A 54,952-nucleotide genomic window follows, 5' to 3' on the forward strand; every position below is an offset into this window, starting at 1 on the left:
TGGACCTGCATTTGGCCCTTCCTGTCTCCCAGGGTTAGACACTTAGGTATGATTCCATCCAGCTTTGCCAAGTCAGACTACAGCAAGGGCTCGAATGGTTATGGTTTTCTTCCCCCTCCTCCATTGCTGCTTCTATCTGGACCTCAGTTTCCTTATCTAGAAGAGAATATAGAATAGACAATCTCTAAGGTTTTTTTCTAAGATTTTTTGAGTCCATGAAAGTGGGCAGATGTCCTCAAGGATTAGCCCATGGGCACCCAGGGAGGGTGGCCAGGGGGTTTTCTTGGGAAAGGAACTCTCCACCCCCCACACTCCTTCCCAGTTCTACTAAGTCCTATTGCAAAGCAGAGCAAAATGGGAATTTTGAAATTTCACAGGCTTCAGGCCTTCAGAAAAAGAAGGTAAAGACTGAAGCACTGATTTTTGTTTAATTTCTTTGGGCCCCGTTTTCCTAATTTGTAACATAAAGAGAGTTTGAAGCTTATTGTTATGTTAAAGTTATTTATTGAGAATCAGTGTCTGTTGGTGATTGTGGCTACTTGGCCTGAGAAGATAAATAAGGTTTTTGAACATTTCAAGAATTCTTAACCCTTTTTTGTTTCAGAGATCCCTGGGGCAGCCTAGTGAAATGTATGACCCCTTTCTTAGAAGATTCTTGGGTAAATGTATAAAATAAAATACATAAAATTCCAAAAGAAAACTAAAGGTATAGAAATGTAGTTATAATTTTTTAAATTCAAAAGCTCCTGCTTAAGAACCCCTCATAGATGATTTCAAATCAATTAAACAAATTATTCATTATGAGCTGGGAGGAAAAGCTCATTCTTTCCCAACCTGGGAAAAATTCATTTTATTTTTTCTTCTAACTCAAAGAGAGTATCTCTGTCTTTACCTGGTAAGAGAGAGATAGAAAAGATCTCTTCAAGCTGCTCTACAGAAGAGAACTTCAAAAGGGATAACCAGAAGTAATGGGGATATAGCAGATTCTGAGGGTAAAGCTAAAGAGGAATTTAGACCTCCAAGTATCCCCCTGAGCCATTTGCCCACAGCACAAACTCCAAAGAGCAAGGAATCCGGGCTGGAGGAAGGAATGGGGAGCACTATATGACCTTACCCTGCTTTTCAAGCTTTAACACTTATCACCTTCACTATCCTCCCCTATAGCCAGATTGGAATATTTGATATCGCAAACCTCTCACTTTATCTTTGCTGACATTCCTTTTTCCCAGGATGTCTTTCCCAGCATCCCTGCCTGGCACTGGTTTAAAAGCACCTTTCCTGACTGGGGAGGTCAGAGGACTTGTGTATTCAAATCCTCCCTCCAATGCCGACTATCTGAGTGACAGCAAGAAGGTCACTCAGCTTCCATGGGCCTCAGTTTCCTCATTTGTAAAATGAGGAGATTGAACTAGATAGTTTCCCACGATCTTCCAGCTGTTTTAATCCCTAACTTCCTCTCAGTCCCAATTAAAATCCTACCTCCTACAGGACCCTTATCAACCCCCCAATTCCCCGTACATTCCTGTTTTTAATAATTATTTCCTATTTCTATTCTTATTCTATTATTTCCTATTTGTCTTGCATATAACTCATTTCACATATTTTTGTTTGCATGTTGTCTCTCTCAGATTGTCAGCCCCTTGAGGACAGGGGCTGTTTTTTGCCTCTTTTTGTATTCCCAGAATTTAGCACAACGCCTGGCATATCAGGACTTAATAAAATTTGATTGATGATAATCCCATGGTCCTACAAGTAAAAATCATTTTCAGTAGAATGTATGCTCCTTAAGGACAGAAACTTTTATTTTTTTTAATTAAAGCTTTTTATTTTCAAAACATATGCACAGGTAATTTTCAACATTCACCTTTGCAAAACCTTGTTTTCCAAATTTTTCCCTCACTTACCCTGGTAAGCAATCCAATATACATTAAACATGTGCAATTCTTCTACATATATTTCCATAATCATCATGCTGCACAAGAAAAATCAGATCAAAAAGGAGAAAAATGAGAAAGAAAACAAAATGCAAGCAAATTGACAAAAAGAGTGAGAATGCTGTGTTGTGATCCACACTCAGTCCCCCACAGTCCTCTCCCTGGGTGCAGATGATTCTCTTCATCACAAGAGCATTGCAACTGGTCTGAATCATCTCATTGTTGAAAAGAACCAAATCCATCAGAGTTGATCAACATCACATAATCTTGCTGTCGCCATGTACAATGATCTCCTGGTCCTGCTCATTTCACTTAGCATCAGTTCATGTAAGTCTCTCCAGGCCTCTCTGAAATCATCCTGCTAATGAAACTGTTATATTTTTGTGGAGAGGGCTGTTTTCCTCACTAGCATGGAGCTGTTATTGTGTGGCTTGGAAGGAGATAGAAGACACATCTTTAGCTTCTTCTCCCCTGACTTTTTTCCAGGGGAGACTAATTCTTGCCAGAAGGAGAAGCAGAAGGTTGAGGCTGGAAGCTGTTCTGCTCTCTTCAGAGAAAGGAAGTACCAGGGTAGAATTATATCTATCTACTCCCTTAAATAGTTTGGGAGATGTGATTTTCAGGTTCAAGCCAACTCCTTTTTTTTTTAATAGTTTTTTATTTTCAAAACACATGCATAGATAGTTTCCAGTATTCACTCTTGCAAAATCTTGTATTCCAATTTTTTTTCCTCCTTTCCTTTCCCCTACCCCCACCCCTTGATGGCAAGTAATCTAATATATGTTAAACATGTGCAATTCTTCTATACATATTTTCACAATTATCATACTGCATAAGAAAAATCAAATCAAAAAGAAAAAAATGAGAAAGAAAACAAAATGCAAACAACAACAATAAAAGTGAAAATACTATGTTGTAATCCACACTTAGTCTCCACAGTCTCTCTCTGGGTGCAAATGGCTCTCTCCATCACAAGACCATTGGAACTGGACTGAATCACCTCACTGCTGAAAAGAGCCACGTCCATCAGAATTAATCATCATATAATCTTGTTGCCATGTACAATGATCTCCTGGTTCTATTCACTTCACTCAGGATCATTTCATGTAAGTCTCTCCAGGCCTCTCAGAAATCATCCTACTGATCGTTTCTTATAAAACAATAATATTCCATAACATTCATATACTATAATTTATTCAGCCATTGTCCAACTGATGAGCATCCACTCAGTTTCCAGTTTCTTGCCACTACAAAGAGGGCTGCCACAGACATTTTTCCACATGTGGGTCCCTTTCCCTTCTTTAAGATCTCTTTGAGATATAGACCAAATAGTAATACTGCTGGATCAAAGGGTATGCACAGTTTGATAGCCCTTTGGTCAAGCCAGCTGCTGATCACTGTTTCTTAATGGACAAGCAGGACCCCAAGATTTTATTCCATTCCCACCAAATACCAGTTCCAAAGGAACACACATAGCGGTTATCAAAGAAACCTATTTGTCCCTTTTGTAGCAAAACAGAATCAGAAAAAGTATACACAAGAGAATATATGAGAATAGAGAATAAAAAGCTCTCCCTTTGGGAAAAATGTAACTTACCTAATCTAAGAGATAGAGTTCTAGATCTCAGCCAAGGGTAAACTCCCCAAAGGGGAAACTCTAGTATAGCAAGCTGGGGATAGGGGCCTGGAGACTGCTGGCTTCTCTCATGTCAACTTCTTCCCAGTATCCTGAAATAAGGTTGGCAATCTTCCATCTTCTATCTCAAAACTGGAAGCCAGAAGTGCACAATGTCTAAAAACTCAGTAATTCAAAAACAAAACACCAACAATAGTGCCACCAAAAAAACAAAACAAAACAAAAACAAAAAAACTCTGAAGACTTCTCTCCTACTCTTGCCAATTCTGCCCACTCCTTATTTCAGGCTTGGAGTATTAGTTTACTTCAGGAAGGAGAGTCTCATACTAATGGCCTCTGGGACTGGGGTTATATTTTAACTTGTATTTCCAGTGTGTTCCACAGTGCCTGGTCCATGAAAAGTACCTAATAAATTTGCATTTCTTGAATTGAACCTCCTCAATGAAGCTTTCCTGGATTACCTAACTGAAAGTGACTGCTTCTTTTCCTGAAACTCTCACCTTGGAGTCTGATTTATCTTCTACACTTACTAGCTGTATAGCTCTGGGCAAGTCATCTACTGCCTGTCTGCCTCAGTTTCCCCAAATTGTAAAATAAGGATAATAATAGTACCTACCTCTTAGGATTGTCCTGAGGATCAAAGCCTGGCACATAGTAGGTACTTAATAAATTTTTGTTTCCTTCTTTCTATTAACTCTTAACATGATTACAAGGGCCGTCATCTTCCTAACTGATGTCTTATGAATGCTCACATAAAATCTGGTATCCAGAGCTAAGTACAACAGTCCAGGTATGGTCTGACCGAGGCAGAGGACAATGAAATAACTACCACTTCCCTACTTCTGAACATTCTTTTCTTAAAGCAGCCTAAGATCTAAATCCCTTTGGAATTTTGCATCTTTCTTTTGGCTTTTACTCCTTTATATAATTGTTACTTTGCCTAATCTGCTCTGACTGGACTGTAAAATCCTGGAAGGATAAGATAGCTTATCCTTCTTTGCTCACTCACCATACCTAGTATAATGTTTTGTAAGAAGCAGGTACTCAATTGATAAAAAGAAGGAAGAAAGGAAGGAAGGAAAGAAAGAAGGGAGGGAGGGAAGGGGAAAGGAGGGAAGGGAAGAAGGAAGGAAAGAAATGGGAATAGAGGAAAGGAGAAAGGGAGGGAGGAAGAAAATGAAAAAAGGAAAGAAGAGAAGAATGAAAGAAAGGAGAAGGGGAAGAGGGAGGGAAGGAGAAAAAAAGAAAGTAATGGAGGAAGAGAGGGGGAAAAGGGGTGGAGGCAGAAAGGAGGAAGAGAAAGGAGGAAGGAAAAAATTTGTTCCAGCATCCCTGAAGACGACTGAAGCAAGTGCTGTGGTGCACTTAAAGCTCTGTCAGATATTGAAGATCATCCACTGCATGCTGAGTCATTGCCAATCATCTTGACTTTCATCTTGCCACTGGACTTCAATGATTCTGGAAGAGAATGTGAGGCTGATGACTTTGTGCAACTAATTCTGCCTCACTTAAATTCAATTCACAAGTGAGTGAAAACATCATCCTATGATGTCATTGGTCCTCTTTGGAAATGAAATACAAACAACAAAATAATAGAAATAACCAAACTGGGCGATAAACACTTTGCTCTGTATATTTTCAGTCTCTGAGGAGGGCAGACTCAAACTTAAAGTGATTGCTACAAAACAGTTCTGCCTCCCCAACTTAGGGACCTTTTTCTTCTTTCACAAAGTCCTTACCAAGTTCACTTCTGGATGTGGATAGCTCATGCACATGATGTCATGGCTGTGAAAGTGATTCAGCAATGGCTCTTCACCAAACCTGGCTGCGATCAACTCCAATTGCTAAATTTCTGATGGTTCTTCCGACCATTTTGACACTCACATGGTTGGTTGGGAACTGTTCAGTTTTGACTCATTCATCTAAGATAAGAAGAGAAAAAAAAAATAAACAGAGATACCAGGTCTCTGTCTTAGGAATGGCACTTCTGCTTTTTCTAGGTGGTTGTTGTTGGGACTCGGTAACTGGAGAGAAGTGGAGGTGTGGAAGGAAAGTAACACAAGTCATAAAAGCACAGAACAAAAATTGAATTAAATACTCCACCCATTCACCTGGGAGGCATGTATGGGATTAGACCTATATAGTCATCCTAGGGAGTATGTACCAGAGCTTCCATGGAAGCTTCTAAGGAGTCCAGGGACATATCTGAACTCCTCAGCACTGAGGGTTTTGTACTTTGAGGTGATTAAATAATTTCCTTATTGGATGCTGAGCAAGAAGAGCCAATGACTCAATGGATTTTTTAAAATGGAGCAATCTGTCTCTTTTCCATAGATCAGGTCAGTATTATTCAATACTATATCTGAAGGGATAGAGGGAAGAAGGTTGCCACCTTTATCCCCACCCCAGCAGCAGGACAACTGCCAGAGAAGGCATCCAAGGAAGGGGGTTCTATGAGATAAACTTGAGCTTGGACCCCCGGCTGCTTGCTATGTATATCTTTGCCTGACCATAGGTAAACAAAGTGCAAAAAATCCCAGCATGAATTTAGATATTCAGTCTTGGAGGCAACCTCCTAAGTTTGAGAAATCAGGAATGCTAATTTTCTCAGTTGAAGATGATTGGCAACAAGAAGAATTTCTTTAGAGAAGAAAATTACTACTAAAGACGCCCTGATCAGACTTGCAAGAAGAGCTGGGTCTGGAGAAATTGTTTGGACCGTGGAGAGTTTCTAGGTATCTAGTCTCATCAAATTCTTTATGCTTTGATGATTTTTAAACTCCTGAGAGGGCCAAAGAGATCTCCATGTGGATTATTCTAAAGAACTCTTCTTTATCTTCTGAGGCTATGTTTTGATCTTCCCTGTCACATAGTAATTTTCTATGGTCAGAAACTTTTTCTATTGTCTGCTCATTTTCCTAGCCTATTACTCTGCTTTTAACTCTTTGTGAGACTGTGTTTCTAAGGTAGAAGGGTGCAATGTTCTGAGCTTCAGGGATATTGTGCAGCTGTTTTCAGAGATCCCTCTAAAGACCTGACCAGAAGCACTCTTTTCTACACTGAAACTTTTAGGAGAATCCTTGCTCCACTATAGCTGTAAGATCTAATGTATTAAAGCAACGGAATCCTTCCTTAGTGCCAATAAAGAGATATCCTATGAGCTGAGACCTCCAAAAGTTGTCACTGCCACCCTTTCCCAAAGCCTTCTTATCCTACTGACAAACCTGCCAAGGCGATTTGGGGGTCCCTAGATTGAGAGGTCTAGAAACCACCAGCCTTACCGTTGATTCAGAGATACATATGCCTGTTCTTGTTTTGTCCCTGTCCTACTAGGGTTGGGACTGTGCTGGTACAGCATGCACCAGGACTGCAGGGCTGGACTCCCACCCTGGCGCCACAGACCTTTCCTGCTGACTTTCTAAGTTGTCTTCAGCTGGAAATTTTTCTACTACATCTGTTTGTGTGTTCTGATGCTCTAAAATTTGTTTAAAGTCATTATTTAAAAGAATTTAGAGTGGTTTGGGGGACAGCACAGGGAGTTCCTGCCTTTACTCCACCATCTTGGCTCTGCCTCCTAAAGAACTCTTCTGAATATAATTCCTGAAACACTCCAAAATTACTGTCTCTTCCCTCCCCCCCACCCAGAGCATGTGTATCTACTTCTCCAGTCATTGTAATAATATGATGTAATGGGCTAGTTCTGACTCAAGCAAATTTCTTAGTGGTTTAGGTCTAAAATGGGAAGAAAATAAGAAACTCATAATCTGAAAACTAACAAAAAGCAGGAGAAAGTCATTCAGAGCAGGGAAGGATTATTAATCCAAGACAAATCATGGATTCAACTAATTATAGTTTCTCAGTATTGTTCATGCTGATGGTCTGTGGTTCAAAGCTTCAGGGAAGAGTCCAACTCCTTTTGTTCTGGATGTTTTGTACCTACATGACCAGTAATATGATCATGTTAATGGCTTAAACCTTAATCCTCTAAGCCAATCAAATATAAAGAACATTACCTATTCATGAAAAACTAGCCTAGGTGGTATGGGGTGAGAAATCTCTTAGGCTATTGCTCTCACATACGTGGGCTATATGGCATCAGTATGTATGTATTTCCATATTTCTCTTTCTCATGTTTGGGGTTATCATTTCTCTGTATTCCTAGCCTCTACCCAACCACTGCCATATCAAGTCAAATGATACATTGCTGTTATTAAGTCATTTTTCATTCATGTCTGATTCTTCATGATCCCATTTGGAGTTTCCTTGGCAGAGACTGGACTGATTTACCGTTTCCTCCTCCAGCTCATTTTTCAGATGAGGAAACTGAGGCAAAGAGGATTGACTTGGCCAGATCACACAACTATTAAGTGTCTGAGGCCAGATTTGAACTCACAAAGTTGAAGTGATACATTAATTCAGAGAAAAAAGTCATTTAATGAAATAGAAGAGCAAAATGCTACCACGATCACCCCAATTCAGCTTCCTTGATTCCCCAACCTGGAAAAAAAAGACTTATCAATTCAAATGAATGGTATAAGTAAGAGCTACACCGCCTAATCATTAATCATCAAAAATAACTAATAATTTACCTTCATTCACAGCTACAAGGTGAAAAACAATGTCATTGCTATTTTGCTTACTATACTTGCCGTATGATATATCACCTCCCCACCCCCTGCTGAGAATGCCCCCAAAACACCTATCCAATTAGAATTAATGTTAAACCAGGTTTACTTAACTGCAGTTTAGAACCTCATCTGTCACCCATTTTCCAGAGAAATTTGATTAGCCTAAAAAAAATCAAATTGTAGCATCTACTCCCATCCCCTAAGAATTTTTATTCTCTGTTTGTTATTTAGTCTTGTCCAGCTCTTTGTGACCCCTTTCGAGGGTTCTTTAGCAGAAATACTGGAGTGGTTTGCCATTTTCTTCTCCAGCTCATTTTATTAGTGAGGAAACTGAGGCAAACAGGAACAAGTGACTTGCCCAGGGTCACACAGCTAGTGAGTGCCTGAAGTCAGATTGGAATGTAGCATTTCCTGACTCTAGGACTCTATTTATCCTGCCACCTACCTGCCCTTTTTGTCTTGTGACTAGCATCAAACAATTAAGAAGGTTTGAGGGGGAGGGGTCTATATGATGTAATCTCAATTTTGACTATGTCATTTTTCTTGTTATCTTGTTTTTAAAAGACCCTGTGTGTCTTTATGCTATATCTTTGGTCATCAAGAGAGATCACTGACCCAAAGGATTGGTTACTGCTAGCCTAACTAACAAATTGATCATGCTCAGAACTTTGTCCTTCAGAATTTCTATCATCACAACATATTCAATTTTACCTATTTTATGATTATCTATTTGTGATTATCCCCATTCTTTTCTTTGCTAAGAATCCTGAGAGAGGAAATATATATTCTCACCTCTTTTCTGGAGCCAAAGTTGATCAATCAGTATTTACTGCATAGGGCTCAGTTTGGAGTTATCATTATTTTCATACATAATTATAGCATTTTATATATTGTTTTCCAAGTTTTGCTTACTTCATTCCGCATACTTCACACTTGAACACTGATTTAGGTCTTCCTTTATTTTTGTAAAGAGTATTTTGAAGTTGGATTTCCCTAAGCCTTATGTTTGTCTTGGATTAATTCCCAGATACTTCTTGCAATTTGTATTTACATTTAAAACAATGATTTTTCTCATCAATTCTTCTTGAATTTTTGTTATTAACATATAGAAATACTCATGACTTTTACGGATTTATTTTGCATCCTGATATTTTACTAATCCTCAAAATAAATTTCCTCACTGATTTAAGGGATTTCCAAGCAAGCCAATTTCTTGTATGTGGTGTAGGATAATTTTGTTTCTTTTTTGTTAATAGTTTTATTTCTTCTAATTCTTTATCTTATTTTATTGATACATCTAGCATTTCTGATACAGTCATATAATAGTGTAGAATTGATCTATGGTTAAATTTACTGAGAGGCAGGTAAGGTGGCTCAATGGATAGGGATTAGACTTGATGTCAAGAGTCATCTTCCTGAGTTCAGTTTTGGCTTCAGACAGTTACTAGCTATATGACTCTGGGCAAGTTATTTAAACCTGTTTGCCTTAGTTTCCTCATCTATGAATGAGCTGGAGAAGGAAATAGCAAATCACTCTAGTGTCTTTGCCAAGAAAAAGGCATCACAAGGAGTTGAATATGATTGAACAAAAAACTTATTGCTCATTTAATGTGAATAATGCTAGTTCATATAATGCTAGCTCACGGTTTTAGATATGTTCTTTTGATCAAATTAAATGCTCCACCCATAGTTGTGCTTTTTAGGATATTTTATCATAGATGAGAATTGTATTTTGTCTAAAGCTTTTAATTATGAGTTGTACCTTGATTACATCCCTTGATATAAATTTAATTTAGTCATAATGAATATTTTTGATATGTTGCTATAATCTTTAAAATTTCACATTAAAATTTCCACATCAAAATTAACTAATGATGTTGACCTCATTATCTGCTTTATCCTTTCATTATTTGAAAATCAGGATCATATTTATCTCATAAAAGGAATGTAGTAAAGTGCTTTTTTTCTAATTTTTAGAATAATATATGTAATATAAGGATTAATTGCTTTTTAAGAATTTGCCAGAATTTATTCATAAATAAATTCACCTGGAGTGGTTTCCCCCATACCTTTGGTGGCTCATTTATGTCTTGCTATGTTTTTCTTTCTGAGTTTAGGTTTCCTATTCTGTTCATTTGGATATTTTAATTTTTTTTTGATAAATATTGTGGAAGGAAACAATACTCTGTCTCAGCAAAAATCTGTCACACAGTTAGTTAATATGAAAGCATTTCTGCTTAGAGGAGCTTCAGACAGGAAGAGTTACATTTCTAAATTAGGATACCTTTTATCCCAAGCATCTTCCAATTTGTAATTTATAGGAATCACAGGGGCAGCTAGGTGGCGCAGTGGATAGAGCACCAGCCTTGAATTCAGGAGGACCAGAGTTCAAATGTGGTCTCAGACACTTAACACTTCTTGACTGTGTGACCCTGGGCAAGTCACTTAACCCCAGCCTCAGGGGAAAAAATAAAAATAAAAAAGTTTTATAGGAATCATGAAGCACAAAATGAAATTACCCAGTAAGCTAAAAGAAGTTTACACATGCAAAGATGAGTCAACAAGGACTCAGTCCTTAGGGCATGTGCAATATTTCCCTGTCTAGTACTAACTCGTGTGAAAACTTGGTGAGCCTGGTAAGAATACATCTGACTGTTTCCTGTAATCTTACTGTATGATGACAAAGCAAGAATTGTGATAAGATCCCATGTTGGGGATTTCTGCCCCACTTGGCTGCAATACAGTCACAAATGTATTTGCCTTTATTTCCTCTGTCTTTTGTGTTCATTTTTTTTTTTCTGATATTAGGACACATGGGGCCCACAGAAAACCATTTTAAAAAAATAATTTAATTTTTAAAAAACTTTAAATAATTTAATTAATTATTTAAATTGTTATATTAAAACAATAGTTTTAATTAATAAATTTAATAGCATGTTTAATATAATTGGTTTCCTTTGCAATCATATATATTTTATTTTATGCATTTAAAAATATTATTCTGAAAATAAATCCATAGGCTTTATTAGGCTATGAAAGGAGACCATAACATACAAAAAGGGATATGCTCATTCATCATGTCTTTGGTGAATGAGTATCTGGAGAAAATACAGATAAGAATATAACCTTATGAGTTTTGAAAGACAGAAAGAAGCATCAGAAGTCCTGCAAGACAGGTAATAGTCTGCTGGGAGCCAACTGGATTTGGTGAGGAACCAGCTAAAGGAAGAACATAAGTGATGTAGTCTAGCAAGAAATTAGCCCAGCTAAGGAAGTGACTAAGAAGTGACTTGTCTGTCCATCAATCAACTAAACTTGGCCAGGACTACATAGGTACAACTACACATAATTTAAGTTCAAAGGTTTTGATTTACCAGAGTTGTAATGTTAATCCTACATACTCTTGGAGAAAAATCTCTTCTTAAAACCAGCTATTTCCTTTTTAAAAAATCTCTTTTCACTATGGTCAATAATAATAAAGGAATACCTCTCTTAATTAAATTAATTGAATTTTTAGGATTTTTTTACAACTTCTTTTAATGTTTCAAATTTAATGTGATATTGGGTCAGCTTGGTGGTATAGTGGCTAGAGCACCAGCCCTGAAGTCAGGAGGACCTGAGTTCAAATCTGGTCTCAGACACTTAACACTTCCTAGCTATGTGACCCTGGGCAAGTCACTTAATCCCAATTTCCTCAGAGGGAAAAAAATTAATATGATACGTATACATTGCCTTGTTTATATGCATTTCTTTCTGAATTTCTTTCTGCTTTTTTCTAGGTTTAACTGATATTCTTTTCTTTCTAAAATTAAATTTATTTTTTTCAATTAGCAAAAACTTTTTTTCTTGGGGCAGCTAGGTGGCTTAGTGGATAGAGCACCAGCCCTGAAGTCAGGAGGATCTGAGTTCAAATCTGAACTCAAACACTTAATACTTCCTGGTTGTGTGACCCCTGGGCAAGTCTAATCCCAATTGCCTCAGCAAAAAAATTTTAAAAAGCCAATTTTTTTTTCTCTCCCTCCTACCTTCACATTAAAAAAGAAAAGAAAAGAAAGAAAGAAAAAAAGAAAAAGAAACTACTTGTAACAAATATGCCTAATCAAGCAAAGTTAATTTCAATATTAGTCATGTCTAAAAAGTGTATGTCTTAAGTCATCACCTGTGCCTGTCACTTTTTTGTCAGGAGATAGCATGTTTAGTACTTTGGAATTGTAGTTGATCATTGCATTGATCAAGAATTCTTATTTCTTTCAAAATCAATTTCTTTACAATGCTATTGTTATTGTATATGTTATGCTCTTGTGATTTTTTGATAATTTAATTTTTTTCTAACAATATTTTATTTTTTCAAATACATATAAAAATCGTCTTCAACATTCAGTTTTGCAAGACTTTGTGTTCCAATTTTTTTTCCTTCCCTCTTCTACCTCTCCATTCCTGGAGGCAGCAAGTAATCTGATATAGGTTAAATATATGCACACCTTTTAAATATCTCCATATCTTGTGATTTTTATTGCATTGTTCTTGATAAAGAATATTTAAAAGTTCTACATTTCTGCATATGCTTATAAGTAATAGTTGGTTTTTTGTAAATGTGTTATTATAGCAAAAAACATGTATATTCCTTTCTATTCTCATTCATTAATTGCCAGATTATCATTTATAACTTTTCTAAAATTGTATCTGTGTGCTTAACTTCTTTTTTATTTATCTTCTTATTATATTTGTCTAAATCTGGGAGGAATACGCTGAGATTCCCTAACTATTACAGTTTTGCTGTCAATTTTTGTCTATATAATGATTTTCTTTTTTCTTTCAAGTATTTAGATGACATGCTATGTGACATATCTGGATAGATATAGAATTAAATTATTGACATTATTTCATTATCTATGGTGTCTTTAACCAATGGCAATTTTTCCTTTGCTTTGTCTATCATCATGATTATTACTCTTTTAAAAAAATCATAAAATCCTGCTTTGGTTCTTCATTTTAATTTTATATGAATCTTTATGTTTTAAGTATGTTTCTTGCAAACAACATAGGGTGAGGGAAAAGAGACAGAATCTAACCAAAAAAAAATCCATAATATGTTATGATATGTTACTACTCTTCACCAAGTTCAAATCTAATCTCTTTATCTTTTATACTTCTTTGTTTTAATCTCCCTTTGATGATCAACCCTCTGAAGGTTTAGATGTTTTTTTTGGTTTTTTTTTTTTTTTTTTTTTTTCAAACTTTTATTTCTTCCGGTGGGTAGAGTTCCAAGCCTGTAGTCAGGGAGACTTCTCTTCCCAAATTCAAATCCAGTTTTAAACACTTGCTAGCTGTGTAATTCTAAGCAAGTCCCTGTATGTCTCAGTTTTCTCATCTATAAAATGAGCTAGAGAAGAAAATGACAAAATAGTCAAGTAATTCTGCCAAGAAAATCCCAAATGGGGTCATGAACAGTCGAACAAAACTGAAAATGATCAAACAGTGACAAAATTCCTTCCCTGACTATATCCTTTCCTTTCCAATAGTGATGTTGTGGGATGATCTGCTATGAATAACTTTGCTATTCTCAGCAATACAATGATCCACAGCTACTCTGAAGGATTTATGATAAAAAATGCTATCCATACCCAGAGAAAGAACTGATTGTGTCTGAATACAAATTGAAGGATACTTTTTAAAAAAACTTTATTTTTCTTGAGGTTTTTTTTGGGGGGGAAATCTATGCTTTCTTTCACCATATGACTTACGGAAATGTTTTGCATAACTTCTCATGTGGCTTTTTAAAGGGAGGTGGGAGTGGGGAGGAAGGGCGAGAACCTGGAATTTTAAGTTTTGAAAACAAATGTAAAAAATTATTTCATAGGTAACTGGGGAAAATAATTATGATTATGATAATGATAACCTACTATGTACTTTAATATTTTATACTTACATATGAATGAATGAATGAAAAGTCATTCACTAATGACTTTATTATAAATTTTTAAAAAGAGGTAGTTTTGGCTGTTAAGGGCAACATAAATAGGAGGGCCCAGTTGTAGGACACATGGAAAGGCCCAGTAGTCCAGAAGATCTATAGCAGGGCATTATTATGATCATTATCATTATTTATTATTACTTTCTTAGTGTTATGGACTCAATTTATGGTATCATTGATATAGGGAACTCCCAGGTAAGAAAGCTCTATCTATCAAGTAGGGTACTAAAAGAATCACATAGCTTTTGTGTATCAAAGGCAGGATTTAAACTCAGGCTTTCTTAGGCTTGAGACCAGCTCTCTTTTAAACTATCATACTACTTTATTATCATTAAGTATCATTATATTATAGAATTTTATTCTCATAATAGCCCAAAGAATTAAGTACTTTGTTTTTGTTTTTCAGTCATATCCAACTCTTTGTGATCTCATTTGGGGTTTTCTTGTCAAAATGCTAATTTGCCATTTCCTTCTCTAGTTCATTTTACAGATGAGAAAACTGAGGCAAACAGTGACTTTTCCAGGGTCAGTGTCTGTGGCCAGATTTGAATTCAGGAAGAGGAATCTTTCTGATTCCAGGCTTTATAGTCTATCCACTGTGCCAACTAACTGCCTTATTTAAAAGAATGCGCTCTTAATGTCATCGACCATAGGACTAGAGTCGGAAAATTATCATGCATTTTCTGCCCCCTCCCCAGCCATGCATGGCGCCCACTCCTTCTCTTTTTCTCATGTTTTCTTTTTTGGAGATCTCTTTAGTTCTTCTAGATTCTGTTATCATCTCTATACAGATGACTCCCAAATCTATATATTCAACCCTAGTCTTACTCTTGATCTCTTAACTGCTATCACCAGTATCACCTAACTGCTAGATTTATGGAATCATTGATATAGGGAACTCCCAGATAAGAAAACTCCATCTATGTGACTCTCTTCAGCAATGAGATGATTCAAATGAGTTCCAATTGTTTAGTGATGAAGAGAGCCATCTACACCCAGAGAGAGAACTGTGGGAACTGAGTGTGGTTTACAACATAGCATTCTCACTCTTTTTGTTATTATTTGCTTGCATTTTCTTTTGCTTCTCTTTTTCTTTTTTCCCTGGTTTGATTTGATTTTTCTTGTGTGGCAAGATAATTGTATAAATATGAAAGCATATATTGGATTTAACACATATTTCTACCATGTTTAACATATGTTGAACTACTTACCATCTAGGGGAGGGCATGGGGGAAGGAGGGGAAAATTTGGAACACAAGGTTTTGCAAGGGATAATGTTGAAGAATTGTCCATACGTTTTGAAAAATAAAAAGCTTTAATAAAGAAAAAAAACCTCTTTCAATGCAGGTTAGCATCTTTGTGCCTTCTCCACAATTTGGTCATAGAGACTTTCCTAGGGCATTTTGAAGGTAAGAGACTTACCAGAATCCATAGTCACTGTACACCCCCATACACATACCCATACAGACCATCAGCCTGTTAAACTCAACATGTCCCAAATAGAAGTCATCATTTCCCCCTAACATTCACCCTTCCCCCAAATTTTCCTATTTATCTTAAGAATATCACAATCCTTCCAGTCACTTGACCTAGTAACCTTTATTATTTCACTCTCTCTTACCACCTCCAATAGTTGATCAGTTGCCAAGTCTTATCAATTCTCTGTCAATAACACCTCTCACATCCATCCCCAACTTTCCATTTGCTCAGTTCTGGGCTAGTTGGATCAACTCCCAATTCCTTAGCACACAGCTGGATTCCATAATAATAATAATAATTTGATTGGCATTTGAAATAAGTTTGATTCAAAATAACTTTAAAGAAAAAAATAAAAGACATGGGCTAACTGCCTCTCTAAGCTAAAATACTTAGGTTAAAATAATCTAAATTAATAAAAATTGTTTCTGACTGCCTTGTGCCTTAAAAAAACAAAAAAAAAAACAAAAAAAAACAAAACACCCAACTAATGTTAGCATCTAGTTGTCTCTGTGACATGTCTGTTATCTTCTTAAATTTCATTAAGTAAGCTAAGGAGAAATTGAAATTTCCAGGGGTTCCCTGATCAACTCCAGTACTACATTCAAAATAAATATAGTTTTTCAAAGTAATCTCAATAGACTTTGGACAGAAAATGCCATTTGCATCCAGAAAAAGAACTAAGGAGACTGAGAACACATGCTATGTTCACTTCTTTTTTCTGTGCTTTTTAATCTCTCCCATGGTTTTTCTCTTTTGCTCTGATTTGTTTTCTCTCAACATGATTCATAAAGTAATATGTATTAAAAATAAATAAATTTGCCAGAAATAAATAAATAAATATAATTTCAAACAAAGGCCCATACCTGACAATCTCATCAATTTGATTCGAGAATTCATTAACTGGATCAAGGACTTTCTTAAACACGGCCTTCCTTCAACATATGCTGGGGAAAAAAAAACAGGAAAGAGTCATACCCCAGTGCATATAGAATTGAGATCTACTTACCCTCATTCAATAGACAGCATTTACTCAAGGACTTGTGCAATCTCCCCTCTATGTTTCTATGATTCTCCTCCATTGGCAGGTGTTTTCCAGTCACTGTTCTACAACAATGCTTAATTTGTTCCAATATCTTCCATCCTTGGCAAGTGACACAGGTCTTTCCCATTGCTGTCCAGAACTCCCTGGAGGCTCCTGGATGTCTCTGTCCTGTTTTTCTGCCTCATGATATTTGGCTCTCTTGCCATTGATGGTTTTAGTTACCTTATTTCTAGGACAACCCAAAAAGCCCGTTCTGTGAAGTGTTAGAGCTCCAACTACCAATGTTGCAGCTTCTTCATAAGCACAAGGCTAGAGAAATGTCTCTGGCTCTGTTAAAACCTCAGTTGTTTTCCACCCTGGTCCTACAGGCCACTTCTCTCTAGACAAAGGGGCCCTTCACTTGGTTGTGGCAATATCTCTTTCTTCAGTGACTCAAATGGTGCTTTGTTTTCTACTCTATGTTGCCTTATGTTGATTCTGCAGTTATTTGCCTCTTTGCTCTTTACGTTTTTTGGATTCTATGCATTGTGTCAGCACCTCCCACTGAGGCTTTTGAAGTTCAGAAAGACACTTTAGCTCCCTTTACATCCACCATCTTCCTCAAGGGAAACTGGGAAATATTATTCAAATTATCTTCATTTGGGGAATGACTAAGGATTGTGATAGAATACCATTGTGCTACAAGAAATGGGAAATACTACAAGAAAACGGGGAATGGCTGAACAAGTTGTGATATATTATTGTGATGGAATATTATTATGCTATAAGAAATGAAGAACAGGATGGTTTCAGAAAAATCTGGGAAGACTGATATGAACTGATACGAAGTGAGGGAGATAGAACCACTGTACACAGTAACAGTAAGATGGGTTTGATGATCAACTGTGAAAGACTTGACTATTCTGATCAAGAGAATGATTCAAGACAATTCCAAAAGATCCATGATGAAAAATGTTATCCATCTCCAGAGAGAGAACTGATAAGCAATGCAGATTGAAGCATACTTTTTTTAAACTTTATTTTTCTTAGGGTTTGTGTGTGTGTGTGTGTGTGTGTGTGTGTGTGTATCTTTTACAACATGACTAATATAGAAATGTATTGCATGACTTCATATTATGATTTTTATATTGCTTGCCATCTCAAGGAGTAGGGGAGGGTTGAGAGGAATGAAAAGAATTTAGAAATCAAAATTTTAAAAAATAAATGTTATATTTTTTACACATAATTGGGAAATAGTTAATGAAATTATATATACACACCTATATATATGTATACACACATATTACACACACACACACACACACACACACATACACACACACACACACATATTTTTTTTTTTTACATTACCCTTGACTATTTTTTTGATGATTTCAGAAGGGAGAGCAGAGGAAGTAAAAAGAGAAGATGGAGTTAGAAGCTCCTGGTATTTGTTCCTAGGACAAATATCTATTTTTGAGAGGGTTAATCCCTCACTATAGCAATGCCCTTCCCAAAATGTGGCACTTGATACTGAACACAATATCCAAGTGGTGTATTTCCAGAAGCATTAACACTTTGTTCATTCAGGACACTAAGCCTCTCAGTAAAATCTAAGATCAGTAAAATTTTTGTGGCTGAAGTTTGACTCCATTTTAGGTAACCAGAAAATGAATCAGTCAGGTAGACCTGAGTTCAAATTTTACCTCAGCCACTTACTAGGTGTATTAACAAGGACATATTATTTAACCTCTGTCAACCTTAGTTCCCCTCATCTGTGAAATGGGAACAATGATAGCAACTATCTCTCAGGATTGTTGTTGGGATAATATCACTTAGCAACAATAACAAATCTGTAAAATATTTTGCAAACCTTATGATGTTATAAAATTATTGATTGTTATTTAGCTGCTTCAATTTTGTCTGACTCTGTTATCCTGAGTCAAACAAACAGATCAAATATCTGTTATTTGGGGTTTTCTTGACAGAAACAATGAAGTAGTTTGTCATTTCCTTCTCCTGTTTATTTTACATATGAGGAAACTGAGGCAAACAGGGTTCAGTGACTTGGCCAGAGACATACAACTAGTAAATATCTGAGGCTGGATTTGAATTCAGTTTTCATGATTCCAGAGCTGGCACTACACTGATCATCATATTTAAAAAGAAACAAAACAAAACAATACCTAGATCTTTTTTATAAGAAATTTCCTAGTTGATTTTTGAAATTCAAGAGTAGAATTTTATACTTATTTCTATCAAGTTTTACCTGATTTCTCCATCTCTTTTTTTCTCTCTAATGATGAGATTTTTACATTGTGATTCAATCCTTGAATATTCTAGATATCCCTCCCAGCTTTGTTCCTTGTCCATTTATACATATCATGTCCCATTTCTGATATACATTCCCTCTTTAACTTCACACCTTATAATTCTTCTCTCTCTCTCTCTCTCTCTCTCTCACACACACACACACACACACACACACACATACACACACACACAATTGCTAGTAATCTCCCTTTCTCAAATTATTTGGCTTTATGCTTATCCATGTCCAACTTACTTATGTGTGTATAGGCCTACATTGGAAATATGACTACAGCAAACAAGTGAAAATTGAATAAAACAAGTCACATGAGTTTTTTTGTTTCCCAGTGCATATAAAATCTATGTTTATGCCATAATGTATTCTATTAAGTATGCAATAGTACTATGTTAAAAAATACTATATATATCTTAATTTTAAAATATTGCTAAAAAATATTAACCAGAATCTAAGCCATTAGCAAGTTGCAATCTTTTTGTTAGTGGAAGTTCTTGCCTCAGTGTCACTGGTTTCTGACTGATCAGGGTAGTGGTTACTGAAGGTTTGGGGAGATTGTAGCAATTTCTTATAATAAGACAATAATGAAATCTGTAATACTGATTAACTCTTCCTTTCACTTGAACTCTTAGAGGCCATTGTAGGGTTATTCATTGGCCTAACCAATATTGTTGTGTCTTAGGGAATAAAAAGGATTGAGGAGAGCAAGAAAGGTGGAATGGCAGGTTAGTGGAGCAGTCAGAACACAAACAATATTTATCGATTAAGTTCATCATCTTATAGGGGCACAGTTCATGCATGATACTCCAAAACAATTACAATAGTAATGACAAAGATAACTGATCACAAATCACATTAACAGATATAATAATGAAAAAGTTGGAAATATTGTGACAATTACCAAAATGTGACACATTCATAATGTGAGTATATGTTGTTGGAAAAATGGCACTGATAGATTCGCTTATCAACATAAACTTTTAATGGGGGGGAGGAAGAAAAACAAAACAAAACAACAATGCAGTATCTATAAAGGACAATAAAGCCAAGCACAATTAAAGGAGATAAACCAGAAAAATGTAAGCTCCTTGAGGGCAGGAATTTTTTTTTTGTCTTTATATTCCCAAGCCTAGCACAGTACTTTGCCTATAGTAAGCACTTTGGGGATGCATGTGGAATAGAATCTGCAAATTTAATTAACATGACACTTATATTCTCATTTGGGTTTTCTCATTTGTAAAAGGAAAGAGTTGGATTAGAGCATGGCTTCTTAAACTTTTTCCATTCACAATCTTTTCATCTGAAAAGTTTTTATACAATCCCTGGTATTTAAAATAGGTATACAAATCAAACATTTACTGATAACAAATCAGAGTTTCATGACTCCCAGATGCGGTTATGTGACAACATGGATCATGACCTACAGTTTAAGAAGCTTTGGACTAGAAAACCTTACTCCTTTCAGACCTCAAATACCATGATGATCAACAGATAAATAGATAGATATAGATCTAGTTATAGATACATATTTTAGCAGCAAAGAACAGGTCTCTATGGCCAGATTTGAACTCAGGACTCCAGGCCCTAGTGCTCTAGCCACTGCATCAACTAGCTAGCCCATCATCTTGTAGAAGGTTTCACTAATCAATAAAAACTTCTGGGAAAATCAGAAAGCAGTCTGACAGAAATTAGGTTTAGACTTATATTTCATACCATATACCAAGATGAAATCAAAATGGATATATGACAACCACACTCAGAATCACACAATATTTAACACTATGATTGTAATGGAATAGAATGTAGAGAATATGGTATTCTAAAAAGCAAATATATAGAGAATTAGAATCAAGAATAACTTTCCCAGTAAACTAAGTATAATCTACAGGATTAATCTATTTCATCTTCAATGACAAAGAGGACTTCTAAGCATTCTTGTGAAAAGACCAGAGATGATAAAATTTTTAAATACTAATATAGAACTCAAGAGAAAAATAAAAAGGTAAATATACAAATCACTGGAAAGGACTTTATAAGGATGAACTGTTTACATTATAAGTGGGGAAGAATGATAAGTTCTTTCAGAACACTAATGTCACTCGGGGTCATAGAGGGAGTCAAAGAAAATAGAAGACTTGAGTGGGGTTTATTACGCTTTGGTAATCTTAAAAGAAAAAAGGAAAAAGAAGCAGAAAGGGAAGGGTTTGGGGAAAATAGTCTCATTAATGCATTGTTGGTAGAGTAACGAACTGATGATGTAACCCTTCTGGAAACCAGTTTGAAACTATGTCCAATTCTGAAGGGTACAATCTCCTTGACCCAGCAATATCAAGCAATATCATTACTAACCTTATAGCCCAAGAAATCAAAGAGGTCAAGGACCCATGTGTACAGAAAGTTTTGTAGCAATGATTTTTATGGTGGCAAAAAAAACAAACAACAACAAAAAAAAAACAAAAAAAAAAACAACCAGAAACTAAAGGAATATCCATCAATTGGGGAATGGCATAGCAAAATATTACATTTTAATGTAATCACGGAATACTATGTATCATGCCATGCAAATAATAAAAGGGACAGTCTCAAAGAAACCTGGAAAGACTTGGATCAACTGATACAGAATAAAGTGAGCAAATCCAGAACAATTTATGGGATAGCAATATTGTAAAAAAACGAATGACTTTAAAAGATTTAAAAACTCTGATAAATTTAATGACCAACCTTGATGTCAGAGGACTGATGATGAACCTCTACCTGCTGACAGAAAGATAGATTAAATATACAGAATAAGGTATATATTTTTGGACATGGTCAATGAGGTAATTTGTTTTGCTGAACAATACATATTTTTTTTTATTTAATAGTTTTTATTTACCAAATATATGCATGGGTAATTTTACAACATTGACAATTGCCAAACATTTTGTTCTAATTTTTCCCCTCCTCAACCCCCCACCCCAGATGGCAGGTTGACCAATACATGTTAAATATGTTAAAGACAATACATATTTGTTGCAAGGATTTTGGTTTTCTTTTTTATCCTCCAGCAAGAGGAAGAGAAAATTCATTCTTATTATTTGGAAAAATAAAGTAAAATTTAATTAAAAAAAAAAAAAAACCTCCTACCCCCAACTTCTACCATTGGTGTCAATTTTTGAACTTTCCTTAACTCAGGAAGATCTGAGTTCTGGTCATTTGGACAATGGCCAAAAAAGGAATTGGTTTTGTATGAAAATTCTCATTTTTTAGAAGAGTTTAAGACTGTGATGTTTTATTTTTTTCCAATGGAGGGAAGGTAAAAATCAACTTTTATTCATTGAAAAATAAAATTTAATTAATTCACTTAAATGGAGCTCTTCCTCTTTGAAGTAGCTAGGTAGTACAGTGGATAGAATGCTGGACCTAGAGTACAAAGTTTATGATTATAGTTTTTTTTATTTACTTAAAAGTAATAATAGTAATGTCAATTTTCACACATCCTTGAAGAAACACCTTTCATCAAATTTATTATTACTCTTTAACCATTCTTAAGCATTCACCTTTCAGACCAAGGGGAAAAAAAAATCCTCCAGAGAACTTTGCAAAGATTAACAATATAAAAGAAATAATGGAAAGGAAGTGCAAAGGAAGGGGGATTAGCATCACTCAATCACAAACTAAACTACAAAGCAATTCAAACTAAGCTATAATAGCTATAATAAGCTATAAGCAATTATTTGATACTGGTTAAAAACAGACAGCTAGATGGCACAGTGGTTAGAATCAGGAAGAACTGAATTCAAATTTGATCACAGACATTTACTGTGTAGCCTTGGACAAGTTTACTTAACTCTGCCTCAGTTTTCTTATCTGTAAAATGAGTTGGAGAAGGAAATAGCAAACCACTCCAATATCTTTCCCAAGAAAACCCCAAATGAGGTCACAAAGACTGAAACTATGGTAAGGAACTATATGAGCAAAACTATAAAACACTTTCCACACAAAGTCACATCTAAGCAACTGGAAAAATATCAAGTGCTCTTGGATAGATCGAGCGAATATAATAAAGATGACAATACTCCCTAAACTAATCTATTTACTTAGTGTTATACCAACCAAACTCCCAAGAAACTATTTTACTGACTTAGAAAAAATAACAACAAAATTCATCTGGAAGAACAAAAGGTCAAGAATTTCAAAGGAATTAACGAAGAGAAAAACAAATGAAGGTGCCCTAGCTGTACCAGATCTAAAACTATATTATAAAGCAGTGAGCATCAAAATCATTTGGTACTGGCTAAGAAATGGAGAAGTTGATCAGTGGAACAGGAATTGTTCACAGAACAAAATAGCCAATGACTATAGTAATCTAGTGTTTGACAAACCCAAAGATCCCAGCTTTTGGGATAAAAATTCACTATTTGACAAAAACTGCTGGGAAAATTGGAAACGAGTATGGCAAAAAGCAGGCACAGACCCACACCTAACACCACATACCAAGATAAGGTCAAAATGTTCATGATTTAGACATAAATAATGATATAATAAACAAATTAGTTTACCTCTCAGATTTGTGGAGGAGGAAGGAATTTGTGACCAAAGAACTAGAGATCATTACTGATCACAAAATTATAGATAGATAGATAGATAGATAGATAGATAGATAATTCTGATTATATTAAGTTAAAAAGTTTTTGTACAAACAAAACTAATGCAGACAAAATTAGAAGGGAAGCAATAAACAGGGAAAATACTTTTACATCCAAAGAATCTGATAAAGGCCTCATTTCTAAAATGTATAGAGAATTGACTCATATTTATAATAATTTAATCCATTCCCCAATTGATAAATGGTCAAAGGATATGAACAATTTTCAGATAAAGAAATTGAAACTATTTGTAACCACATGAAAAGGTGCTCCAAATCACTATTGATCAGAGAAATGCAAATTAAAACAACTCTGATATACCACTACATACTTGTCAGATTGGCTAAGATGACAGGAAAAGATAATGATGACTGTTGGAAGGGATGTGGGAAAACTGGGACACTGATGCATTGTTGGTGGAACTGTGAATGGAGCCAACCATTCTGGAGAGCAGTTTGGAACTATCCCCAAAATTGCATGCCCTTTGATCCAGCAGTGTTACTACTGGGCTTATATCCCAAAGAGATCTTAAACAAGGGAAAGAGATCTGTATGTATAAGAATGTTTGTGGCAGCCCTTTTTGTAGTGTCCAGAAACTGGAAACTGAATGAATGCCCATCAACTGGAGAATGGCTGAATAAATTGTGGTATATGAATGTTATGGAATATTATTGTTCTATAAGAAATGACCAGCAGGATGATTTTTGTGAGTCTTAGAGACACTATCATGAACTGATGCTAAGTGAAATGATCAGGACCAAGAGATCATTATACACTTCAACAACAATACTATGTGAGGATCAATTCTGATGGACATGGCTCTCTTCAACAATGAGAGGATCCAAATTAGTTCCAATTGATCAATGATGGACAGAATCAGCTACACCCAGAGACAGAACACTGGGAACAATGTGGACTACAACATAGCATTCTCACTCCCTCTGTTGTTATTTGCTTGCATTTTGTTTTCTTTCTCAGTTTTTCTTTTCCTTCCTTCTTGATCTGATTTTCCTTGTGCAACAAGATAACTGTATAAATATGTATACATACATTGGATCTAATGTGTATTTCAACATACTTAACATGTACTGGACTACCTACCAGCTAGAAGAAGGTGGGGGGAGGAGGGGAAAATTTGAAACAAAAGGTTTTGCAAGGGTCAAGTTGGAAAAATTACCCATGCATACGCTTTGTAAACAAAAAGTTTTAATAAAAAAAGATATACATTTCTAAAGTCATAACCAATGTATGAATTTATTTTATTTGATTATTTCTATTTGCAACAAATTTTAGGGCTTTTTTAAATGAGGCTTTAGGAAATAAGAAGACTAGTAATAATGATGCCAAAACAAGAACAAAAGAAAAGACAATGTAGCATTAAAAAAACAACAACAATATAGAACAGAAGTAAGGTTCAAAGGCAGATAGAGACAAGTAATTTTGAAAATGATATATTGGCTATATTTATTTTTTTTAAAAGAGCAATTCACATAAAATCTTTCTCTTCTGGGCATATATAAATAATAAAGTAAATAAATATACATGAATGAATAGAAGAAAATGTATTTAAAAGTAGCTTAGGAGGGGCAGCTAGGTGGGGCAGTGTATAGTAGACCAACCCTGAAGTCTGGAGGACCTGAATTCAAATTTGATCTCAGACACTTAATTCCTAGCTGAGTGATCCTGAGCAAATCACTTAATCCTAATTCCCTCAACAAAATAAAAAAATACAAGTAACTTAAGAAATTGAAAGATTAAGTGCCTAGTAAATTGAAATAGGTTAAAACCAGGATGTCAACGCAAGTCCTTCTGATCTTCTGATTCTATTCAGTAGGTCAGGCTGCCTCATTTTGAGCAAATGCTATTTTTTTTAAGCTCTCTCTCTCTCTCTCTCTCTCTCTCTCTCTCTCTCTCTCTCTCTCTCTCTCTCTCTCTCTCTGTCTCTCTCTCTCTCTCTCTCTCTCTCTCTCTCTCTCTCTCTCTCTCTCTCTCTCTCTCTCTCTCTCTCTCTCTCTCTCTCTCTCTCTCTCTCTCTCTCTCTCTCTCTCTCATTCTTTCCTTCCTTCCTTTCTAACTGGGTCAAAAGTAAATTCAAGAGAAATTTCCCTTTCTTGAATTGAAGAAAGCATTCCCTCCTTAGTAAACAAGATTGAGTCTCTTAGTCTCAGGAAATTCTGTTCCCTCTCTAAACTTGAATCAATCTTCCCTTAGAAATTGATTAGGCTACTTATTCCTTTGAAATCTGAGGACTTGAGAACTAGACTTTGTCTCCTTGATAATGATTAGGTTTTTCATTCAGGTGAGACCAGTGACTTCAGCCCAGGATACTGAAATATCATTTCCTAAAAATTCCTAAAAGACAAACCTTAGAGAAGTCTTTACAAATCTGGTCCTTGATATTCTGACCAAATTTAATTTTTCATCTTGTTTCTTTGTTACTTCTCTATGAATTCTATGTTTGGGCCAAATTGGATTACTAGCTATTTCCTAAACTCATCATACTCCTCTCTGAGTCCCTACAAGCTGTCTTCCACACCTGAAAGGTATTTTTTATCCCTACCTTTAGCTTCCAGAAAGAAGCTCATTAGGGGTCACTTGCTTTATTTATGGAACCAGAGAATTTCTGAGTTTAGGAACCTCACAGGCCCTTTGATCAACTAATATCAGAACAAAAAAAAAAAAATCCTTTTTTTTTTTTAAACTACAGAACATTAAGTAATTAACTGTCACTAATGAAGGGAGTCTAAATCATACTTAATTTTAATTTGTAATTTCTTCAATTGATATACACTCTGTATACTAGCAGAGAATCTTTGAAAATTGTGGTCAATCTAATGATGAAAGCTACACTGATCTTTTGAAAACAAATATGCACATCATCATCAGGTCTATTTTTCCTGCTAGGGATTATAATCATCCCACCTCACATTTAGTGTACAAGGAATTTTAATGGCCCTTCTTCTTAAGATCTTGCAGCTGGTTAAGTGGATAGAGCATAGAGCTTGGAATTAGAAAGACCTGAGTTCAAATGGGGCCTCAGATTCTAGCTTTTTAATTCTTGGGAAAGTCACTTAAGTCTACCTCAGTTTTCCTTTTTCCTGTAAAAGGAAATGGCAAACCACTCTAATGTCTTTGCCAAAAAAAAATAAAATAAAATAAAATCCAAATAGGGCCACAAAGAATCAGATATGACTGAAATGACCAAACAACCATAGCTCATCTTATGGTATACCAGACCAATTCTCCACCTGGAACCCCAAGATAACTTTCCTACTCCCTCCAACTATTTTCAACTCCTATTTATGTATTATCTTTTCTCCACTAGAATGTAAGTTCTGCATTATCTTTTGTTTTGTTTATATCTGTATTCTGAAATTTTAATACAGTGCTTGATATATAGTAAGGTTTATTAAATGCATTATCTATCTTGGTCCCTTATTAATTCCAAGAAGAAAAGCGTGATTGTAGAAGTTGGAACTTTCCTAATACCACATAAGTTTACTATTAAAGATAGTGTGCCTTTTCCTGGAACAAGGCTCATACTTACTACCATCCTTGACATTTTTAACTAGCTGGGAGGGGGAATCAATCAATCAATAAGTATTTATTAAATGCCTATTATGTGCTAGGCACATTTAAGGGGAGGGAGGGAATGACAAATACATACACACACACACATATAATCATGAATATAAAGTTAATTATTATATTCATGTAATTAACATATAAAATGTTAAATATAATAAATTTGTTATGCTTATATTGTATTATTTAAATTGTATATTATATATCACAATACACTATACATTATAAAATATAATTATGTTATATATTATAAAAAAGTCTGATAAATTTCTGTATATATGTATATATAACATATAATTATGTTACATAATTAAATATGATGTGTTTATCACATGTTACCTAAAGCAATGGAATAATTAGGGAATCAAGAAAATGAGTCTTCCTGAATTCAAATCTAGCCTCAGATACTGGTAATGTGACACGGGCAAGTCACTTAACCTTATTTGCCTCAGTTTCCTCATCTGTAAAATGATCTAGAAAAAGAGTCAGCCTTCAAGAAAAATAGGCATGATTGGAAAAGTAATGGGTTTAAGAGGAAACATGAATTCTGTTTTAGTCATGTTTTGTTTAAGAGGTTCCTGGAACATTGGGTTTGAAAATCAAACAGATGATTAGTAATGGAAACTCAGGAGAGAAACTGAGGCTACATATAAAGAACTGGGAGCCATCTTCACAGAGACAATAGTTAATCTGTGGGAATTGGTGATGTTACCAAGAGTAAAGAAGAAGAATGGGGCCCAGGATATATAACCCTGAGAAACACTCACAGATAAAGGATATTTTATGGATGGTAAGCCATCAAAGGAAATTAGGATATGGTCAGATAGATAGAAGTCAAATTCAGTAGAAGTCAAATCCGGAAATAGTATTTCAAAAACCCAGAGTTGAGAGTATCCAGGAAGAAAGGATAGTCAATTTTATGGAAATTTTTTGTATAACTTCACATGTGCTTTCTTTTTTTTTTTTTTTTTTTTTTTCATTTTCTGAGGCTGGGGTCAAGTGACTTGCCCAGGGTCACACAACTAGGAAGTGTTAAGTGTCTGAGACTAGATTTGAACTTGGATCCTCTTGAATTCAGGGCTGGAGCTCTATCCACTGCGCCACCTTGCTGTCCCACATGTGCTTTCTTAATAGAAGTTGGAGGTGGGGATAAGGGAGAGAATCTGGAACTCAAAAGTTTTAAAAACAGATATAAAAAAATTTATTTTAAATGTAACTGGGTAAAAATGTTAAATAAATAAAAGAAAAAGGGTATTTAATTGTATCAAATGTAGATGTCAAAAAACAGGTTGAATGACTAATGTGGAAATATGTTTAACATAATTGTACATGTAAAACAAATATCTGATTGCATGCTGTCTTGGGGAGAAGGAATGGAAGGAGAAAAATTTGGAACTCAAAATTTTATGAAGATGAATGTTGAAAACCATCTTTACATATAATTGGAAAATCAAATACTATTAATTAGGAAAAAACTCGGAAAGGTTGAGAAGGCTTAGCACTAAGAAAAGACCAACAGATATGGCAATTAATGGCACAGGTTACTTTGGAAAGTGTCAATTAAGTGATTAGGTCAAAAGCCAGAATGCAAATGGTTAAAAAATGAATGAAAGAAGAAGAAATGAGAAAGTGAGGATAAACATCAATATTTTCTTTTTTTTTTTTAAATAATAGTTTTTTTTTTATTTTCAATTTACATAGAAATAGTTTTCAACATTCACTCTTGCAAAAGCCTTGTATTCCAAATTTTTCTCCTTCCCTTTCCCCCCCATCCCCTCTACTAGACAGAAGTAATCCAATATATATTAAACATGTACAATTCTTCTATACCTATTTCCACATTTATCATACTGCACAAGAAAAATCAGAACAAAAGGGAAAAGATGAGAAAGAAAACAAAATGTAAGCAAATAACAATAAAAAAAGTGAAAACACTATTTTATAAATCACACTCAGTCCCCATAGTTCTCTCTGCGTACAGATAGATGGCTCTCTCCATCCTAACTCTATTGGAATTGGCCTGAATCACCTCACTTTTGAAAAGAGCCAAGTCCATCAGAGTTGATCATCACATCATCACATAATTTCACAATGTTTTCAAAGGAGTTTGAGAAAAGGAAAGACATAAGCTAATAGCTAAAGGGGATTTTAGCTTATTTTTTTGAGACTTACATGTTTAAAAGTAATAAAGAAACCAGTTGATGTGTGTTTTAAAGACACAAAGAGGGTCAGAAACTCTTTGAGCTGACCACCTAATTCAAGCACCAACGAAGACACTTTGATAGGAAGCTCTGAGGTGAGGTCCTGGTCCTCGAAGGAAGAAGGGCAATAAGAGGGCCAAAAGAAACACTCCCAAGACTTGAAGTTTGCAACTTGTGGTTGTTATCCCTAAGGGAAAGTGGCTCTCCAGTATTTTAACTGACTGGTCTGCCCCAAATCAGGTTAGGGATACTTGGGATACTAAGTATTCCTCCCCATTTGCTTGGGGTCATTCTAGCCAAATATTTCCTTGAAAAGAAGCAGACAACCTTATTCCCATATACCTGCTCCAGAAAAAACCAACAACCCTGAAACTTGTATCTGATGGAATAATGATTAATACACTCGAAATGATTATTCCATTCGAAATGCTCTGAAATTTAGTCAGAAGACTACAAACAATAGAAAGGGGGTAGCCAGCAAAATAAATGTTAGGTTAGGCAAAGAAGTTCTTAATTTTTTTAGCTAGACCACAAATAAGCCCAAGAAATGAGTAGCCTTCAGGACTCTATGTTTAGAAGATCCCATAAGAAGGTGTTCATGTCTGAGGCTAGATTTAAACCCAGGTCCTCCTGACTTCAGGGCTGGTGTTCTATCTACTAATAAATATTCTTGGGGGAATTATTAGGAAGAAACCAAAGAAGAAGGGGGGTGGACAGGGAGAGAGAAGGGTGGAGAGATTAAGAGAGAAAGGGAGAGAGGGCAAGACACCTGGGGAGCAACAATGATCAGTGTGGTACTATAATGCTCAGTGCTTAGTGCTCAGGTCAACCCAAGTCCCCCGAGGCTCTGAGCTCCCTAGCACTTGGGCCTGAGATGACATAGGAAGCCCTGAAGATCCATTATTGTGCACTTCCAAGAATTAGAAAGGTCTAATTCTCAGAGGTACAGGTTGACACATGAGCCCAGTTAATGTAGGGGGAGGCCAAGTAAGAGCTAACCACTTCACTACAATAAAGTACAGCAGGCCTTGACAGAAAGTCCAAGTTAAGAAATAAAGCTGAAAAAAATGAGCAAACCATCAAAAGGTGATACTAATTAGTGTAAAAAATCATGGTAGATCTAAAGATCAGTACAAATCTAGCCTAGAAAAGCAATTCTATAACAACTGCAAGCAGAAACTCAAAGGAAAAAATGGATTTTCCATAAGGACTCCATGAATATCTAGAAAAAATAAAAACTAACATTAAATCTCTGGAGAAAAGAATTGGAAGGAAAATTAATAGATTAAGAGTGAAAGTAGTAAAATTACTTCCTAAAAACTAGAATAAACCAAAAAAAGTTAACAACAAAAGATTAAAAGTATTAGAACAAAATCAAAAAATTGAGGAAAATGCAAGCTGATATAAAAAACTGACTTAGAAAACAAATCAAAAAGAGATAATTCTTATGACACTGAACTTTCTGAAAGACAGGATTTCCCCCCCCCCCCAAAGCCTAGGCACTATATTTCAAGAAATCACTTATTAAAAGAGTAAAGTGAAGACAAAAAGAACCCACCAATCACTTCCGGGAAAATATTTTTTAAAAGGACAAATCCTAGAAATTTCCATGGTCAAAATCTAGAATCCCTATATCAAAATAAAAATATCGCAAACATCCAAAAGGAAACAATCTGAACACCAAAGAACTACAAACAGGATCACACAAGACCTGATAGCTTCTATAATTTAGGGAAGATCTTGGAATACAATATCCCAAAAGGCAAAAAAATGGATTTACAACCAAGAATAATTTACCTGTAAATTTCCTAAAGGGAAATTGATTTTTTTCCATATTTCAAGCATTTTTGATGAAAAGACTAGAGCCAAGTAGGAATTTTGAAATAGTGGCATCAGAGTCCAGAGAAACCTAGAATACTAAACTTAGTTCAGCAAATGGAAGGAGTTATATAATGATACAGTACTAATGCTCCAATAGGAAAAGAAACTGTATACTTTTTAGAATCTTAATATCTTGAGAAAATATAGCAGGAGTTAAATTAGAAAAACAAACTTGACTGTATATTGTTTTGTTTTAAAGATTTTTAGGAAAAAAGATGATAGAATAAAAAGAAGATTCTACACTATACTAGTGTAGAAAGGAGAAAGAAAATGGGTGAAATTAGATATTTCCTATCATTGATATGCATTTAAAAAATACAAAAGTGTTAAAAGGAGTGGTTATCAGTTAAACCTTACTTTTATTGGAAATAGACAAAGGAGGGTTGAACAAATACACAATGCAATTTTTCTTTTTGTAGAAATATGTTAAATTCAATAGGGAAACAAGAAGGGGGGGAGTATATAATTTGAGGTTAAGAGGAAGGATGATAGCAAGGAAGGAACTCTTACAAACAAAACAAAATTTCCAATTCTAAGAGAATATTAAAAGGGGGTAGCAGAGGAGCGGGAAAACAGAACAAGAATTTAAGGGTGTGCCCAGCAATTAGGGAATGCCTAATTATTACTGTTAAAAAAAAAAAAAAAAGACAAAAAAAGATGATTTCAGAGAAATCTGGATAGCATGAAGTGGTACAGAACCAAGAGAATGATTTGCAAAAGGACAATAACATTATAAAGGAAAACAACTTTGAAAGACAGGAACTCTGAATCAAAGTAATGACCAACTATATCTCTTAGAGGAGCAATCAAAAAAGCATATTACCCACCTCCTAACTGAGATATTAGACTAACAAGGCAAAGGCATATTTTTGGATATGGCTATTAAGATTCATTTTGCTTGACTATGCTTGTTCATTGAGGGTTTTTTTTTCCCTTGGACCTGGGATGACTAAACTGTATAGGGGCAACAAAGTTTAGCAAAAGTGATTTTTTAAAAAAGTGCACTGGAATTTTTTTTTTTTTACAAGTTTTGTAGAAAAGGAAATTCATAAGAAAGCACAGACAAACCAGTTTTGAAATTAAAATGTGGAATTTATTATGTACTTTAAAAAACAGTCTGAAATAGAGATTCATGGGTTTGTGTTCTGCCATGTATATGGAAACTTTAACTTTTTTAATATTTAAGGATAATGAAAACAAAAAAGTAAAATTCAGTTTTCAAAAATCCACAAATTTTGTTTGTGTACATTTCATTTGCATTTCTCTGCCTCCACAAGCAAACTGAGAGGGATTATCTGACCAGACCATCATGCCCATTACAATAAAAATGGAAATGAAAGAAATTGAAAAGGGGAAGAAAAAAATCGACATCATGCTTTAACCTTTTATTATATTATATAACACATGTACATGTTGCTTCTATCTCCTATAGCAGAATATAGGTTCTATGAGGGGTAAGCAAAGCTTAAAAAAAAAAAAAAAAAAAAAAAAAAAAAAAAAGCTTTGTTTCCCTACTACTTTTCCACATAGTAGAATGAACTGCAAAATTTCCAGAATTCCTCCAGCCTACTAACCTGCTTAGGCTTTAATACAGATAAGTGAAGTAGTGAGTGCCTAGAATGCTGCTGGACTAAGTCAGGAAAGCCTGAGTTCAAATTTGACTTTAGGAATATAATTACTGCATGATTCTGAGCAAGTGTCATAATTTCTCTCATATGAGGCATTTGAACTTAATGATATTAAAGGTTCCTTCTAACTCTAATATTGGAGCTTTTGAATTAAGTTAATATCAATTGCCTGTTTTTACTATTATAATCAATGAAGAATTTCAGTACTTTTGATTTTGTGGGCTGCATTTGAAACAATAAGGAGCCATTTGGAAAATTTTTAGACAGCCTCAAGCTTAGTCAAAAGTCCAAGCTAGGAAGATAGAAATACTAAAGTCCTATAATTTTGCTCAGTGTCTTTCAAGCCAGGAATCCTGGAGGTTGAGAAGGGAGCAGATGGAGAGAATAGTATTGCTAGGGGAGGAAGGGTTGTTTCAGGCTGGGTGCAGTTGGGTTCAAATCTAGATTCCCTGCTATTCACTTCCTACCCTCAAAGGAAGGCACTGGACATAAACAAAACAGCCTGCTTCCAAATGGGAAGGGAGCCATCTTCGACTTCTGTCAATAAAGGAATAAAAAAATCCATAATTGCCGTTCCTATAAGTCGGGAGCACATAACTTCATTCCAAAGTACTTTACATAATAGCCTCTTGGCCCAGCAGCATGCAAATGCAGGCCAGGACAACCAGGACACAGGCTTCCAGATCTAACTCTAAGGGAGGTCTTGGATCTCAGTTTTTTTCTGTATAGTGGGGGAAGGAGGAAGGAAAGCCCATTGCATTCTCACTTTCCAAGGCCCTTTCAGGTGGAAATAACATCTGTAATATACTTTTGAGTACAGAGAACACATCTAGTGCATTCACGATATCAACGATCAAAAAGCACTGATTGTTTACTGAGTTCTAGGCACTAGGGATAATTTCCTAAATGAAATAAACATTACTCAAAAGAATACAGCACAAATTTTGGACTGAGCTCTCCACCTCGATTATGTAAGTAGTCAGTTGTGTGATGAGCTTATTCTCGGAAAGTATTTTGAATCTTCCCTGGAAACAGGAGGGAATACACAAGCGTCTGACCAACCCCCTAAACACATGCTTTGTGGGTGAGAAAAGCAACTTTATCCGCACAAGAGTGTATAAGGATGCTGGGCGAGCCTGGCAGCCCTCTGCCCGGGAAGATGGCGCTGCTGTGGGGGGAAAGCAAACCCCCTCCCCCACTTCTCACCCACGCATTAGGGCTAACCTCGTAGGGTAACGCGGCTTCCTCTCCTAGCCGGCCCCTCGGGTTTCCAGGGCTTGATGAGCCACTTCCTCTGTGCAGGGGAGAGAAACCAACAGCTAGCATAAACCTCCGGGGGGGTGGGGGAGGGAGAGCCGAAGCGCCCCCACCCTCTTACAACTCCCTCCTTGGATAAACTCCTAAGCGCAGGAGGGGCAGTAAAAGCTGAGAAATGCCTCCTCCTTCCCTCCCCGCCCCTGACGCAGGCCTAACAGGAAGGAGGCCGCAGAGGAGTCGAGGGGGATCCCGAGCAGCCTCTGCAGGCGGAGGCTGGGGCTGCCGGGGTCCCTCCTGCGCCTCCCATCGCTGGGCGGTGGTGGTCGCTGGGGGGTAAGGGGAGAGACTGCTCCAGTCGCCCGTTTTCTCTGGGATGACCCAAGCCTTTTTGACAAGCAAACTGATCTCGTGGTGGGGATTGGCTAGCCGGGCCGTGACGCCCATAACAACAAAGGTGGAGTTGGAAGAAATTAGATTAAAGGGGAGAAAAAAAATTAAAGGGGGATTTCGCTGGGGCGAAAAGGAGACAGACTGAGATGAGGAGAGAAGGCAGATCCAACTCCCCGTCTCCACCCTCTCCCCCAAGCCCTTTTCCCGGAGCTCCGCCTTGCTCCTAGCTCTCCCTTCTCCCTCGAGTTTGGGCTCCCCCCCCCCCCCCCCCCCGTTTAAGAGTGGGAGGTAGAGGGAGTTTTCTCGCCGGTTGGTGTCAAGCCTCCCTCTTTAGCATCATCGCCCACCCTAGGGGAGAACTTTTGGAGAAAATCACGCGTATTACAAATTCTCCGAAGGGTCAAAAAAAAAAAAAAAACAAACAAACAAACCGAGAAGGCCTTAAAGGAACAGAGATAGAACGGGGGGGGGGGCTTTTTTTGTTTTTCTGGAAAATAAGAAGAGGGATTTGACATATCATACCCCCCCCCCCCTTTCTCTTACTCCTCCTCTTCTTTTGGCTTCAGTGTTGCAAAAGCAAAGAGCAATAAAAAAAAAAAAAAAAAAAAAAAAAAAAAAAACCGCGCACACAGACACAGAGACACACACCACCCCAGTCGCGAGAAGGGAGAGTTGAAAAGAAGCAAGAGGGAGAGAAGAGAAAAGAAGAGAGGGAGGGGTGTTGTGAAGGGAAAAGAGAAGCAGGTTCCCTAATAAATCCACCTCCGTCTCTCTCTCTCTCTTCCCCCCACCCCCTCCCTTCTTCTCCAGCCCAGGGTAGGGAAGAGAGGAGCCGGAGAGAGCAGATGGAGGAGTGGAGTCCGCTGTAGGGCTGTGGAGCTTGGCTGGAGGATGGAGGAGCCGCCAAGCGCCCGGCTGATTGGAAGAAAAAAGCAGAGCGATGGAGGCGGGGGTAGGAGGACGATTTCTCTGCGGGGACTGGCGGCGGAGTCCACGCCCGGGTCGGGCGCTGCAGAGCTTGGCTAGCTTTCAACCAACGCTCCCCGGCACCAGCCCCACTCGCCCCCCACCCCCGGCCCTCCCGGCGGTTCCGCAGGTGAGTGCAAGAAGGAAGGGGAAAAGCCAAAAAGATGGGGGAAAAGTGTGTTTTTTTTCTTTTTCCAACCCCCCAGCGGGAGGGGAGGGGTCGGTGGGGGGAGATTGAGGGAGCTCGGCCGAAGAGGAGGGGGAAAGGAGAGGCCGGGGAAGGCCTGGGAGGCGGCGGCGGCGGGGCTGGGGCACTGACAGGGCGAGCGCTCGGAGCGCTGCTGCGCTGCGCCGGGGCGGGCGGACGGAGCGGGGCGGGCGGAGCGCCGCGCGTGTGGCTCGCCATTAGCCGTCCCTCCGCTTCGCCATCGCGGGCTTTGTCTGGCGACTCGCTCCCCTGGCGTCGGCTGCAGTGGGAGCTGCGGATCGGCTCTACGACCCGCTCCCTCGCCCAGCTAGCGCTCCCCGGATTCCCCCCGGCCCGCGCACCCACACCTAGACACACCGAGCCGGGTAAGGAAGCCCCTGCGTCGCCGTATTTTAGGGTAATGGGGGAGCCGAGAGGAGCTGCGGGAGGCGGACCTCCATGCGCTCGGGGAAGGCCCGAGCGAGCCACGCCAAGCTGGATTTAGCCTGCTCCTTGGAGGCGCCACTTCACCCGATTCCCGCGGCGTTTCCGGGGTGTAGAGAAAAATGAAAATTTTATTTGGGGGGGGACAAAATTTGCTACAATTTTTTAAGCAAGATTTTCTGTGTTTTGGGGAGATGGAGAACGAAGCCCAGCGAGAAAGGGGAGATGCGGTAGCCGCTGCTCTGCAGCCAGCCTGTCCCCCGGCCCCGCAGCGCGGATTTGGGGGTGAAGGTAGTGATAGTGAAGAGCTAGCCAGCGGAGGGAGAGATTATTCCCCGGAGGGGAGAGAAAGAATATCAGTTTCTGTGCTGAGCTCCACAGAAAGAAGATACAAGATTATGGAGGGGATTCCTTTGCTCCTTTCTCAAGGTCTAGAGGACCCACGGTGTCCCCTCTCCAGAGCACGGGCCTTGCGCCCTCCAGCTTTGGCCGAGGCTGCTAGTTCTCCTACGGGTCTGGGGAGGTCGCTCTCGCCGCCAGTTCACTCCTTCTCCCCGGCCCCGATCTCAGCCGCCATCCGGGCGGCTGCGTGTCTCTTTCCCTCGGCCCCCCCCTAGCCGCCACCAGCTACCGCTGCTGCCGCCATCTCCCCCCCCTTCCTTCCCTCCGCCTCGGCCGCCCGGGTCCCCCCCAGCTCCCCGCCCCTCCTCCCAGCTGCCCCCCGTGGAGCCCGCCCGGGCTGGGCTGTGGGAGGGAGAGGAGCCTTCGGGGCGGGCGGGCGCTCGCTCCCCGGGGGTCGGTGTGCGCTCTACGGGGAAGGACGCGCTCGCTGCCCCGCTTCTCCCGCCCCCCCTCCCCGCTCCTCCTCCTCCCTTCTCCCTCCTCCTTCCCGCTTCGGCGGCGGAGGCTGCAGCGGCGACGGGGGGTGTGCTAGCAGAACCCGGGGCCGGCCGGCGGGCGGGCGGGCTGCCTGCAGGCGGAGGGCGCTGTGCTTTGTGCTTTTCGCCGCGAGGAGCAGCAGCAGCAGCCGCCGCCGCCGCCGCAGCCACAGCCGCCGCCGCCGCCCCAGCAGCAGCAGCAGCAGCAGCCGCCGCCTCAGCAGCCGCCGCCCCAGCCGCGCTCGGAGGAGGAGGAGGAGCTGCCGCGGGAGGGAGCTGCGGCTGTGCCCGGCAGAGCGGGGGAGGAGGGAGCCGCGGGAGCGGGGCGTCCGGACGCGGAGCTGCGCCCGGTAATCAGGGCCGGGGCTGGGAAAGAAGAGCGAGAGCTTTGCGCCGGGGGAAGGCGATCGAGCAACGTGGAGGGAGGGGACCGAGGGCCGAGCTCGAGGGAGACGACACCCCGAGAGCGCGGAAGGGGAGAAAGGGCCGGAGAACGTGGGCTGGGGCCGAGGAAGCTGGAGCAAGAGGACGAGGACGGAGGCCGCGCGAGGGGGCCCGAGCCCCCGGGAGAAATCCTGCCCCGGGGGAAGCTGGAGGAGGAGGAGGCTGGGGGGGAGAGAACGCGGGGCAGACGGAGGAGGACGCGCGGGGCAGCCAGGCGCGGGGAGGCCCAGGCCGAGCCTGGCCGCGGGGCGGGGGAGCCCGCGTTCCTCCCGGGGCGGGAGCCGCAGTTCTCCCGGATCGCCGGAGGGGGCGGCGGGGACGGCGAGTCCTGTACGCCCCCGCCTGCCCGCCCGCCCGCCTCCCCGCCTGGCTGCCTCCCTCCCTCTCGGCCTTGGCTCGGCTCCCCGGGGGCCGGGGCCGGGGCGGGGGCGCCGCCCGGACTGGGCCGCGGGGCCCGGGGGACGAGGAGGTGCTGACTCCGGCCGCTGGGGCCGCGGCTGCTGCTGAGCCCGGCTCCGGATCGGGGGGCGGCGGGGTCCCCCGGGGCTGGGGGCAGGGGGAGCTCCAGCTGCTCGGCCCGGGGCGGACTGGCCCGGGCTGGAGGCTCGGGGAAGGGGGGGAGGGCGGTAGGAATCCGGATCCGGGTCCCCGGGGGCGGTGCGGCCGCGGCGCTCCGGGGCTGGCGGTGCCTGCGCAGCGTCCGGGTCCCCGCCGGGCTGCGGAGGCGGGGGGAGCAGGGAATGGAGGGGGGGGGGCGGAGGAGGAGGAGACTGGCGCGCGCGCGCCCTTGTTCCCGCGGCGGCGCGCGCCCTTTACCCGCCCTTCTCCTCCCCCCCTCCCCTCCTCCCCTCTGGCCACCCCCCTCCCCCTGCGCGTGGAGAGAGTTTTGTTTTTTTCTTTGGGGTGGAGCTCGCTGCACCCTGGAGTCCTGAGCAACCACACACGTGGGGGCCTGGGAGTACTCCTGCAAGCCTGCCCACCTCCCTTAGGCTGAGCCCCGCTGCAGGGAGAGAAAGGGGAGGGGGGGAAGAGTAGGGAGGGGTGACAGAAGGGGGGGGAAATCTCTGCCAGTCCAGAGAGTGGGTGGGAAGTGTGAAGACTGCCCCCTTTCTTTTAGGGGGAGAAGTTGAAGGGGAACCTCCTGCTGCTCCCAACCTGGCTGAATTGGGGAATGGGTCTGCTCTCTCCAGGGTGAAACGCCTTTCACTCCCGGGCTGGCTCAACAGGACAGAAGTGGAAGCTGGACAGCTGGACAATGAACGGAGAAGCTGACTGCCCCACCGACCTGGAGATGGCCGTACCCAAAGGCCAAGGTGGGAGAACTCTTATCCTCACCCCCACCCAGTGCTTAAAAAGCCTCCTTTCTGTGGGGGTCTAAAGCTTTCCCTTCCCTAGCCTCAGTCCTCCCCAACACCATTTAGTCTCATTTAAGATGAGAAGTCTGTAAGCCTAGAGATATGACATTCTCTTCACTTCTTCCAACATATTCTGTGCTTTGCTTTCAGAACTACCTGCTACTTGTACTTTGAGCAAATCATTCTTTTGGGGATGGGGACCTTGAAGGAGCTCCCATAAAGCCCGAAGAATAAGACTCTGGAAGCTCCTTGAGGGCAAACAACCAGTTTCGTTTATTTTTGTATCCCTCAAAATGATCTGCACACAGCAGGTGCCCAATAAATGATTAATACATTACAAATCTCTAAACACCCTTAAAGTGCTGCTTCTTTCTGCTTCTACAAAGACTGGGCAGATCTAAGTTATTTGTCCTCCATTTTCAGGAAATGTCCCCTGCTCTCCTCATATAAAAAAATAATCCCTTTTCCCATCCTGATCTTTGGAAATAAGAATTTGCTTAAGTATTTAACATTCAGAAAACAAAATCCCTCATTTCTCTTGCGCTCCATCCCACCATGGAGGTAGATGTAAAATTCATTTAATGTGAGACCTTAAAGAATTTACATCTCACTTTGATTTTGGAGGAGCAAGGGTATGTAGAAGAAGCTTGGGGTTTGGGGTTTTTGAGGCAGGGGGAGATGAACAAAGCTTCCATTTTATTAATATCATTTTCTGGGGGTGGCTTCATTATGGTTACTTTACTCCTTAATCTGTATTCAACTACAGAGTTGAAACTCACTTTTCACTCTTGCAATACTAAAAAAAATCCAGCTTGGTCAGGGGGAAGGAGGTAGGGGAGAAGAGGATAGAGATTGGATCATCTGGCATTGCCTGAGAGGATTATGGTTCTCTGTGACCTGTGCTAGAAAGGACCTCTGTCTGTTGCAGGTTACTTAATGGATAAAAATGAAAATGAATAAACCACTTTGAATTGGGTCCCTGGGACAGCTGCTTAACAACTCCCTTCTTCCTCACCATCCCTAAACAGATACAAATACAATGCAGAAAACGAAACCCAGATGCCTGCTTTGGATCTGGACTTGGATTTGTTTGGAACAGCTGTTTCAAATCCCCATCTTTGGTTTCTTAAGAGAACTGAGCCAATTCTTTTCCAAGGCACCTCCCTCCCCCCATACTGGCCCTTTCTGCTTGGGACTATTGCTTTTTCAGATTTCTGTCAGTCTACCTCCCTGTCCAACCAAGGGGTAGTTCTTCTCTTTTTCCGCTTTAGACCAATTTCAATTTTGTTTTTCTTACCTCTATAGAAATTCTCCTTTCTTCTGGGATATGGGACATTAAAGATGTCCCTTCTTTTACCCTCTGGTTTTAAGTGATAAACATCTGTGTGAGTTTCTCAGAGTCTGTCCCACATCCACAGCCAGGGTGTAAAGCCTCAGCTACAACTTGGCAGCTGTTACCATGCATTGCCTCCCCCGCTTCCTCCCCTCAGAGAAGCCAGCTGAACTTCGTGGGCTGTGCAGTGGGCCTTACATCCGGCCCCATTGGGAAGGGCATCCTCTATGTTCCTGCAAGCTTTTGCTCCTCCCTTTTCTATTTGAACAATATGGTAGAAAATATTCTTTTTTTCCCTCCATTTCTTCTTTCCTCCTCCTCAAAAGGACTCCACATCATAAGCTTGCCTCCTTTTGTTGCTGCTCCTACTTAGTCTAAACTAAAGTTCTGTCCATTAATCTGATGTTCTGTTCTTTTCCATATGGTTTCAGTATCTTTTTTGATATTGACTATTAGAGGAAAAGCATCTAGGATTAATTTCCAAGTAAAGGCAACAAGACTGAGTTCAAATTTCAGTTCTGCTACTTGTTACTATGTGACCATAGACAATTCACTTCATCTCTGAGTTTGTTCATCCATAAAATAAGAGGACTGGAAAAGGTTATATCTAAAGTCCCTTTCCAATCTATAATCATATCAGAACACTGCTGATGCACTAAAGGAAACAGGTGTTATTATGGCTGTTTCAGTCAGGTCCTTGGTCAGTTGGATGCTACCTTCCCATCTCTGAGGTGGTAGGTGACAGGAATTAAAGGGTTCCTAAGGATGATAAATTGGAGGTAGCCTCAGTTCTCCTCTTTTATGTGGTATGATAAATTTTCTGCCTTGAATTCCTGATGGAGACAAGTTGGATCCTAAAGGAGTTTGGAGGTCAATGCAATCCAGCAAAGAAATATTTATGAAAACACCTACCATATGCCAAGTATATCCAGTAAAGCAACAAGAATACAAAGACAAAACTGAAATGGCTTCTGATCTCAGAGAGCTTATATTCTACTGGGTTGGAAACCTTTTATGATAATGACATCCACTTGCCTCCCTTCCCAACAGACCGCTGGTCCCAGGAAGATATGCTGACCTTGTTGGAATGCATGAAGAACAATCTGCCTTCTAATGACAGCTCCAAGTTCAAAACCACAGAATCCCACATGGACTGGGAAAAAGTTGCCTTTAAGGATTTTTCTGGGGATATGTGCAAACTTAAATGGGTTGAGATCTCCAATGAGGTAACCATCTCTTTTGAACCCATATTTGCTCTAGTCTCCCAAGACAGGCTACCATAATTTGTTCCATGTGGGTGTTCTTATATACCTATTAGTGTGCGTGTGGTTGTCTTTGCAAAACTTGTCTTTACCCTAGTAACTGCATAGAGATCTGTCTCTATAGATGTGGCCATCTTTTCCATGCACACACGCCCCTCCCCAACTCTTTCTTGCTGATATATGTGTCTGTTACCTAGCTTGGGGCTTTGCTTTTTACCCTGGTAACATGGTTATTATCTAAGAAAATGAGGTCTGGCTGAGCAGTAATCTCAGCCTCTGACATCCCCAATATCATTTTTTGTCCTCCTCAAGGTAAGGAAATTCCGAACACTGACAGAACTTATTCTAGATGCACAGGAGCATGTCAAGAATCCCTACAAAGGCAAAAAACTCAAGGTGGGTCTCTTTGAGACTTGATGAGGACAGAGGGAAAATGAGTATGGGGTAAAGGGAGGAGAATGCTAAGCCTGGCTATCACTTTGACCTCTCTCCTTCCAGAAACATCCGGACTTTCCCAAGAAGCCTCTGACCCCTTATTTCCGATTTTTTATGGAGAAGCGGGCTAAGTATGCAAAACTTCACCCAGAAATGAGCAACCTGGATCTGACGAAGATCTTATCTAAGAAGTATAAGGAGCTTCCTGAGAAGAAGAAGGTGGGAGGAGGGAGGCTTGGTTCTGCTTGGCCTATGTTACACTGGGCTCACACACACACACACACACACACACACACACACACACACACACACACACTGGATAGATGCTTAGGACTGGGACTAGGTATACCCATTCCCTCACCAGCTCCATATGTCACACAGATTCACTATGTCATACACAAGGCCACATGTTCCCTAAGGAAGGCATGGCACAGGTATGTGCATGTCTAGACAGACATACATTTCATCCAGAAACACTTATTTTTGTACACATGATCCCCCACATACGTACATCTCCACATGTGGCAGCCTTTGGCTTTGACATACACTGTGTCAGAAAGAATCCATGTTACAGTCAGACATGATCTCTTGTTGACATAGACATGGATAAAGGCATGTTCTCTTAAAGATAGACTGATAGTGCGCTGGAGGAGGGGCACCCACTCATGGATTAAGATGGAAGTTTCAGGAAGACTAGTGGGCAGGAAGCTGAATGTGAGCTGGGACTGACCAAGCCACACAGAGAGAAATGGGGACGTTGATCGACAACTTTTATTATAGAGACTTCCACCAATCATCTATAAAGATAGGTAGAAAAAACACAAAATATAACCCTATGGTCAAGGGTAGAGATTAAGGAAGAGATTGGGAGAGGGGAAGGAGGAGGTGGGCACAAATGGCTAGAATTTAGGACAGATAGGACAGAGGTAGAAGAAGGAAACAGAAGTGGGAATCAAAGAGGAAAAGGGAAAAGAGAAGAGACCCGGACAAAGAAAAATAGCTGCAGGAAGAGAATAGGAAATAAGGACAAGTTAATTATAGGGAAGAGCCAAACTATGAGGAACTTAATTTGTAATCCCAAAATAGTTGTAAATGTATTTCAAAGTCAAATGGGAAGCCTGTCATTGCTTCCTGTTATGGTTTGGCCAAAAGAATATGTGTGTGCTTATGCATATATGCTTGTGTATATGCATTATTGCACATGTATACATAGGGAGGGGCAGAGAGACAGGCAGACAATGTCAGGAAGTAGTGTGGTCTCATGGAAGGAACCATAGATTTGGGAGTTGGGTCATTTGGGTTTTTGCACAAGCTTGGTTTATATCAGTAATTCTCTTAGGCTGCTTCAGTTTTATTTGCCTATGAAATGAGGGCTCTACCTCATATGAATTTCTAGTGTAGTCATTCTATGTTCACTAAGGGATAGGAATTAAAATAATTCTGGAGAAAAGATGGAAACACAGAAAAGGGAGGGAATTTAGGAAGCAGCCCAGACTAAAAGGAGGAAAAAAGATAGTGGGAAGAATAAAATGGAAGGTTTGATACAAGTGGAAAAAAAGGGATAGAAATGTTAGAATTATTCAGTAAGAGGAAAAATTAAGGATTAATTTTAAAAGAAATGGGATTATAAAGACATAATTTAGAAAGGGAAGAAAGTTTAAAGAAACCAATGTGAGATGGAGCATAAGCAAATCCTGAATTTGCTTCTTGCTCTCTTTGTGGCCTTGAACACATTTCTTAAATCTTATAAGATAGCATTTGGACTACATGATCTCACCAGTCCTAAATCTTATGATGTGAGAGAGGAATGAGAAAACTGTAGGAAGAAACATGATTATGAATAAGGATATGGATACAGGAAGGGGAAATATTAAAAAAGGAAGTAAGCTGGAATTGCAATACTATATATATAGACTTAACAACATTAGAAAGGTAAATTGGAGAAAGAATAGAAGCACCCCAATGTGTGATTCTGAAGGCCAAAAAATAAGTTTGCTCAATTATTGTATATTAACAGTGCATAATGGAAAATTTTTACCCTTATGGATTTAAAATACCCTTTTTTCAGCCATCTTTTCAGGAACAGCTCAGTGCTGTGAAGTGAAGTTTACAAGATCCTTTTAAACTCTCTCATCTGAGGCTTTTAGTGGTCTTGTGGAAATTGGTAGTTGAGGCTGCAAAAAAAATGTCATTTGGCCAATGTCACAGTGCCCCAGATAAACTACAATCAAGAAACATTGCAGGATATTCAGATTCAATGTTCTTTTTTCACTGTCCTAGTGCCTGAAACTTTCCCATCAGCCCCACCAGGAAATCTGACAGTGAAGCAAGTAAAAAGTGGGCGATGGAAAAAGATGATAGGATTATTGTCCTAGAGCCTGAAAATACCTTAAGAGGCTGTCTTATCTGAACTGTTCATTGTACAGCTGGGGAAACAGGTTAATTGCTTCCCCAAAGTCACACAGGTGCTGAGATTTGGAGCCAGTGCTCAGATGCAAGGGGGGGATGGAAAAGTTGACATGATAACTGAGGGTGACTTGACTGTTCTGCCCTGGTACTCCTTGAGTACCTCTTCTACCTCTGCCCTTGCTGTTAAAGGCAGGCAGATCAACCATCCCTCTCAGACTAGCCAAACTGCCTGCCATCCCTAACTCGGTCTCCTAGCTTTCATCCATCTCCTATGGGACCAATTTCTGGGACTTGCTGTGGTGTGAGAAAAGGCAGACTTTGCCTGCTGGGTAACTCCTCCTCCCCTTCCCCAGATGAAGTACATTCAAGACTTCCAGAGAGAGAAGCAGGAGTTTGAACGAAACCTGGCTCGATTCAGGTAAGGGTTTGGAGAAGGGGCTTACTGGTCTCAGGAGAAGCCACACAACCTAGGACAGTGCGTTTGCTTTGTGGAAGATTGGGCTCTGATGCAGACCCTGATGGGGAGGCTTGGGGGTGGCCAGAGCCTACCGCCAAATCAGTCCTGGGCCTTGGTGGTCCTGGTAGGGATGGGGGGGATCAGAGTAGTGGGGTTGGAGTCTCTCTCTCAGCACATACTTACTGGTACCCTTTGGCTAGGGAGGATCACCCTGACCTAATCCAGAATGCCAAGAAGTCGGATGTGCCTGAGAAACCTAAAACTCCCCAGCAGCTGTGGTACACTCACGAAAAGAAGGTGTATCTGAAAGTTCGCCCTGATGTGAGTGGGCTGGGGTTTGGGAGGGTCAAGAGTAGGGAGGGTCGGAGCTGCGCCAGGAGGGGCCATGCACGGCGGTGGGGAGCAGGAAAGGAGAGCCCATGGGTAGGGGGGTGGATTGCATGGACAAGGCCGGGGGCTGGACAGTGTGCGTGTGTGAGAGTGTCTGCGCACGCTTGTTACCCTGAGAGAGGGAGAGAGGGGGGGCCTTCCTCGGACCCTCTTCTCCATCCCTTCCCTTCCAGCCCGTGGAGGACGCTGATGTGTCCTCCCGTGGCTTCCTGTCCCCACTCCTTGGGGGAGGGGGTCTCTCTGCCCCCCTCCCCCTGCCCGGGCTGCCTGTGTGTGTCTGACGGCTTTTGGTTTCCAGGCCACTACGAAGGAGGTGAAGGACTCCCTGGGGAAGCAGTGGTCTCAGCTCTCGGACAAAAAGAGGCTGAAATGGATTCATAAGGCCCTGGAGCAGCGGAAGGAGTATGAGGTCAGGCTTCCGCTGCATTCCACCACTGGGCCCCCCAGCCCCTCACCCCAGCTCTTCATGACTTGGGGCGGGGCAGGGGACCCCCAGAGGGCCCCCTCACCCCCTCTACCCTCACCCACTCTACTCCATGGCCACCTCGCTCTGTTTTTGGGAAGTTACTTCCAGGCTGAGCGAAGGGAGGCGTAAAATCCCTGGCCCAAGATAGAGGGAGGGGCCATCATGGCCCCCTTTCCTCTCCCTCATCCCACCCTTGTCCCCTCTTAAAGGCTCAGGCTAGAGCAGGGCAGGGCGCTTTTAAACCAACCCACCCCCACCCCCTTTTGCCAGGGGGTAAGGGTATGGCCAGAGAGCTGGCTGCTCCCATCCTCCCAGCTTTTCTTCTTCCCCTTTCTGCCCAGAAGTGGCTGGCCTCCCACAACCTATCCCTGCTAACCCCTTGCCCCCATTCGCCCCTCCCTCCACCCTACCCCTGACTCTGCAGGAGATCATGAGGGACTACATCCAGAAGCACCCCGAGCTCAACATCAGCGAGGAAGGCATCACCAAGTCCACCCTTACAAAGGCAGAGCGTCAGCTTAAGGACAAGTTTGACGGGCGACCAACCAAGCCACCTCCGTAAGAGATGCTCCCAGAACAGGGAAAGGGAGGGGAAGAGCAGGGAGTTGGGGGTGGTTGGTAACTCCCACGTGGCCTCCACTAGGGTGACTTCCCCCTCCCCCCAACTCTAAACAGTAGATACTTTTTGGTTAATGACCCCCACACTTACACTCTTCCTAGAAATAGTTACTCCCTCTATTGTGCTGAGCTGATGGCCAACATGAAGGACGTACCAAGCACAGAAAGAATGGTCCTTTGTAGCCAGCAGTGGAAGCTCCTTTCCCAGAAGGAGAAAGATGCCTACCACAAGAAGTGTGACCAGGTGAGTTTAGGTTTGGGGAGGAAAGGGGGGTGGGCAGAGGGAGGGAAGAGGATAGAGATCCGCTACCACATCCCTGATCCTGCTGACGTCCAACGGTTTCTACCTCTCCCCATTCTTTTCTTCAAGAGATAGATGGCTTAATTCAGTGATTCTTAACTAGGTCTAAAGACTCCTCTGTAGGGGTTGGGGAAGCATGAATTTTCATGAGAGAAAAAATCTCATCTTTTTTCCCTATTAATCTGTAGTTGAAATTTATCATTTGTTTGGATTACTTAAAAACACTCTTCTGAGGACGAATCTGTTGGCTTCATCAGATTACAAAGTAGTCTGTGACATAAAATTTTTAATTATTGTCAGTCTGGTGCATTAATTCTTAAACTTTTGGTCTCAGATTTCTTTTTTTATATTCTTTAAAAATTTTGGAGGAGTCCTTAAAGATGTAGGTTACATCTACTGATATTTATTGTATTAGAAATTAAAGCAGTATTGTTGTGAAAGTAGTTTTGAATATAAAATAGGTAGAAACCTTGAAAGTGTCTGGGGATATCTGGACCACACTTGGAGAACTGCTAGCATGGAAGTGAAATCCCACTCCCTTCTCCTTCCGCAAACTTCTCACCTGCAACAGAATCCAGAGGTTGTCTCCTTTCCCACCATTTTGCTTCAGAACAGGATTTTGAGGTTCCTTAATGGTCAGGAGCTATGTTAGGCAAGGTTTACTATGCAGTCCTGCACCATGACTACTCCTTTCCATCAAACCTCCCTCAAGACCACCCCCATTCCCCCCCAATAGGAGTGATGTTTATAGGCACTGGGAGGAAGTTTAGAAAGGGTAAGTCATTCTTAGAGGAGACAAGCCTTCCTTGACCTAATGCCAGGTTTGCCCAGTCACCTTCCCACCTCCCCCCAAAACGAGTAAAAAAGTAGGCCTCCGTGACTAACTCTCCTCCCTGCTTCCCCAGAAAAAGAAAGATTATGAGATTGAACTCCTTCGCTTTCTAGAGGTGAGTGTTGGATGTGAGCAGCCCCTGGGAGAGGAGGGATGGAGAAGCCAGAGTATCCTGGGACCTGGCTGGGGCAGGGGGGGGGGGGGGGAGGAGAGAAGGTGATTTTCTCTTAAATGTTGTGGGCTTACAAGTCAAATGGAGTTGTCACCACATCCATCAAACCGGGTCAGGCTGGAGGATTGTTATTAGCCAGGAGTAATTCAGCAGTGAGATGGCACAGTAGATATAGTGCTGGACCTAGCTGTGTGATCCCGGGCAAGTCATTTTAACTTTGCCTCAGTTTTCTCATCTATGAAATAGGGATGATACTAATAGTACTCTTCTCCCAAGATTGTAGTGAGGATCAAATGAGATAATTATGAGGTATATAGCACATACTTAATGCTTTATAAATGTTAACTATTATTATTGTTGCAGTGCTTAGCACTGTGCTTGGCACATAGTAAGTGCTTTATAAATGTCATCATCCTCATCATCATTGTTATAGCACTTAGCACTGTGCCTGGCACATAATTAGCACTATGTAAATGTTAACTCTTTTATTATAATTTATTATTGTTATACTTAACACTGCTCCTGGCATGTAGTAAGTGCTATGTAAATGTTAATTATAGCTGTTTTAGTCTCCCTTACTCTCAAGTCAGAGGACCTACCTGGGTTCAGACCCTTCCTCTGGCATGTTAATACCCTGTGTGACCTTGGAGGAACCACTTCCAATCCCTGAGCCTCAGTTTCCTCATCTGTAAAAAAAAATTAGAAGAAATGGTTTCTGAGGCACATCTGTGGATCAGTTGTCCCTATGAACCAAGGACAGAGCTTAGGTGGAAGCTTAAAGATTCCTGACTCCCCCTCCAGGGACTCAGTCAAGGAGATAGAGGCAGATGAGGAGCAAAAGAGCAGCCCCAACACCCATATCCCTTCCCACCCCCTCAGAGCCTGCCCGAGGAAGAACAGCAGCGTGTCTTGGGAGAGGAGAAGATGTTGGGCATCAATAGGAAGCGAGCCACCAGCCCTGCTTCTAAGAAACCTTCTCCAGATGGCAGCAAGGTAAGGATGGACCAAGGGGAGTGGTGCCCTGGGCTTAAGAGACCAGACACCCCTCCAACCCAAAACACCCTCAGATGCAGACTCCCTGCCGCTGGAAACCTATACAAGTCACTCAGTGCCCTCTGCTGTTCCAATGGCCTCTAAGGTCCCTACCAGGTCCCTGCTAAGGTCCCTGTCTTTGCCAGGGCGGCTCCGAGAAACCCAAGCGGCCTGTCTCTGCCATGTTCATCTTCTCTGAGGAAAAGCGACGCCAGCTGCAGGAGGAGCGGCCTGAGCTGTCAGAGAGCGAGCTGACCCGGCTCCTGGCCCGCATGTGGAATGACCTGTCCGAGAAGAAGAAGGTTGGGGGGATCATAGAGCACCTCCCCCCCCTTTTAGGGACCTTAGAAGCCATCAAGTGCAACCCCTTCATTTTACAAAGGGGAAAACAAAGAAGTTAGTAAAATCAACAGCTTCGAGCTGCTGGGAGGCAGCCCATAAAAGGGCACCTCTGGCTTCTTGAAGACTCCCAAGAGGAATGTAGCTGCTCTTCTCCCCCCATGCATACCTGCATCCATTAAGCAGCACCACCTTAAACCTAGCAGCCCTTCCTTCTAAGGCAGCTTTTTGGGCCATCTTGTTAGAGGCAGTTTGCTGGTGCAGCAGATGGAGTGCCAGGCCCAGAGTCAGGAAAGTCTGACTTCAAGTCCTGTCCCAGATGTGGACTCACTGTGTGGCCTTGCACAAAGCCCTTTACCTCTGCTGCTTAGTTTGTTCCTCTGTAAACTGGAACTAATGAGGGCACCACTTCCTGGGTTGTTGTGGAGACCGAAGGAGATGATATTCTGTGAAGTACTTATCATTCAGGACCTTATGCTTACTACTGAGCCTAGAGGAAGTCCTGTGGCCAGGTTATGTGTGCCCCTTGGACAGCTGTAGAAGGTGAGGTCAGGGGCTTGCAGATTACCCACCGGGGAGGCCAGTGCCCCCATTTTACAGAGGAAACAAGCATATGGAAGTCCAATGACTTTGTGTCCCAGTCACAGAGTTAGTGTCTCGAGGCAGAATTTGAACTTGGCCCTTTCTGACTCCTGGCACACTCCACGGCACCATTTAGAGGCCTGGACGTCAGCTCAGGCAGAGGCGGTCCCCCAGGGAAGACCTTAATGGGAGTTGCCTTGGGACAGACATCTCTCTCCCTCTGTACATGGAGGCATGATTCTGAGAAGGATGGTCGAGGGGGGGAAGGAGCCCTGGAGGTAGCCATGACCCTGATGATATTACCCTCCTTTCCCCAGGCCAAATACAAGGCCAGAGAGGCGGCCCTGAAGGCCCAGTCGGAGAGGAAGCCTGGGACCGAGCGGGAGGAGCGGGGAAAGCTGCCTGAGTCCCCCAAGACAGCCGAGGAGATTTGGCAGCAGAGTGTCATCGGGGACTATCTGGCCCGTTTCAAGGTTAGAAGGCGGGTGGACTCCAGTGGGATGGATTGAATTGCCAAGGGAGAGGGCGGGAAGTCTTCCTCCTAGAGACCAAGTGAGCAGACCTGGCTGGGAGTGCCTGTGGATCCAGGTGAAGACCCCCTCCCTCCACGTGCACCACCTAGAACCCTCTTTTTCTTGGCCAGAATGACCGGGTGAAAGCCCTAAAAGCTATGGAAGTAACTTGGAACAATATGGAAAAGAAGGAGAAACTCATGTGGATTAAAAAGGCAGCTGAGGACCAGAAGAGATATGAGGTGTGAAGGGAGGGATAGGGGCAGGGTGACTCAGGATGGTTGTTGGGGTGGAGAGTTCTGGGTTATTGAGTCATTATTTGATCCTCTCAGACTTCTGTTATTTATGTTTGACCCCATAGTGCCCTTGCTTTATTTCCCCTTCTAAGGGAGTGACTGGGGAGGGGCAGGAATTAGCACTGTACATGGCACTAGTAGATGCTTAATAAAGGTTTATAGAGTTGAATTGCACGGTGTCCTGGCATGCTGTGAATGGGCTTCAGGAGCTGCAGTGTGTCTTTGAGAGCTGGGGTGGGAAGGTGGATGGGATTTGTTTGTATACTGATTCAGATTTTTCCCCTTCCTTCTGTAGAGAGAGCTGAGTGAGATGCGGGCTCCCCCAGCAACTGCTAATTCCTCCAAGAAGATGAAGTTTCAGGGGGAGCCCAAAAAGCCTCCCATGTGAGTCATGGCCTGGACAAGGGGATGAAGTAGCTTCAACCTCCAAAAGTTGCTATAGGGGGATAGGGAGGTAGATTTCTCCAACCAAAAGCTTCCTGAGTCTGGAATCGTGACCAGGGCCTCTTGCCTTCTGCTTAGGAACGGTTACCAGAAGTTTTCCCAGGAACTGCTGTCTAATGGGGAGCTGAACCACTTGCCCCTGAAAGAGAGGATGGTGGAGATTGGCAGCCGGTGGCAGCGGATTTCCCAGGGCCAGAAGGAACATTATAAGAAACTAGCAGAAGAGCAACAAAAGCAATACAAGGTGCACTTGGACCTTTGGGTCAAGGTGAGAGCTGGGGTACAAAGGAAGGAGAGCTTGGGAGGAGGAGGGAAACCCACAAAATCAGTCATCTTCTCAGAGCACTTCTGAGTGCTCTCTTCATAATAGCAGCCACATAAAGCATAGGTAAGTGCAAGTATTATTCTCACTGATTCACAGGCAAGGAAACTCAAGCTAAAAAAATTCATTGGATTGTAGATTTAGAACCTAAATGGGCCAACTCTCCCATCACACAGATGAGTAAACTGAGCAACTGAGAGGTTGACTGCTTTGCCTGGGATCACACAGCTAAATAAATCTTAGGCAGGATTTGTACCCAGATCTTCTTGACTCCAAATCTAGAGTTCTGGATTACCTCACTCCTTGATATGGAGTCTCACAGCTGGTAATTGTCAAAACTGACATTTGAACCCCAGGTCCCCTCTTATTAGATGTTAATGTTCCTTTGGCTACCCAGTGCTGCCTAAGGAGTCCTCTGGGGGGAAATTCTGGTCCATCACACAAAGTCTTCCCTGGGTTCCAAGTCTGGGGGCTGATGGGTTTCCATCAAATGCCCCTGGACCTCAGTTCCAGCAATTTACAGGGGGAGGAGTCACTATCTGGCAATTGGTGCTCGCCCTTCCCTGTTGTCTAAGCCTTAGCTCCTTCATCCAGAAGCACTGCGTGTGCAAAGGGGCACCACAGGATTTGGGCTTGAGGCGGCTAGGGGTGCCGTAGCACACCCTCCCCCTCCTAGAGAGCCTCCCGGCTTGTGATTCTGGGCCAGTCCCCCTGGAAGATGAGCATCATCATAGCACCTCTGCCAGGCTGCTGTGAGCATCACATGAGAATATTTGTAAATAAACACCTGCAGACCTTAAAAGCCTACATAAATGCCGACTGCTTTCCTCATCATCATTGTTATCTTAGTCCAGTAGGGGAGGCAGAACATAGTAAATAGTGTAATTCGAAGACTTCCTCTGCAGAAAAGCCACATGTATGGGGGCTGCTCAGCTGTGTAATTAATCACATTCAGCTTCGCTGCCAATTATTTGGTAATTGAATAGAGCTTTAGGCTTTGCAAAGGGCCACCCTCACAGCAGCACTGTGGGGCAGACGATGCAACTCTTGCACGCTCCAGCTCTTGCATACTCATTCTACAGATGTGGATCATGAGACTTGGCTACGGTCAAGCCCTACTAATTAGTCAGCGTCCAAGGCAGGACACTGCAAGGCCTCTGGGCTCCTCCAAGCACGCTGTCCCTGTCTCTCTTCCTTGAAGGAAAGAGAAGAGGGAGAGAAATGAGGGCTGGGGAAGAGAAAAGCCACAACTCTGACAGAACCAAAGAAGCTGCACTCTCATAGAAACTGGGCCGGCTTGCTTGTAACTATGTACCAGAGCTTGTTCCACTGTAGCAGGAGGTGGAGAACGAGTGGTTAGACCCTAACAACCCAACTAGCTAAGTAGGTTAAACAATGAAAACTTTTTAAAAGAGTCAGGGTCAGGCTGCACAGTCCTCATGTAGAAGCTGTTGGTGGGGCAGCTAGGTGGCGCAGTGGATAGAGCACCAGCCCTGAAGTCAGGAGGACCCGAGTTCAAATGTGATCTCAGACATTTAACACTTCCTAGCTGTGTGACCCTGGGCAAGTCACTTAACCCCAGCCTCAGGGGAAAAAGAAGCTGCTGGTATAGGTCAAAGGAAGGAGGTGTATATTAATAGTTTCTTCCGACCAAAGCCTCACCCACACTCTTCCTCTAAATCTAAGTCTTTTTGAAGGGAGGTGGGTGGGATAAAGACTGGGGGAATCGCCCAGATTTCCACAGAGGTAGAAAAGAAATGTATCCCACCTTTGCTGCTACATCATACCTCTCTGCCTTCTCGCCCTCCAGAGTCTGTCCCCCCAGGACCGTGCTGCTTACAAAGAATACATCTCCAATGTGAGTCTGGGAGTGAGAACCTGGGATTGGTGGGAGGGGGAAGGTCTAGGCAAAGATTCCCAGAACAATGTAACTTGAAATTCAGAGTTGTTACTTCTGTTCCTCTTCCTATCCTTTGCCTTACAGAAACGCAAGAGCATGACCAAGCTTCGGGGCCCAAACCCTAAATCTAAGCCCACTATGCAGTCCAAGTCGGTGAGTGGAAAAGAGGGTAAAGTAAAAGGATTTTGAAGGAAAAGGAGCACAAAGAAGAAAACACGATCTCTGTGTGTCCTTTTTCCCCTAGGAATCAGAGGAAGATGACGATGATGATGAGGAAGAGGAAGATGATGAAGAGGATGATGATGATGATGAAAATGGGGATTCCTCAGATGAGGGGGGTGATTCTTCTGAGTCTAGCAGTGAGGATGAAAGCGAGGATGGGGATGAGGTGAGAACCCATGTGGCTAGTTGGGGGTTGCCTCTTTCAAGGCACCTTTTTTTTTTTTCTCATGAGCATTTTGTTTTTCCAATCACATGTAAAGATATCTTTCAGCATTCTTTTTTTGTAAGACTTTGTATTTCAATATTTTCTCCCTCCCTCCCTTACCTCCTCCCTTCCTAAGACTATAAACAAACCAATGTAGTTTAAATAGGTGCAAACCCTTTTCAACATTTCTGTATTTGTGATGTGAAAGAAAAATCAGACCCAAAGGGAAAAAACGAGAAACAAAAAGAAAAGGTGAAAATATTATGATTTGGTCTTAATACATGGCACTTTGTATCTTAGGGCTACTGGGCTGTTCTGTTCCTCCCTGTGTAGGCAGCAGCTAGCCAAGAAAATGGCTTGCAGGCTTCCACCACCCCCGGAGGTGGTTTGCCCTCCCCTGAGATCACTGTGCTGTTTTCTTTACCCCTTTCAGAACGACGATGATGAAGAGGATGATGATGAAGATGAGGATGAGGATGAAGACGAGGACAATGAGTCAGAGGGGAGTAGCTCCAGCTCATCCTCCTCAGGGGACTCATCTGACTCGGACTCCAACTGAGCCCTGGGGGTGGCCAGGCCTGCCTCTGTACCCCCATAGGCCTAGGAAAGCCTTTGGGGGGCTGGGGGAGGGCTCTTGTGGGCTAGGGAGGGGTTGAAGGGAGAGTCCCCTCTGTGACTCCTTTTTTTTTTCACCCCTCTAGTTCTACTCCCACCCACCCCCATTTTTTTTTTAAAGCAAAATGCATGGGGGGGTGAGGGTGGGGGGAGCCCAGGCTAGGACTCTGCAACCTTAGAGAGATATTAGCCCTGGGGGAGCCTCCAGGGGAATGACCATCAGACTGAGCCAATGTCTACCGTTCCTTCCTCCTCTACCCCACTCCCAGGATCTCTTTCACAGCCCCCACCCCCTAGTTGCCCACCCTGGACCATGGATCTCACTGCACTTACAGCTCCTAGCATGGACATTGGAATGGGGCTGGGGGGAAAGAGAGGGTGCATAGGGGTTGGAATGGGTTTTCAGGGGTGGGGAGGCTTTGAAGGGTGGAGTGTGGCTCCTCTCACTCCCCACTTTCTCCATTGGGGAGGGGGAGTTCTGAAGCTGTGTCCCCTGCTCACTCCCCTCCCCCACCTTCCCCTGTGTGACTGGTTGCCTTGACCACTGCGTTGGAACTGGGGGTATGGGGACATTTGCAGGAGATCCTTTAAGAAGATGGGGGTATTCCTGAGTCCTCCTGCCCTGGCTAACCCCCTTGCAGGAAGGCGCTCCCCCTGCCCCTCAGGGCAGCAGTCTTTTTTATATATGTGTATATAATTTTTTTTAAGCTCTGAGCTGTCAACGAGATGTTTCCTACCGATCTCCGCTACTGTCTCTGTCTGTTCTGTCGTTTGGGGGTTGGGGGGACTGGGCAAGGGTGTCATTTTTTTAAAAATTGTCTTGAGTGTGGAAGTGTGTGTGGCCTGTATATAGTGTGTGTGTGTGTGTGTGTGTGTGTGTGTGTGTGTGTGTGTGTGTGTATGGGGGGGGTGTGTGTATGGGGGTGTATGTGTGGGTGTCGTGTGTATGTGAGAGAACTGAATGAG

The 54,952-nt window shown here is 41.5% G+C and overlaps 1 protein-coding gene and 1 long non-coding RNA gene across 7 annotated transcripts; one reads left to right on the forward strand and one right to left on the reverse strand.

The window, feature by feature from the left end:
* Nucleotides 1–7,346: 7,346 nt before the first annotated feature.
* On the reverse strand, nt 7,347–34,315 carry LOC141538985 (uncharacterized). Its single transcript, XR_012481170.1, has 3 exons — nt 34,146–34,315; nt 16,515–16,595; nt 7,347–7,506 (listed from the first exon to the last, which is right to left on the reverse strand). It is a non-coding gene; the product is annotated as an uncharacterized LOC141538985 (long non-coding RNA).
* A 91-nt stretch (nt 34,316–34,406) lies between these two features.
* Nucleotides 34,407–54,726, forward strand: UBTF (upstream binding transcription factor). 6 transcript variants are annotated; one of them, XM_074261129.1, is made up of 22 exons: nt 34,407–34,632; nt 35,379–35,664; nt 38,678–38,800; nt 41,226–41,401; nt 41,750–41,833; nt 41,936–42,091; nt 44,635–44,699; nt 44,939–45,059; nt 45,427–45,537; nt 46,019–46,152; nt 46,315–46,456; nt 47,419–47,460; nt 48,397–48,510; nt 48,696–48,851; nt 49,788–49,943; nt 50,114–50,224; nt 50,574–50,662; nt 50,801–50,990; nt 52,855–52,902; nt 53,029–53,097; nt 53,189–53,332; nt 53,805–54,726. In XM_074261129.1, exons 3-22 carry the CDS (start codon nt 38,743–38,745, stop codon nt 53,928–53,930), a joined length of 2,292 nt encoding a protein of 763 aa, XP_074117230.1. In that variant the 5' UTR covers nt 34,407–34,632; nt 35,379–35,664; nt 38,678–38,742; the 3' UTR covers nt 53,931–54,726. The 6 variants fall into 6 exon arrangements, with proteins under 6 accessions (XP_074117230.1, XP_074117233.1, XP_074117228.1 ...); XM_074261127.1 differs by lacking the exons at nt 34,407–34,632; nt 35,379–35,664 and adding an exon at nt 35,893–36,107; XM_074261131.1 differs by lacking the exons at nt 34,407–34,632; nt 35,379–35,664 and adding an exon at nt 35,906–36,107 and having other exon boundaries at nt 38,605–38,800.
* The last annotated feature ends 226 nt before the right edge of the window (nt 54,727–54,952 follow it).

Source organism: Sminthopsis crassicaudata, chromosome 4 (assembly GCF_048593235.1).
Source record: "Sminthopsis crassicaudata isolate SCR6 chromosome 4, ASM4859323v1, whole genome shotgun sequence".
NCBI lineage: Eukaryota > Metazoa > Chordata > Mammalia > Dasyuromorphia > Dasyuridae > Sminthopsis > Sminthopsis crassicaudata.

Excerpts from the sequence above, each read along its gene's own strand:
- UBTF (XM_074261129.1), top strand. The coding sequence starts at position 38,743 with ATGAACGGAGAAGCTGACTGCCCCACCGACCTGGAGATGGCCGTACCC. Across the intron at positions 46,153-46,314 it reads CGACCAACCAAGCCACCTCC|AAATAGTTACTCCCTCTATT; the intron begins GTAAGAGATGCT and ends CACTCTTCCTAG. Across the intron at positions 46,457-47,418 it reads ACCACAAGAAGTGTGACCAG|AAAAAGAAAGATTATGAGAT; the intron begins GTGAGTTTAGGT and ends CTGCTTCCCCAG.